General features: G+C 34.0%; 2 protein-coding genes across 2 annotated transcripts; both read right to left on the reverse strand.

Annotated features, from left to right (window-relative positions):
• Positions 1–20,992: 20,992 nt before the first annotated feature.
• LOC137922310 (SOX domain-containing protein dichaete-like) lies at positions 20,993–22,409 on the reverse strand. Its single transcript, XM_068765288.1, has one exon. The coding sequence runs from the start codon at positions 22,342–22,344 to the stop codon at positions 21,622–21,624; it is 723 nt and encodes a 240-aa protein (XP_068621389.1). The 5' UTR covers positions 22,345–22,409; the 3' UTR covers positions 20,993–21,621.
• A 47,520-nt stretch (positions 22,410–69,929) lies between these two features.
• LOC137922477 (transcription factor SOX-15-like) lies at positions 69,930–70,595 on the reverse strand. The gene has a single exon (XM_068765483.1). It carries the CDS (start codon positions 70,593–70,595, stop codon positions 69,930–69,932), a length of 666 nt encoding a protein of 221 aa, XP_068621584.1.
• Positions 70,596–72,089: the final 1,494 nt, after the last annotated feature.

A 72,089-nucleotide genomic window follows, 5' to 3' on the forward strand; every position in this document is an offset into this window, starting at 1 on the left:
TTACAAAAAATATACACTAGAACTTATTCTACTTCACGTTAAAAATACGTTACAAAGCAATTTGTATCTGAATCCAAGTACTCACAACATATATTTCAATAAAAATAGATATTAAATAAATGTTCTTTAAGATTTTAACACTTATGGAATATGTCTATATTAGGGGGACCGGTAAGTAATGTCGCTTTCTTAAGTTAAATTCACACTACTTCAACTTTAACAAGTTTTAGTCGCGTGAATTTTGGCAATCAACAAACTTTTGGCATCTAGTACGTTTTCAAATTGCGTAATGAGCTACAACGACATTACTTTCCCCTAATATAATCAAACATAACTTCTAACACAAAACAAAACCAAATAAGATAATAATACGTAGCTGTACACCATTATAAAATACTTGTCTGGATACTTTTCATGGTGAGGTGTTAAAAAAAAGTTACGGAATACATCATTGTCTGAAGCCAGAATGTAATGAAGATTCGAACAGAGAATGTTGCTATATAATAGCATATAGCATTTAGGTGCTTTAAAAAAAGAATTGTATTTTCAGTCGACGTTAATTTCAAGTGTTTCGCCCCTCCAGCAAGCCTAATTGCACTGAAATAAACAACTATATAATCAATACAATCGTAATATACACAGAGCACAGTACAGTCGTATAGAGAAGCACTTAGCGACGAGTGGTTGGCGACAAGCCGATCGGAACAATTTGCGGTGGCCCCCTCCATCGTTATCCTCGATGACGATCACTAATAGATTTAGTTTAAATTAAACGGGGAAAAAAAACGGTATTACCGGTTTGTAGGTACAGTCGCGCACACCGGTTAAATGGACATGTGTTAATTTTTTGACATATGTACAGAATTACGATATTTGTTATTTATGAGTGAATTCTACAGTACAGTTATCAAATAAACGCTTAAAAAAACATTAACAACTGGCATATACTTACACAAAAGTTGGTTCACGGATCAACATTGAATCCTATTGGTGTATAGATATGAAAATTAACAATTAATTTTCATACAGAACTAACTGTGCCCTTGTTTTAGTAATTGCTTACATGAATTTCACAATTCATATAAATTCTTAGATCACTCACGAATCGAAACGTCATCATTCATTCGCTGTTTCAGTTTCAATTGAAAGCAGCATGAACTGTCACGGAAAATATGAAATTCATATCAATGACAGCGGCGCTGTCTATCAAAAATTCATCATACCTACTTAGAGACCTTCATGGGCTCATATACAACAACTTTTCTGAAAATTAAAATATGATGAAATATATAGTTTACGATTCTATAAAGGACATACAGACAAACATTCATTTTTATATATACAGATTAAAAAAATAACTATTTTTTTAAAATTTGAAAAGAGTGGTATTTCTGACTTCATCATCTTCATCAATTCAACCTTAACTCACTGTAAAACAGATCTTCTCCAAAGATTTCTAACAATCTTGGTAAGGAAGAATGTGTTAAAAACGAAAAAAAACTTTATAAAGCTGTCTTGTTTGGGAGAGAAATATTTTCTTCTTCCTTCCCTTTTCCCCTTATTTGGGGTCGGTTCTCCTTATCAATTTGTGCCAGGCCACTCTATCCTGGGTTTTCTCTGCATCAAGTTGAAGGGTTTCCAGTTCCTTTCCGATATTAGATCACCACGTAGCTTTTGGACGCCCTCTCCCTCTTGGGAAATCTGGGAGGCTTAAGGCAGTTTTTACCACGTGGTCATCTGGTTTTCGTTAAATGTGGCCATACCATGGAGAGAAATATAACAAAGAATTTTAATATACTTCTAGAAAGAGAAAGGGCGTTGGAAATGTTATCTTTTGTCTCACATTTTTCATCACAACATCACTTCAGCCCCATGAAATCCATTGCTGAATATAAGTCTCCCCAGATATATCCAATAGGACCAGTAGAAGGCAGCCTGTATCTTCTTGTCGGTGGCCGTTCGAAGCTACTTGCCGGTCCAATGAATTCCTTTTAACAAAATAATTGAGAAGATAAATAAACTTAATTATTATTATTATAAAAAGGACGACTGTTAACAAATGATAAATTCAAACACAGGCATCAGATTTTTATAATAGAAACTATACCAGACCCCACCATTGTTATGGACCTCAAATAAAAACCCCCCTCGTAATAACGTGAGCGGGGACCAAAGCACGAAACAATCCTAATCCTCTCCAAACGCAATTTAGCAAATAAACATTATCATTACATATGGCCGACAACGGAGCGAGAACAGATAATAAAACATATGCAAATTAATTTATTGCCAAATAGAGGGTGTTGCACAATGGGAACGCGCGAAAATTGAACTAAAATCAAATTATACGGGGTGAGAGGAGGGCTCGGTTATTTATGACAAGCATCCAGTACAGAAGAGATTTCCATGTACTCGAAAATGATCCATTTTAGACTTTAAGTGATAAGTTAGGAATCTTAAATCATACCAAATGTAAGTTAAAAAAAATCGGAAACGTCCATAGTGTTTTAACTGATTTCAAGGAGAATATTCAGTATTTACAGTGGCCTCACAAAATATTTTATATATGATAATATTTTGTACATTTACAATAATTATTATAAATTAAAAAAAATAGAAAACGTCCATAGTGTATTTAAAAGGCACCGTGAAAAACTAACTGTAGCAAAGTTTCTACTGCAAAAGTATATATAAAATATATAGATATTTTAATAAAACTCCGTAAAACATCATTGGACTACCATGTTAATTCAAAACGCATATTAAATTGTAAAAAGGCGTATTAATTAATAAACAAGTATATTTAAATGACCAGAATCCTTGGTAGTGATGTCGCCTGATTATTTTGATTTCATTTAGACTATGTTTGATAAAGTGTATATGTATAAATCTGTATTGTTAAACTTTATTAAATAATTTGTTGTTGTTTTGAAATTTCTTTCTGCTTCTTCTATACAACTATAATATCTTGCGAAGCAGAGTAGAGTCAAAAATAAAATAGATTAAAAAATAATATGTTGACAATCAATGATTTTTCAGTTAAAAGTTACAATGACGAATAAACGAATTTTATCTCTTTATCTTTATGGCATGACTGGATGGATTTAAGATATTTATTACACGTAAACAAAATAAGGCGTCCAATAAAAATAGTAAATTATATTTAAAATTAGAATAAAAATAGTTTTTCTTCTGTCGCTTTTTCCATCGCTAACATTTTCCGAAGAGGTTGTGAGGTAAGCTAGACAATAGCAATCGATCAAGTCAAGGTATCCTCTCAGAGACCCTTGCGCTTGGTCACTCGAAGTAGCGTCGCACGGCCTTCTAATCCGAAAAGAATAGAATAGAATAATATGTAGAAGTACACAGAAGTTTGCGACTCTTGATGAATTTCTACAGCTTTTCTCTCAAAAACATGGTTTACGGTAACGGCTATCTACACCAAGCCCTTCTTACACTTGCAGAAAATTCACCATCATCAGAGCCACAAAACTAGATTGCATCTGTACGTCAAAACTATTCATTTGTACCTCTAAACAATTTTAATTTATTTCTCGTTATATATTGTTTAGTGTTCTTTATTTAAATGTGGATGTTTTAAAATCGATAATTTTAAAGAATAAAATTCTAGTGCATAAAAGATCGATTTCTACAAATAATCGTTTACAAATGAAATACATGCATGGCTTTGCTTAGACGGTAGAGCAAGAGACTAACTTATAATCTTTAGTTCCGGACCAACGTTGGGCGCCAATTTGTAGTCTATAACAATTAAATAAAGAAAATAATAAGACAAAATAAAGAAGCCAGTTGATATTGGTCGGAAGGATAAAGTGAATATTGAAAGTAGAGAAACAAACTATATCGTATGACAGACAAAATTGGGTTAAGTTCGTAGTGCTGTGAACTAAATCAACAATCGTCAGTCTAAAAAGAACATTTTTTCTATAAACTCGATATAATACTTTGTAAATCAGTTTTATTTATATGTTTTATTGTTTTTCGTCATAGTTTCAGCCGCAGGACGTCGTGTCATAGATTTACAAGAGGAAATTGGAAGCGCCTTGCCATCCATCTTCCAACGAACTCAACAAGACTGTCCACATGAGGAACTAACGTCCCACGCTGCAAATTTTCATGGTCATAACTTATTGTACATAACATAAGTTCTTTCAAATAATTTTAATTAATTCCCATACTCATCTTTCATCCTTCTTCTTCAATCTTTGTCAATGTATTTTATTCCTTTCCATACATCTGCTAACTTCCTTCGCCTTCCTTCCATAGTTTTACAATTTTTAGGTTTTTTTATTTTAATAATTTGTTTAACTATATATTTATTCTTTATTCCTGTTTATTTTATTATCGCACTTAATTTACATTTCTTGTATTACAGCAATTTTATCACATTTATATATAGCTTTTAATTGTTTTTCCAATTACCTTTTCTCAGAACTAGGTCTAACGACACTCTTCTTTACTCACCAGTGAGGTGATGTCCTCCTCCTCTATTCTCTCTGCTTCTCTCTAACTTAACCTAACCTAACCGAGTCTGGTATTCTGCATTAAATAGGTTTACAGGTTGACCCATTCTGATTATAAGTGAAGCAAAGGTTTTTATTTCATTCCCCCTGTTTAGGGTGGGACAAGGACTACAATTTCGGGTAAATAGTTCGTCAGATATATATGTTTTATTAACATTTGTCCTCTTTCCTCCTTTACATTATCTTTCATGCTTTTTCTTTCTTTCGTTCATCACAATTTTTTCACTCCATAAGCATTATTGTCATTCAACCATCGCCTTCCATCTTTATTCTCTGCTCCCAAAATCTCACAGATTATTTATATTATTGTTTCCTAGTTTCGTGTTTTGACTTTTGTATCTTACATTCTACAACCAATTTATTATTATTCATCTTTAGTAATTATTTATCTAACAAAGACTAATGTTTATTATGTTATTATCTTTCGTCGCCGTCAAAAGTCTCCCCTAATGATATCTACGCGGTAGGTTGAAGATCGTTGTGTGGTATTATAGTTACCCAGAAGACGCTGCTGCAGTGGAACAGTAGCTATCCTATATAATTATGCGCAAAGTGTGTAAATAAGATTGTGTCCCGGGAATGGAACTCGCGACCTCCTTTCAATTGGACTTAATTATAAACATGAAACATCACACTAAATGATTAATAATCTTTATTAGAAATATTCTTAATTCATTATTTAAATTTAGATACAAAATTTACCAGTGCATTTTAATGTTATAAAAAAGACTATACATTCAAATCAAACGATTCTCACTACAATACAAATCGCATTTATACCAACAAACGACCATACAAGCCATTGTAACCGATATCAAGCTTTCGCAATAAATCAAAAACCTACAAAAAAAGTCATTGATGTATATATTTCGTCGTGCGATAATGGAACAATAACTCCACTCCACATTTACTTTTAAAGCGATGAAAAGAAAAACAAAATTAATGATTGAGTCTAATTCGCAATAAAAATGCCGCATGCGAGCAAATACGAGATGGAGGGTACAATTATAACAAATTAATAACGTACACTACCCTCAAAACTCGAGTGGAGATTTGCATTGAATGGCATTCTCTTTTTGTTGGTTATACCAATCTGTATTCAATCCAAATTATACTCTACACCAATCACATATAACACAAAATCATTTATAATCTCACACGGTGTTTACAGCGTTTAACAATTGTAAAACATCTGAAGGGTCATCTGAAACAATCGCAACAAATTGAACTTTATATGTACTTGTATAGAATTCAATTCGTTGTGTTTAGTTAAACGAAAGCACTTGAATATTAAAAGTCTTGGTAATTATTCAGGAATCCATCCATCATTAATCACACCCGAGGGTGGGATGCAGGGAAATGTTGTAAAAATGATTGTTAAAAAGATAAATCGCGTAAGACATGGCGGTTGACGTATGTTCGCGGTACCCCGACACGTGTGTATGTGTTTGTTTTTTTAACACAACGACACATTTGTAATTTTTATTAGATTCATATGTGTTTCAGATATTTAATACCAAAAGCTGACAAGGCGAAACGAATTTTCTTTATCATCGTTTATATGTATATCATTTCATATTTGGAATGTCCACTGTAAGATATAAACCTTTCTCATAGATTTATATATGTCCACTTAGTAGATGGATGGATATATACAGAATACCAGTCTCGGCTAGCAGAGAGAATAGATGAGGAGAATATTGCCTTATTGGTAAGTAAAGACGAGTGTCACCAAATCTTTTCGAAATTTTCCAAAAAGATAATAGCAAAAACAATAAAGATCAATAAACAAAAGAACAATAATAATTAAAATAATAAACAAGAGTGATAAAATAGCTGTGATAATAGAAATATCAACTAAGTGCAATATAGATAGTAAAAAAATAAACCGAAAAAAAATTGTTAAACAAATGATAAAAATAATAAACGTAAATATATGAATATAAGAGATGTTTGAAAAGGAATAAAAGACGTTGAGAAGGACGAAAGAGGAAAATGGAAAATAACTGGACATCTTACGGTACGTATTCTCCCTTGAAGAACTAGAGACTGGATAAATCTCAAGTATTCTTCGTGATCATGGTCATACCCCGATCATCGCAGATGCCTTCGCTGCATTCTGTATAGCTCGGTGTTTGGCTGAGTGAGAGCATTTAATTACTGAGTGTTTTGTTGCAGTTTTGATGATGCGTGTCTACTTTTTTGTTGAGCATCCATAAGATCGTTTTCCTTTCACCACCAATTGTTCTATTGAATCTTCATTACGTCAGTTTCAAACAGTTGATGATAAGCTCTCTATTATGTTGAGTTCTTTGAGGATCGAAATTTTGATTCAAACCATGAGTATAGCTCTTTCCAAGCAGTCATGCCACAATACCAGACAAAAAAAGAAAAATTAACGTTTAAATTTAAGATATTACCGTTTCTCCAATCATTATATGAAATCGTAGATGTTAAACAACTATTTCACGATTCTTAAACATTACAATAGATCTGCCAAATAAACCATTAAGCATCCGACAGAGATGTATGAGAGACGACGATAAAGAAACCAACGCAATAAAAGTTCAATTAAAAACAACCTCACTCACGTTTCACGATCCACAATAAGCTTTGATTTAACAATGAATAATGCCTCCTATTACACCGTCGCGAATGTGTTACCGGCGCTGATGTTCGGTGTAATAAAATCGCGATCGTATCATTGTGATTCGGGTAATTATAATGATAAAAACACGGTCCGGCTACTGCTCGACGATGTTACATTGCAAAATGACTTCTGCTGCCATGTTTTTAAAGATCTACATCGAATTCACGCCAAAATTTTGCGAATCCTAAAACTTCAACTGCAATTTTAAATCTAAATTTTATTGAAATAGAATCGTTTTTCTTCTGACACGTCTAATGTGTGACCTATGAATATATTAATTTGTAGTGCGTAGTTATTGTGATACAGTTTCTATTATTGTAGCCGGGATTTAATTGTTAAAGTTTGCCAACAGTTACATGTCGGGTTAATGGTTCTCTGTGGACCGACAATGGTTATTTACTCCATTGTCGTGTTGTTTTAGGACGTCAGGTCGGAAACGTACTCGAGTACGAAGTACATTAACTCTAGGGAACGTCTGAATGACCAACCGAATGAAGTTATGAATGAATGAACTGATTGTTATTAGTTCAGTGAACGATTTATAGTGAAAAAACTAAAATGAGTGTTACTTTTCAGTTATTATTTGATTTTCAATTTAAACTATCATTTACTTGAAAGTATCATTAATTATAATTATGCCCTTGTCACTTGAATGTGAGTGAAGCTGAAAGTGTGCTTAGTGGATAAATATGAGTTTAATCAAATTACTAAAGGCGATTAAATTGAATTCTCTGCAAAAGTATCTTAGTACTAAATTTAGGCATATAACATTCTCCGTTGGTATTCTCAAATGTTTTGGGTGTCTGACAATTTAAATATATTTTCACACATCAAAATTTTGACGTTTGAATCTTGTTTATATTTAGTTAAGCATGGAGGAAGAACTAATATCACCGATGTAGCTCGATGAACTTCTCATTTAAGTGGCAGTGTGCTGGGCACATTGCTCTTCAACCGATGGCCATATGATTCTAAATATTTTCGAAAGTTGACCACAAGCAGGTAGACTAGACGTTGGTAGACATCCCCACTCGGTGGTTAGGGTCAAGGGAAGTTACTGGATGTACTTCAACAAGTATATACTTGTAAAGTAAAGGCGCAGGGTAGAATGTCTACCCAAAATGTATTCAGAAGACATTAGATACAGGCGTCTTCCAACTGATTCTATGTTATTATAATCATTAACTATAAGATTTTCAATAAGCCTGCCAATTTTAACCGGTCATATTGGTAAAGTGGCTAAACCGAATAATAACTTAATATTTTATCTAATATATAAAATTCTCGTGTCACGGTGTTCGAACTTGAACTCCTCTGAAACGGCTTGACCGATTTTTACCAAATTTTATATGCGTATTCAGTAGGTCTGAGAATCGGCTACTATCTATTTTTCATATCCCTAAGTGATAAGGGTGGTCCACACCTAAATTTTTTATCCTATTTTTTATACAAATTTTTTTGTTTTTATTTTTTATGATGCAGCATATAAAAATACACACAACCCGAAATTTTCACCCCTCTACGATCAAACCCTTATTTTTTATTTGTTAATTAAAAACTTTATTATTTCTTGCAAAACAACGTTTGCGGGATCAGCTATTTAATAATATGAGACTTTACTTTTGGTATCTTTTTAATGGGAGGATAATGAAAAGAAATATATAAATATTGAAGATCAAATAAAGCTTTTTACACACCTGGCGATAGATCTTGTCGCGATCGGCCCCCGTTATAAGCTGAGAAGAAAAAATCGATAGAATTAAATTCAATCCGCGATTCCTGTGTAAGGGTGCATTGAAAGATTCGCGACACACGCCCTATTTGTGTATGCTATTGAAGACGTATATTATTTGTTCCTTTGCGAGGTATTCGCGGGAGTAATCCTCCCGCACTGTGTCGAGATCACAGAGTGTCTAATCTGCGACGACCCTCAGCATTTTATAAAGAGTTTTGACGAATTATTTAAATTATTCGTGATTATCAAGGCATAGTTTATATGTTATGAATGTTTAGTATATTTTTAATCATTTTTTTTTACCTATAATTGGGGACCTCTCATTCACCCATATCTTGGCAGAGACAGGATTTTTATAATTCAATTTTTTTTCGTCATTTCTGTTTTTAAATTTTTACTTTCCTTTTTTCCGTCACAATCTCACTAATATATTCTTCTATCTTTCTTCACAATATTTCACACTAGTCTTCTACAATACATCTTCTTCCTTGTTTCTCTTTCGCTCCCAAAACATCACAGTAGTCAGTCTTTGTTTATATATTATATCTCCCATCTGTCTATGTAATTACATTCTTATACAATTTTTGTAATTATCCATAGGTTTTTATAGATTTTTGACCATACCCAACCCTTATAGCTTTGTTTTATTTCTCTCCATTACAACCTGTAAGATCTCTTTGCTGAATTTCAGGAATGAAGGACGACAAGTACGCAATAGATTGTCTATTATAACATAATAGAAGGAAAATTAGAATTTTCTTCTTTTCAGCTTATAGACTCCCACTGCAAGGTGAAGGTGGCCATGATGACAGTTCTTGCACTGCCCGCATCTAGCGTCTTCGTCCACCTAAGCTACTCGTGCCATTTCTACCAAATCGTGGTCGCCACTCGGCCATCGATTCCACAAGCAATGTGTCTCACCCACCGCCACTCCGGAAGAGCAATTCTTCTTACTACGTCACTAATCTTGATTCTTCTGCGGAACTCCGAGTTCTCTTTATTGCTCTCTGTTCGTCATTGAGCCTTTTTATAAAGCCCTTGTAAGAAACCATATCGTAGAAGTAGCAAAACTCTATTTTCCGGCTGTTATAAATGAGTATGCTCGTATGATAATATATTAACTTATATTTAAAAAAAAACAAAGGCAATGCAAGTGTATAAACTAGTGTAATAGAATTAAAAATACTTGTAATAAAACATAAGTAAATTCAAAAATTCATGTCTATTTTGCTTGGTAACACATGAATTTATGCATGTTTTTCATCCTTTTTTATAGTTTCCTAACACCTTTTATAAGGTTTTTATTACAAAAAAACTATTTCCAGAGAGGCTTTTGCGATTTCGTAATATAGCAAGAATAATCAAAAAAAGACCTAGTGTCTTCGATTTTGTATTTCAAAAACTGTCACTTTAAACACTGCTTATTTTAAACAACTTTTTTAATTAACAATTTTTTGAATTGATTTTCCGTGGCTAAAACGAAAACGTCTGTCAGATAGTGATGTAATAAAATCTGTTTATTGAGATGATAGTGGAACTCTTAATATCTACTCTCCTTTTCATATATGCTCAACGTGGAATTTTTTACTTTTTCACTCATATAGCCAAGAAATATAGTGACAACTAAAAATTTTTTTGATAGTTGAAATAGTGGATGGACAGAGACCACGACGCAGCCTATGCACTCCGATCAATCAAGGAATTCTTTCCTGAAAGTCGCTTAAATATTGGCTTTAGCATTCGAACTTTCGTTTTAAGTGCATGAACATTCTTTGACATCAGATGGGATATTGTTACAAGAATTAAATATGGAATCATATTGAACATTTCCCAAGTTCATTCTTTTAAATTTAGATAAACGAACGCATCCTTAATATCTCAAGTACCTCACGTATGCGCAGTCTTCGACCTCTTTGGATGTTTGTTAAAAAAAAAAAAAGATTAAAAAGAAAACGTATATGTCAGTGGTCACACAAAGCGATGCACGGCTTGCCTAACTACCTATTTAACTGACACATGGAGTTTTAATTAATCTTGACAACGGCATTGTGGGCAATCGATACATCATTTATTAACTTCACATCTCGCGGCGTTCGAGCGGGAAATTCAAACACGAGCCGGACGGAAATACTTGAGTTTTTTTTTTTAAAAATACGAAAGGCGAAGATCATTCGAATTTACATCCAAGCTGTATTAGCTTTACCGATAAGGTTAACATAATTGTTGTTATAACAAACGAAGAATCTGCACAATCTTTTTAAATAACTGAACTATATTAAACACTGTTTGGGAATGTAGAGAATAGGATGAGGTGAGGAATGGATGGAGGAAAAGAATTAAAAAAGTAGGAAAGAAATTGTATTACATTACAACAAAGAATTATTAGTTATTTATCGTAAATTCGTCAAGCAATTAAAAATAAATATATTCATCTCATATTCAAGCTACCAGCGATTTATTAAAACATTTTTTAAAGTAGCATTAATAAAACGTACATTAAAAAAAAACAGATGACATTCAGTTATTTAAACATGGAATTTATTTTTAAATATTCGAAAACGGAATAGCGTTTCCAAGAACAGCAAGGAGTTTTCCTGCGCACAGAATTCGCCCCATTTTCCCGGCAACGTCCTCTATTGTCGCGAAAATATATTTTGTACGGAGGCCCCGACACAATGGAAGGTCCACGTTATTTATTTAGATGTATTTCATTGTGGGAGCGGGTTCGATTCCGACGCGAGACGCGGGGCCAACCGAGACCACCGTCGTATCGGGTCGAGAAATAATTGAAAAACCTTCCCGCGCTTTTTACCTCAACTTCCTCGCTAATACCGTATTAATAATCAGAATATTTTCTTTTTTACGAATTTGAAAAAAGAACGTGAACTCGCAACATCCATAAAAAAGATATTTTATGATATTATTTCCTTTGTCGAAAATTCAATTAATTTCTAATACTCGTACTTTTTTCTCTAGATAAACAAAGGCTAGATATCGCTAGGTGGAATGTAGCACCGTCCACATTTCGACCGAATCAAGGACTTTTATATAGTTCACAAAAAACTTGACCACAAGTATATTCCTTCTTGTTCTGTATAACAAGCCGAAGCCATGTGAATGTCGTGTGATACTTTAGCCTTTTTTGATACTGGTATGTACAGAAGGCTAGAGCCTTTTGAAAGCCTTCTTTTTCTTTTTCTAAAGCCTGTGTTGGACACGCGAATAGGAAATGATGTGTTTCTTTTCTCGTAAAAGATCACCACCTCACCTAGACGCAACATGCCTCTGGCATTTTGGTCAGATGCTTTGTACTATCTGATATCCAAGATGGCCTCAGTGCCAAGACATCTTTGTTCTTGGGTCTTTAGCCTTGCTGTGAACAAATATTATTCATAAACAGATGTTTAATTCAAAAATATTAAATTATCAACTAAGACTTGCAATCACAGGTTGCGGAATACAATCTTGTAAATCTCACACATTGTGCATTAATTATACAAGATTACCACTACTCGACTAAAAGTTTAAAAGTTTTTATAAGATCGCCTCTTGTATTTTTATATGAATTATTCTTTTTTCGTATTTATTTTATTTAGTTATATCTATATAATGGGGAAATGCATCCTCTGCGTACCATAATACCACATTGCGATCGCAAACCCGCCTACCAATCGTGGCGATTATGGTATATCCCTCATAAATATCTTTGGAAAAGGCGTGATAATCGCATTTGTCGTCTATGGGCAGAAACGACGACACATGGTAATAGTATAAGTGTAAAACCTATAAATGAGTAAAAATATAGCTTATTAGTCAGTAAAAATCTTCCAAGCTTTTGTATAATTAATCATTTGGAAATATGTTACATTAATTTATTTTTCCTAATGCTACAGATCATTTAATTCAGTTAGTACGAATTCTGCAGGCACAGATAATAAACAATAATTAATTTTAATATGTAGTAATTCTAAATTTGGTGGTGAATTTGGTCGTGGTAAAAACTGCCATAAGCCTCCCAGAATTCCCAAGAGGGAGAAGGTGTCCAAAAGCTACGTGGTGGTCTAATATCGGAAAGGAACTGGAAACCCTTCAACTTGATGCAGGGACAACCCAGGATAGAGTGGCCTGGCGCAAATTGATAAGGAGACCCGACCCCAAATAAAGGGAAAAGGGAAGGAAGAAGAAGAAAGAGTAATTCTAAATTTGAAAAAGCTTTTTCTAACTTTACTGTCGATATTTTATCTTATATTACTAAAAAATTGGCTACACAACTAATCATACTGTGATATCCATACATGCATTTAAAGCATCTAAAAGCTCAACATTTTATGAATAAAAAAAAAGATTATTCACCTGTATTATTTATTCATCATAATTCAGAAGTGGCGCGCCGAGGAGTTTTCTATTAATTGGCAAATTAATTTAGTTCGCAAAAGATAAATCCACTTTGCCGTTCCAACAAAGAAGTCACCAAAATCTCCCTGAACACTTAACTCGCAACAATGACCTGGCCGACTAATAATTAATTCAGGAGCTGTTGGAATTTCCTTCGCAGTGGGGCCACGAAACGTGCGAGTTCGCATGAGCGAAAATGAAAAACAATGTATAGATATACTTGTAACTATACAAGTTTATATATGTTCATTAAATCACTATAGGACAAATAAAAGACTCCCAAATCATCCTGTATATTATCTGTCTATTTTTTTTATCTATCACAATCACTGCCTAAACCTATTTCTGATACTTTTGTAGTGGAGTATAAGGATTAGTCTTTTTCTTATCACCATAATTAGCTAACTTTCCGATTTTGTGATTTTCTGAAAACCTTTAACTATACTAAACTGATTTTTTTTAACTATTAAATTCAGCGTATTCATATTGACATTTACATGGTATATAGTATCTCTAAATAAATTATATTATATTTATTAAAACTTTTTGTACAACATACACAAATAAATAGAGGAAAACAAGAATAAAACAAATGGTACAAGAGGCGGTCTTATCGCTCTAGGCGATCTCTACCAGACAATCTTTGGGTGGAGATGAGAGATATGAAGGAGAGAGCAGTTTAAGCTGTACATACATACAAATACATACATATATACATAAAAACATACCAACATATATATGTGCAAATAAAGATACATACAAATTCCCAAAGTCGATCAAGATAAATTATCTAATCTATGCGAGCAGCGTCCAGTGAAGTAAAACTTTGTGAGGAAACAGCCTTTTTTCAAGCAGCCGATTCCACTCCAATCTCCACTAAACGTACCTCGGTAATATAACCTTTAATAGAAGTGAATATTCCAAGAACAATAACTAATCACTTTAATATTTAAACTGTTATTAAGTTTTAAAAATAATCAAAATTATTTCGTGCTTGCGCTACGAACTGAAATATGTTCAAATTGTACGTAATGATTTATCGATTTCGTTTGACCTTTCAAAACAATTTTATAATCGCCTTTTGTAATACTTAAATCTTAATTAAGACACATTGTTCTAAAGAAATATACAGCCTTTGGTTAACCCTGCAAATATCGAATGCAATAATTATATTAAACCAAATGATGAATGATGCGACGAAGGTTGATTTGAATTGATCGTTGACTTAAAAGGTGTCAAAAGAACAATCATTTTTTTGTTTGGATATAATGATTGGCATATGAAAACTAATTTTGTATTCATAAACACGGTCATATAACACGCTTGATGAGAGAGAGTCAAAGAGGAAAATGTTATTATAGGTAAATAATGTCTGGTCAAAGTGGCAGCATGCTGGGCACATCGTACGTGCAGCCGAAGACCGTTAGGATTGAAAGATTCTCGAGTGGCGACCATAAGCCGGTAGACGCGACGTGGGTAAGTAGACTAAGGTCAGGAAAAGTCGATGGATAGACTGATCATCATGAAGATCGTCAAGAAGAAAAGAAGAAGTATACGAGGTCGAAATATTTCCCTGTCCAGAATTGATTACGTTTTTATCTTTTTGTGTCACTATTCATTCACTGTAACTGGGAACTTCTAAATGTTTTATGAACTTAAAAAATCTAATGCCTCGATAATATGCAGGTGATTTTATAAAATAAGATAAAGATATGTGATATAATCCGGATCTATGATATTTGAGGAACGAAGCGTAGGAAGTGAGGCGAAGAATGAACGGAAAAGTATGATAAAGAATGATAAAAAAATGTTGAATGAAAGAGGAAAGATAGATCATGCAAAGAATGACAGAAGAATACAGAAATAAAAGGCAAAAAATTTTAAATAATCACTAAAGACTATCAAATCCTGTCTCACAATAAAATAGGGAGTACGAGAAGTCCCCAATAACGAGGCCATAAAAATATACAGGTGTATGATTAAAAAATCATTCTGTATATTTTTAAATGTGTAAAAGCTATACATTCATTTAATATGTCTCAACAGACTTTGTGTTGAAAAAAGTAAACGGTTAAAGTAAATATTAGGTAGTTAAAGTTACGTAATTGAGAGTGATCACTTTATAAAGTCTGATTCGATATAAGTATAAAAGCTTAATGTCTTTTGGCTGATTAACGTAAAATATATTCATTTCTCTTAAGGTTTTTCATCTATAAGCAATCACCATGTATAAAAACTCTAAATTTGATAACATTGGTTATAAGATTTGAAATATTGATATCTACCAAAAAAAGATCTTCGCTGTTTTAATGGCCCCAAAGGCAGAACGCGACGAAGGCTTGATATAAAACAATCCAATTGAAAAACGCCCCCAACAGAATAATACCCCCGTAATTATTAAATTGAAAACCATGTTCCCTCCTCGCTATTGGAAATAGAGGGTTGACAGAGAAAGAAAAAGTTCGACATTAATAACACGAAGCGACCAGTGGGAAAAAAAAATTCCCTCACAATGCGAACATACCTTTCTTCACCGAGATTACGTAAATTAGTCGATTGGTTTACATGAAACTTTACTTCACTAACTATACTGCAAAAGGCTTTCTAGGTATCTAAGTATTTAACAAAATCATCGTTCCCTAGATTTACGAAAAGTGTAGTTTTATTGATGATTTATTGCTAATGATATAAGATATCTTTTTCAGTATATATCAGAAAGAAATAAAATAGAAGTTAAACATTTGTACTGGTTTCGTTTCCGAGAGGTAGTCGCTTACAATGGACCTTAAACAAGGCACAAGCTCACAAGAGCTATGGAGACAGCTACCACGTTTACAATAAATATAATAAATTAGAAAAATTGGGAACGTCCACAGTGTATTTACAAGACTCCGTGAAAAACTGATTGTAACAAAGTTTCGACTGCAAAAAGTATCTATTTCATTTGTAAAAAAAAAACAAAATCCGTAAAACAAATTTGAACTACCATTTAAAAAATCGAAACGCATACTTAAAGTAAATTTACGAAAAAACTTATTATTGAATAAGCTAATATTTACATGACAAGAATCCTTGGTAGTAATAGCTATATCTGAAAAAGTGTAAATGAATAAATCTGTATTGTTGAACTTTGTTAAAGGATGTATAGTTACGGAGTTTCTTCTTACTTCTCCACAACTCTAACAGCTTGCGAAGCAGAGTAGAGTCATAAATGAAACTGATTAAAATATAAATAGATAATAATTTGATCAATAAGTGTTCTATTAAAAGTTGCAATGTTGAATAAATTCATTTTATCTGTTAACCGAAGATTCGCTGCCAGGTAGAATCAGGAATATGGGAGATCCGCAAAAGAACCAAGGACATTGACGCACGGAAAAATTTCACGCCCACGTTGTAACAAGGAGGTTCTATAGTTGCAATCACCAGCCGGTAGACGCAGCATGACTAGGACCTTCACTTGGTGAAGCGACGACGTGATTAAGATCGCAGGGAGTCTCTGGAGTCGAGAAGCGCTTGACCAATCGTCGTGGCGACTTTTGAGATACACCAATTACATAAAGAGATATATCTATACCTACCTACACTTAGAATTCCGCAGGTCAACCCTACCACCACGCATGGGATTAAAATCAAAATATTCGTTATTTAAAAAGTTTGTTACAAGCAATTTCAAATCGTCAATCAACATAAAATGTCGGTAACATTGTCCGTACAGGAGGCTACCACCGGCTCGGAAGGCAGTTCAACTGAGAAAAGCCGACAAGAAACTCAACAGTTGCTTTTTACAAATATAGTTTTAAAAAGAGTACGCGACAATAATTAGTTTCCAGAGTAAACATCGACAACATTTAATTCCACGCATTAACATCAGTATAGTATTCTTGGATAGAATAATATACTTATTTCAATAATATTTTTAAAAGTTTTACATCTCTCTAGTGGCAGATCTGTTATGTTACGTTATGTTACGTTGTTATGTAATGTTGTTTATGGAATTTTATTGCACACACATAAACCTTGTACCATAAATTATTTAATTTTGAAACGTACGACCTAAGACCTGGTAAGCCACAAAACTGTATAATTAGTCGTCATCGATATGACATGGAGTAACATATATTATCACAATCAGTTCATTCATAAAAAAACCCACTACAAACCTAGATATGTATAATACATATTTGATAATGTCTTTTTAAAACCTCAATAGATCACACATATTCGGTTTTAACTTAAGTTACGTCGACAATACTTACACCTCCTCCTTACACGTACTCTTCCAACCATACCACGTTTATTTTAATTACATTTAACATAATAATTTACTTAAAAAAACGTTTAAATACAATTTCGAATAACCTGTATAATACTACTAGCGACATCTAGCATCAAATGTTGAAAACTTTTTCTTGCTACTAAACGGTTTTAATAACACGAGGTTTCTATTTGAAATATAATAAATGAAACTATTAGAGAGTAATAATAATAAAACATGAGATACAAAGACGGCGCGGCCCGTTATATATAAAGATCGCAACGCCTCGCCTAGCGACACTACATTGCAACGCGGATTTTCTTGCTAAATTTTGGTTTGTTTGTGTGTTACAGTTAAGTATGTACGTGTAATAAATAAATAGTTTAAATGTATTGTGTTTGTTTATGACGCAGATAAATGGGAAATATACATATTAGTTTTTGTAAGTGTAAAAGTTTTCAACTGATGTATGGTATCCTATTAAAAATCAATGGTTTCAGAAATAATAAATATGTTGTGATAATAAAACGTAAAAAATAAATTTGTGATTACTAGATAATAAAATGAATTATTGTTGACTATCTGTCCCAGCAGAATTACATATATGATTACTTTATAGAGTATGATTGAAAATAGTTTAATAGATTTAAATATTTTTGCTGACAAATGATCTGTACATCTCTTAAAAGTTTTTATACCTATAATCAAACATACTGTAACGCATTTACATATATATGTCTATAAAATAATCTTTAATCTGTTCAAAAACGTATTCATTTAAAAAAAATCTTATAATTTTCAAAGAAGCGATACTATTTTTATAAATACGTTCATGGCATAATTTGTTTTCGTAGTACCAACATAGAACAAACACTTACAGGAGGGCAATCGAAACATATGGAAAAAATTATGTTTAAAAAAGGGATAGTTCCATTTTTAAAAATCGCGATATGTATACACACACATATATATACATTCATACATGTTTGTGTGTATATATATGTATGTGTGTGTGTGTCACAAGTCTTTATTTTATTCCTACCAGCGTAACAATCTTTTCACTCTATATTTCTCATGACATTACATCGACTTGAAAGTTAAACGTAAAGAAGACAAGAGTGACAAGCAAGGTACGTTTATGAAGTAAATATAAGTGAATGAAAACTTAAAAGTAATTTCATCTTTAATCCACATATATCTTGTAGGCGTAAAACGATAATGGAACATCAAAACTGTATATGATAGACAAATAAATAAATAGTTAAGTCAGCGAAGGTCTCATAGCGTACAGACCAGATGGCCGCTAGAGCCTTAAGGCTTTGGAATTGAGACCGCGGACTGGTAAGCGCAGCGTGGGACGCCCACTCACAAGGTAGGTACCACCTTGTTAGGGTCACTGGAAGCCTCTGAACCCAGGCCGCTTCGAACCGGTAATTAAGAAAATAAGATCTTTGATCAATAGTAACAAATAGCATATTATAAGGAGGATAAAAATGTTAAATAGCATAAACAAATATAAACATCTGATAATTCTGTGAAATTCAAGGAACGAGGCGAAGGGAGTGAGTTGATGAATGAACGGATAATTGTATGGAAAAGAATGAAAGAGGAAAGATAGATCTTAAGAGAAATGACAGAAGATCAATAAAAATAAAAAAGAATGTGAAAAAAATTATTAAAAGAGAAATAAAAATCCTGCCCCAAACAAAACATGTAATAGAGGAAAAAAGAACAAAGTGAAGCAGTCATGGTGGAAATCTGTGTGGGAGAACTACATCCAGCAGTGGAAAGAAAACATCATTAAAACCAAAATGTTCTTCTTTTTTTAACTAGGCTACTCTTAGCAGAGTAATTGAGATCGAAAGAGTCATTGATCCGTAGACCCTTTCTATTTCTCCCTTAACGAGACACTTCGCAGTTTCCGTGGCAATGTCGTAAATGATTTCGCATGATTCGTACATCGTAAACTTGGACCACTTCTGTATCTTATAACATATACTCAAGCTTGGATAGCACTTCTCTTTATAGTACCTTACACATAAAGCTGCTAAAGTATTTTGAAACTTAAAACTTAACTGTTAGGGCTACTTCACCCTTTATAATGGTTCCAACATTTTATTTAGTCATAGAAGTTTATTGCAAGGCATTGGACATTCCCAAAGAATATCACAATGATCTGTCTTGCACAGCTCGCATTCAGGGAGGCCTACCGTTGTCCCATGGCTTAGACGCAAGATATGCCTCCATTTATATATATACACAAGTCACAATTCATCAATAACTGTCAACTTATTCACATATTCAAACTCTATAACAATTAAAAATATGAAATAAGTGAAGTCATTACTACAATGATTAAATATAAATTAAGTTACTTCTATAGCCTTTACGTATATACATAAACCTTCACTTACTAATTTAAAATAATCAATAAAAACCATCCTTAAATATTTCAACTTAATATACGTTCACGTATGGTAAAAACATAAAATAATTTAAGTAACACTGCCTTAAAAGCCAGGGGCGTTATCATTGTATCATTTGTTATAAAAAGAATTAAAGTTTTTACACTATTTCCAGTCATCCTGTAAAACACTCTGGAATAACATACATCAACTTATGGCCCTATAAAATCTGCAGAACAAATTTAAAAACAGAAAGTAATTGTATTTCTTATTTCTAAGGCCATTGATTTATACAAAAAATTGTGCTATTTCTTTACCCCTTTACAGCTTTCACACCTAAAACCTTGTTAAAAGGAATTAATTCAATAATAACCACAGACTATACATTGCGAATGATAAAGAGAAAAATTTTAATTTACTTAGATAAAACCTCTTTTCTGTAAACACAAAGATAATACAGCACGTGATTAAAATCACTTATAATAGGATGAAAGGAAGGCATATTTTGTATAAATATATTGTAAATATAGTGTAAATATATTATAGGTAATTATCTCAAAGAATATTTCTTACTATATGAGTTGAATTATAAAGTTTGATTTACGGAAAATGTGTCCAATGGATGTATAGCGACGGCATTTTTAATTCTTCTATGATTATCTTAAGATCTGTTATCAAAAGCTTGAAATGTAATAACTTGTAAGTATTTAAAGTAGATAGTTGTATTTTTTAACTATCAGAAGTTAAGGAATTTTTGAACATAAACATATAGTTTATTCATTTGTTTATTGATCATGTAACGCGAATTGAAATTTAAAAAAAAAATAAAAATTGATTTTTTATTAAGAAAAGTTAAATAGTCTCAAAGTAATTAAATGTCGCTGCAGCTTTATATAAAATTAATTATATTTGGAATTTTAAAATTGATTATAAAAAGGTTTTCGTACTTACCTGTTAGGAGATGCGTCGAAAGAAAACAATTAAATAAAATGAAAACAATCCAGAGTTTATTTTGTATGGCGTTAACAAAGTTTTTGTTTTATCTCAAATCCTATAATACATCGTTGGTAATGACATCGATTCTGAATTATAAACTAATATATACAATCTTTACGATTTCTTTAACTTAGAATTAAACAAACTAATTTACAGATACGTTTTTACATTCTACACCGGGCAGGAATAAATAAACACATGGTCAAAATCAAGCAAAGGAATATTCACATTCCGAACGTATATAACGGTAAAACTTAACAAAAAATTATAAAAATGACAGGAACAAACAAGCATAGTACGAACCACGTCGACACCCTGCGGCTAGAATACAGACGGCTACGGAAAATAATATCTTTTTGGTATAAATCTCACTTTACATCGCCGAACGAACCGTGCATACACTAAGACGCGAGTCCAAAAGTCAAACAGAAATCACATTTCGCAAACGAACCCGTCGCCCAGCTAACGGGCCTACACCAACATATTTACATGCCACGCGATACCGGCTCGCACTTTACAATACTAAATTTTATACTAGAAATCAATAAATATAGTTCGTTTATTCACGATCTGTTACACTGAGTCTTTGCCCAACCATGGGAACCTCAAAAAGCCCCTCAAGGAAGGGAGGTTGGTCTTCAATATATAACGGAGACGGGCCGTCGGAGCTGGTCGTCGTGAGGGCTGTGCGCGGCGGGGGACGCCGGCGAGGTGGGCGCCGCGCTGTACTGGTGGAACAGCGGCGACGGGAACGGCTTCGGCGGCGCCGCCGGCGATGTGTACAGCGACGAGTAGAAGGAGGACACCACCGCCGCGGCTGATGATGCAACCGGTAACTTCTCAGCCGGCGACATCAGCTTCGAGAACTGCAGATGATCCAGCTGGTGCGGGAAGTACGGTGGTACAGTCGGGTACGGCAGGGCGTCCAGCGGACTCACCCCGCCTGCTGGCCCTGCGAAGTACGGCAGCGGAAAGCTTGGAAAAGCGCTCGCCCCCGGCGCTCCGCCCGTCGCCGGCTTGGGCTTACGGCGCGGCCTGTACTTATAGTCCGGGTGCTCCTTCATGTGCAGCGCTCGCAGCCGCTTGGCCTCGTCAATAAACGGCCGCTTCTGCATCTCCGTCAGCAACTTCCACTCAGCACCGAGTCGCTTCGATATCTCCGAGTTGTGCATCTTGGGATTGTCCTTAGCGATCTGCCGGCGTTGGAGTCGCGACCACACCATGAACGCGTTCATGGGCCGTTTTATGTGGCCCTCGGACTGCGGAGACGATGCGGGCAGCGGCTGCGGAGCGGTCGGATACTCGGGCAGCATCCCGGGGTGCATGGAGAACGCGTACGGGTGGTGGCTGAGGGTGGACATGCTCGAGCGAAGGGTGAATGTTAGAGCATGGAATGTGACGAGAGAGGCTCGCGTCGCGATGATGTCGAGCGGTAGACTGACGGCGGATAGCTGTGCGCTGCGACACCCGGGCGTGGGGGGGGGCGAGACTGGGGCGTGCTCGGCCCGCCAATGCCCGCCGAGCGAAGCCTCCGCCCCTCCTCGCTCTCGCGCCGTCTCAGTCTCGCGGCAGCTGCTCGCATGTCGCATACGGTACAGCTACGCCGCGTATCGTTGTATGGCGGTACAGATTTCTCGCTCATGTAAATATCGCCCATAATACTTAAACCGTCACTTCCTTCTTGCGGAAAGTATAAAGAACTAAACGATTAAAGAGCTCTGTTACCCACTGTTATTTTCTTATTTTAATACTCTCTATTGTTTTTGCGGAAAATATGTACATAATAGAAAAGAAAAAAAAAAGTACAATGGGCGGTCATATCACCCAAGGCAATTTCTTTTAAACGACCATTTTTTTTGTTTAGTTAACACAAAAATTACAAATAACTTCGGGTATAGGTGTAAAAGATTTATATCGGTGTAGATACAGCTTATTTATTAGCAAAGAGCTTAAAAGCACATTTACATGTTTACAACCTAAGCACTCACTCTGATATATGTTACATTAATATTTTTTTTCTTTTCATAAGCGACAGACCGAAAACTTCTGGCACTATTAATTCTGCAGGGTCAGATAAAAAATAATAATTAATTGTATGATATAATCTGAATTTTCAAACCGTTTCTTTTTTTGTTTATATTTAATATTTCTAAAACCATTGATTTTCGGATAGGTTATACTATGCATTAATTAATAGCAAATTAGCTATGCATTCACCTCTTCTAAGATTTTACACGTAAACCTAATCATCCTAAATAAATAGAATTAGAGTACAAAAAGAGTAACAAATTGGACATATATATATTGAGGACACTTGTACTCGATATTACGGACCACGTGGTACGGAAAGCAGATAAAATATACCAATTGAAGCTTTTGAAATCACTTTAAATATAATATGTTTTCATAGTAAAAAACTGTATTTTTTCGATTTAATGCAATAAATTAAAGACATTACTTGAAAGAAAATTATTATAAATAAAAATAATTTGTTTTTTTTTTCTTCTAACTCAATGTACACTGACTGTGTATTGTATGAAATGGAAGCTTTTTGCCACGTGTTTTTAAATTCTACATTTATAATTAATTATTTTATGCAAAAATAATTAATACTTTTAACAATAATTGTGTATAATTCTATTTATTTACTTTTATTTTAAACCACAATACAGTAAAAGATAATAAATAACACACTATAGACGAAAGAATGTACAAAAGGCGGTATTAATGCAAAGGGCGATTTCTTCCAGACATCCGTTGCGTGGATTTTTTCTTTCTTCTCTTCTGTTTTCAGAAGATAATCCCTCATCGCAAGGCATAAGCCTCCCTTAAAATATCTATGGGAGGATATACCTTAATCACCACGTTCGGCAGGCGAGTTGGCGATTGCAGTGTGGTATTATGATACACAAAGAAAGCTTCTGCTCGTCCTCGTGAAACTTGTGAGCAGTGACGATCTTATATAATTAATGCACAAAGAGTGAATTATATAAGATTGTATCCCGGAAATCATACCTGCGACAAGCGATCACCAGTCCCTGTGCTATACTACTCTCAATATGAAATATTAACTATAAATATTGAAGTGAATAACGATCTCCACAATACAGGTTTAAAAAACAGACAACTAGCGCCATCTAGTTACGGATGCTTAAAACAGACAATACACACGAAATTTATTGTCAAATAATAACAGAATATAAACATTATGATTATTGTTAGTTTTTGTTTTTTTTTTTTAATACATGAACAAGGACAATGGAATAAAGGACATGCGCAGCATAAGACGTCCCCAAGCCTCTCTTTTGACTGACACCGACTAAAATAATGATAGAAGTCTTGTTGATATGCATATACATTATAGAGACTTAGGTTTCTTGGATATGTACGACCACGTTGCCATACATTGTAGGTTGGCTAACACAACTTATAATTATTTTTTTTATTGCCACGGTTTTAGGAGGGGGAGGGGGGGTTACGTTACCGTATCTAGTTTTTTTGGAAAGAGCCTTTTTTTCTTCTTACATGACTCACAATATCTACCACACGTGCGACATTTTGCACATTTAATTATGTTTCATTTATCCTTTGCCACACTTATCGCAATTGCACAGTTAAAATTTATCTTTTATTACTTTTTATTATTTTTTTATTCATAAATAAGTTATAAGCTTTGTTATTAATGATTAATAATATTTCAAGTTGATTACATTACCTATCTTAGCCGTCCAACAGTAGCAAGTGTGGTATTTTTTAAACTGCAGTTTAGTAAGGAAGTGAATAGAACAAATGAGTTACTTTCTTTCGTCATCAGCTTTCCTCATTCTGGATTTAATCTCTTTGTTATATGTTTCAATGAATATGGCATACATTATACTTTACATTCGATGATAAATTTAAATTTGTGTTTACGTTAATAATATTTTTCTTCATTACATGTATATAATAGAAAAGGAAATCAAATTAAAATTTAGTAATAATAAAAAAGTCCTTACAAAAAAAATTACATAAACGTCACAATGACAGTGACGTTTAAATATAAAAAAGGTAATAAAAAAAAGAAATCGATTTTTAAACGGCGCCATATACGAAACAAACACGATAATAATTACTAAACAATTATCGGTTAGGAAAAGAGAGATAATACTATTGTTTAACAAAACAGTTTATGGACAGTCCCACAATGTTCTATAGAAACGGGATGGCCGCCATAAAAATATTAGAAACAATCATAAAGTGCCTTATTCTATTATATTTGCATTACACAGATATAAAAAGACATATAAACGATTTACTTAAATAGAATTTTGAACTCTCCTAGCATGTAGATAAGGTAAAAATTATTGTAAAATTGATCTGCCGCAGCGTCCCATTCCTTTGTCCCATTGTCTACGCGAGCATCGCTTCTTAGAAGCGAAACAGCTTTTACCCAGTATAATAAAATAATTATTCCTCTTTCCAATGCGCTATATTTCTCGTTAATGTTTTATTGCGGCGCGTGTTTGTTTGCTGTTACGGACTCTATTGTCTACGGATTTTATTACAGTTTGATAGTTTAAAAATTATTTGCGCGCGCTTTGTTGACAAGTTAGTGTCACTATGGCCGTTTTTTTTTTTAAAACGAACCCGTACAAAACAACGCTCGATAATGACATGTGTTAACTTTTCAAGCAATATTAACGTTTAAAAAAATATTATTGATTTACAATTCGCGATTTAAAATTTGTCTCTTTTTACTTACTTTATTTTTAAATGTATTAATTTTAAATAATAATCTTCTTTGAAATAATTTACGCCATCAGATGAATACCAGAAATACTCATTTTAATTGAAACTAGAGTCTGAAGTGGCAGTTGGGGGGGGGGGGAGCATCACTCGTGAAACAGGCAGCCGTTAGGATTGAACAGTTCTCAAGTAGCGACCACGAGATGGTACGTGCGACGTGGGAAAGACTCCCACTAGTTGGACTGACATTTTTAAGGTTGCAGGATGTCGCTGGAAGCGGCAACGCAGGACCCATCATCAAGGCTGTATTTGGGGGAGATCTATGCCTTGCAGTGTACTTCCATCGACTATGTCAATAAATCGATGGGTCTCTTTCACTTCCATCTCAGACGAGCATTTCTCCAAGTTACGTCGGTTATCTTAGTTCTTCTCCGGGGATAATTCGATTTTGGAGCGAAACTTCGAGGATAGACCTCCGTTGCTCTCTGGATGACTTTGAACCTTCTTATGAGTCTCGGATCCATACGTCATCACCGTTAACACACACCCCACAGAGGCCTTTATCTTCAAACATTGCGGAATTTCGGACTAGAATAGGTTTCGGAGGTTTAAAGTTGATTAAGAATTGTACAAACCACTTTTAATTTACACAGTACAAAAACATGACTTCAATGAAAATTCCAGCATTATATGGGTGCAAAACTTGTTATAAGACTGACGTGTAATCGCGTTATATGAAAACGCGTTATAAAAGTACAATGTTATCAAATTAATATATGGGATAAAATTGCCAAAATCAGTTGTTCCAGAAATATTTAATAACACGTAGCCTTCACGAAACAACGAACGATAATTTAAACGCACGTTTTTTAAAACAAAATGTTATAGCTGTATTGGCCAGTATTATGAATTGTTCTTACTTAAACGTTACAAAGGAAATTCGAAATTCGAACACTTATTATAATTAATTATTGTTCGACTATCTGTCCTAGTCGCATTAATTGATTGTAGTGATTGTAAATAGATGTAAATAGCTTTTTGCTGACCAATTAGTTGATCATTCACTCTTTTAAAGATGTAACACCTATCACCAAACATCCTGTATACATTTTTTATATATTCAGTAAAATTAACTAAATAATTTTGAATTTGTTCTCAATATAAAATGAATTTATATTTCAAACATTTACTTTCTTTTATATGGCAATGTACGTAACAGATATAAAATGGAATACATATATTTTTCATATTTTTTCCACTTCGCTTCGCAGATAATATAGTTGGTTCTTAATAAAAATATGCTAATTATACATTGGATGCGCAAAAAAAAAGAAATAATATTCTAAAGTGAACGTGAAAAAAAAAAGTTGCGAGAAAAGTCTCATAGAAAATACATACGAAAGAACAGCCGACGTTTTTGTTTTCTGCGCGCAGAGACAAAAGTAATTATAATCATGGGGCCTAACTAGTATATAAAATGCGGTATTTTTTTTAAATGTGTTGAAAAGAAAACTCGCACCTAATTACTTACTTCGCGACCCCCACAATGCGACCAGCCTCTCGCCCCTACAATGTGAAAGCCTCACGCATTCCGTCACTCTCTAACAGCGTTGTGAAAGAGCGAGACGGCGCGACGGCGAGCTAGTTAGTTTTTCATCTATGTAGCAATGATTACAATGGCCCCGCAGCCTTATTCGCCCTATCTTCCTATTTTAATTTACTCAAATTTCCCTTGACACCTCACCCGACACACCATTAAGGAATTTTATGTGGCCAGCTGCAAAAATAAAAAAAAAGTTAACATACGTAACACGCACACGTTTCGTTAAAAAAACGTGATCAACAGATATATACGCTTATTTAATCTGTTTCTTATTCTATTTTCAAATTATGCCTCGTTTGAGCTATGATCTTTATTGTCCAATATCCCTCAATTCCTACAGAAGAAGGTATTCAACCACAACGCAAACACGTGGTCTCTCACTGCGATCTTACCTGACAATCGGACAGTCACTCAAGAAATCGTGCACGACATTCCTTTGCGAGATTGAATTAGTAATAAAGAGTTAGATGAACAACATTAACCCAAATTGTCCAGCGGATTGGCAAGGTGAAATGACAGTGTTCAGGCTAAGCGAAGAACTGATAGCAACTAGACCTTTTTAATTCTGAAACAGAGACCACGGATCAGAAGGCGGAGCGTAAATGATCCACCCACAATGACATTATGTCCAGCTGTGGGCGTCTAACAGTTGAAATAATAATTTGCTAAATTTTACTTACACTGATAATGCTATTAAGTTGTCTAAAGTCTTATTCAAATATTATAATAATATACATACATAAAATTATTCAAAAGTGTTTTTTTTTGTAAAAAATAAATCTAATCTATCTAAATGTAATCTGTTAATCGTAAATAAAATTAAAAATATTAATAATTTAACCGGAGATAATATTTTACGTAACTAAAATAAACGGTTGATTAACGGCAGATTAAAGCGCGGTGCCGCCGAGCCTTCCTGCCTTGCATATGGCAGAGGTCGGGTGGTTCCATTATTTTTCAGCAAGAATGCACCGCGTTAATGGTCTCCAATGATAATTCCCATTGTGGGGGGGGGGGGAGCCACCAGCGCAGGGCAATCTCCATAATGCACGCATTGTGGCCGCCGAGATTCAAACTTATGGATTTTTTTTTAATGATATTATCCAATTAATTCAATTACATGATGCGCCGTCGCTCTGTGTTATTTCGTAGTGAAACTTTCATAATTTTCCACTTCACTGTACACCCGAAATAGTGTTCTCTTATTTACGTGCGCATGTAATATTTATTTTTTAAAAATTCATCTTCAAAATTACAATAACATTTCTCTTGTGCTTGTTACATTTCTTTTGTTTTTTTTTTAAAGACCTCCACTATTGGGAGCCTTATAATACTTCCCCTTATTCTGGGTAAACATGGATAACAGTTACAATAATATTTTTCTTAAATTTCTTATTTACATACATTTCTTCATTCCATCTTAAAGTCATCTATTCATTCCTTTCTACTTTTGTTCGTCACAAATTCTTGCATTCTATTTACACTTTCTTTGTATTGTTTCTGAAGATGTTAATGCTGTTGGCCCTAAGGCTTTGACAGCTTCGTCTGAACTGGATTATACTTTCTCTTCCTTTCATACCTCGCCTCACTTTGCTGCCTTCTCTCAAATAATAACTACAGGTAGTAATACAGTACTACAGTTGAACATTTTGTTTATTTTTATTTCTTTACATGTCGAAGTTTTTACTCTTGAGGTGCTTTTTCAGGTTCTTTAGTCACAGGGTTAAAATTTAAATTACTTCCACTTCTAATTCTGCCTGTTCTCGTGTGCTACTTGAATATTAAATGTTACACTGTTTCTTACCCCTCCAGATGGTGTGGGGGAAGCAGTCTCTGTTCTTTAGCTGTTGCTGTTGTTTTATCTGCTTCTGCAGCTCTCGGATTTTTTTACTAAATCCTATTAATACTCCTTTGATAAAACTCCATGATTAAATTATCATAAAATATAAGTACATGCTTTGAATCAATAAGAAGATTTACGTTGTTCACTACTGAACACTCCATCATAGATTTAGAACTAATTAGATGTAAAAATACAGAAAAAAATCACACAAACAAAATGAAACAATACTGCGATCTAGTGAATGAAATACTTTAAGTAAACTATAGAAATTGTATCCCGTTTTATAAATGAGTTGGTGTTCCTAGCATCCTTAAGGCCTGGGTGGAAGGGAGAGAAACCTGAGCGGTAAGAGTGGTCGCAAATGCTCCTTCCACTAGCATCTATCTTCACCTTCTTTAAACCTTCTTCGCGGAACACCAGCACATAGTGCACATGTACAAATCCTCCTCCCTCCCCCCGCGCCCTCTCCCTCCACAATACTATGGACCCGGTACCCACATGATTACAACTCTCACAACTATAGCTTCATCTGACAATGTATCTTAACTTTTTGGACCCTTTTTGCTATATAAGGTAGTTGATTATAGATGTAAAAGTTTTAAAAAGGTGAATGTATAAATCAGCAAAAAGCATAGAAGATTTTTCACGTTTTTTCAATCATCCTGTATACAGTGATCACTCTGAAAATGATTCATTAATTTATTTATATATATTAGAATGCGTGACGTAAATAAGTTACAGGTAGTATAATTTTAATATAATTTTAATAATAGTAATTCGAATTTTGATGACATTATTTAATATTTATAAAAGCACTAATTTTTGAAATGGTTTTAAAATAATCATCACGTGCATGTATTTTAAATTTAAAGTTAATTATTTACTCAATAAACACTTTCAAAAACACAGCTAACAAATGTTTATAAACTCGAAACATTATTTCATTTGCATTTTAAATTACTATTATTCTATCGCGTCATAAGTCATAAACCAGTTTTAATACGTACAATACAAAATGATTTATGTTGTTAATAAACCTTTTTTGTAAATCAGTCAAAGACATTACGATTTAAGAAAAAAAAAAGATGTTCTTTTTGACAGTAGACAAAAATGGCGGCAAATAAAGATGTCACTGCGGTTTCGAGATACATTGGGTTTGTACATCGCATTGTCGAAATGTCCGTACTTTGAGTCCATTCTAAGTAACAAAACAATAAGATGTAACTTCGGTAAAAATCACCGTTGACAAACAAAAACAATAAAACAAACAATGCACGTTCATAACCGCAATAAACTTCTAGTTAATGCACAATGCTAACGGTTTTTAAAGATCCGTTTCCAAATTTAAATCTAGAATCTTGTTCTTTTATTACTGTATTTACATCTACTGCCCATATTGGTGACATATCCGATATATACAATATATTTTCTTTCAAAATAGTTCCAATATGCACAATATTCTAAATTTGAATTTATGTTTTTGTGTATTCTTTTTATAATGTATATTACATAATATTGGCATCTGTAATGCACTGAATAATTATTCAAAAAAAGTCAATATGACTGTGACCTCATAATATATTTATGATAAAATTTTGTACATTTAAAATAATTATAATTAATTAAAAAAATATAGGACGTCCATAGTATATTTACAAAGGCACTAGCTGTACCAAAGTTTCCTAATTCATTTGTAATGAAGAGAATCAGATTTTTCTTCGTTTTTCTCGCTTTACAAATTCGAACATTCTTTACATATGTTTTAGATATCTCCATTCATACAAACCACAGCTTTTTATTTTTGAAAATCACCATACATGATACGACAGTAGTTACTATTTACTAGTGTTTTTCTTTTACTTCTTATTTGTAAACACCTTATCTATTTATCTATTTTAAATTTCTAATCTTATACAACTTTATCATAGCTAGTTTTTTTTCCTTGATTGTGGGCTCTTATCTCTACTTACGTAACAAGGTCTTATTTCTTGGAAAGCCTCAGTAACACAGGGCGACTCTCTTCGCCGCCCACTAGGGTGGTTCCTCCTGTCCTGGACGTTCCTAATCAGTGGTGGTATTAGGTTAGCTCTTGTTCAGCAAATAAAATCCTACGACTATCTGCTGGAGTCTTATGGCTCTGAAGAACAGACCACAGACCGGTAAACGCAGTCGATATGGTTGCAAAAAGAACCACAAGTGTAATTAATGTAACTGTCGTTTTTATTTAATATTGTTGTGAAAATCAAAATATCATTATAAATCATTGTATGTGTCATAATTAAGCTCGTGTCTTTAATAATGTTAGTCATATATATATACATATATATATATATATATACACACACACACATATATATATATATATATATATATATATATATATATATATATATATATGTGTGTGTATATATATATATATATGTATATATATATATACACACACATATATATATATATATATATGTGTGTATATATATATATATATGTATATATATATATATATATATTATCAAGCTTCTTTAACGATTCCTGTCCATCCCTTTATCGCGGAGAAGCGGGTCTTAGACAAGAATAAATTGTATTGCAGAGCAGGAGTACGTAGTAAGTCAGCACTATTGAGGAACATCTAAGTAAACGATTGCTTATCTCTATTCATATCTCCATTTTAGCTCTTATCTAATGTTAAGCGATGACTAGGTCTACGATGGTCTAGTGAAGACATCTATTCACTCTTGTCTCACTTTGGTGTGTGTATATACATGTATAATTAAGCTATTTCTACAAATGTGTTGTTTGATCACGATATACACCAATACCTCGCTTTGCGTCGTTTCGTTTTGCGTTTTTTTCGAAGTTGCGTCGCTGCTTAATTAGTACTAATTTTCACTGTGCGTCGTTAGTCTTAGATTTTCAAGGTTGCGTAGTTTTGGGTTCGATTCTTTAATATCTTTTTTTAATATTCTTATTTCTAAAAGATGGCAACACTTTTGTTTCTAATTGCGTCATGCCATCAAAACTCGGGGATTCCCTTTCTAACTAAAAACAACGCAATTTGAATACCATTTTGTTTAGCTAATTTCAGAGATCAGTTTCAATTACGTAGTGTGTTGTGCTTTTTTAAAAAGAGAATTATAAATTTATATAAATTTTTAAGGTGTTGTTTCTAGTTAAAAAAAGGTAAATATTTTTCCAATTTATTTATTGGCAGAGTTATATTATATTTGTTTTACTTTGTTCAATTTTCTTTTTAAAAAGTAGTATTTTCGTGACCCTGGAACCTATCTTCGATCTTTACATAGTTTGCTATAGAAAATCTTAATTCACTTTGCGTCGTGTTTTTTTGGAACGTAACCACCACGCAAAGTGAGGTATTGATGTATTTGAAACTATAAGGATTACATATTTTAATTTGGTAGGAATATTTGTTTCATCATACGTATCAAAATTCTATCCGGAGTGGTTGCGCAAGAGTTGATTAAAAAATGCACAATCACAATTTTTTTCGAAATCGTGTTCTGATTCACACGCACAAAAGACAGGGTAAGATTATAACTAAATGATTTAAGTTAACGGAGCCTTCTGCTCCGTGAACTCAGTTCAGATGAAGCTTTAAAAGCTTGAGGGCTATCAGCAACAAAATCAACAGACAAAAAGCAACTAAATGTAAACACTTTAAAGATATTTATCAATATTTCTCAATTGCGAAGGAGACAGATTATTTACGTAAAACAATATAGCGCACCAGTGGCTTGTGTAATAAAAACTATAAGCAACTCATTATGCAATCCACACGGCGAGCGCATGAGAGTTGTTTCTCTTCAAATTAACTTCTCGGCGTTATTTGCACGACCAAACTTTCTAATTAACCCGAGAGACAAAGCCAAGTGTGCGTCACAGACAACACCGAGGGCGACAAGAAGAGCTACTATTGCTTCCTATTTAACTCACATTGTCTTACATCCCACAATCAAAAATCAATCTAAACACCTACACATTAAATTTGAAATTCCCACCGCAGGCGCAACGAAAGGGTAAACAGTAACTTCAGCTAATCAGACGAAAGTATATTCTAAAGTGATATAAATAAATGTGGTTTTAGCGAGTAGGCTCGTTTCAAAGTTCCGTAGGGTTGTCACAAACAAGTTCATTATGCACTTAGACAATTAGTGTACGCCCGCGGCCGGCTCTGTCATTGTCAGCCCTGGGCCCTTCCGCTGTCGCGCCTTCCTGGTCCCGGGTACCTATTTGATTATGCTCATTAGGGGTGAGACCTCGGCGACTGAATAAGGTTTTCTCGGGCGCTGAAGAGATTTTCACACTACTACTCATTATTTATTCAGCTAGTTTGAAATACGTGCGTTAATATGCCTATTTCAAAGTGTTGCCAGTCGACGGTTTATATTTCTAATTAAATCGGGAAATCTCGGTCTGGATGGCAACTAGTTGGCGCGTGACATGAGCTTTCACAGATTTTTTTTTCCTTTCCTTAGCTCTATATCAAATGAAATCCTGTACGGTATATTTTATCGTGCCGTTCAGATTTATTTATTTATCATAAATTACCACCGGTATTAATTACAATTATTCACAGAATACTTACAATTATAAATTATTATTTATTTCTAGTATACTATACCTTGTAAAAATCAACTTTTATATTTGCACTTAGTTATATGCCATAGATAATAAGTATAAAAAAATAAATAATTTATATACAGGTACAAGAGGCGGTCTTATCTTAAACTCTATTTCTATCAGATAACCTTTGGATGGAGATGAGAGACAAGAAGAAAAGGGCAGTTTATGGTATACATATATAAATAAATATATGTATATAAATAATACTGTCGAAAAGTTTGGAAGCACTGCCGTTTTTGGTCAAAACGAAACAACACCTGCTATATGCGGTAAAAAATTTGTTATGAATGTTATCTTTGCAGCTTTTTACTATTGTGTACATATAAACAAAGGGATCGTCTGCTCTTATTAGACCTGTTTTACAAATTTCTTAGATTTTCACGAAATAATGTTTTATGACTTAGAACTGCGGTCGCATTCTTTTGTGGTTAGAAGTGTTGCTGTCGGTGTTATTTTTATATTTTAACTTTTTTGGGTCCTGTTTAGTCGCACTTGATTATTGGCACGCGCAAGTTGTATCCATCGCAGGCACCTGAACTGTCTCCAATAGAACTTGTGTGGAATGAAATCGACAGGAGTGTGAAAAATTGTTCTACTACTAGCTCAGAACATATATGACAGTTATATTAGTGAATGTAACTAAAGAATGGCCAAAATTTGTGCTGAATTCATTAAAACAAAAGGTGGTTACTTTAATGAAGCTAAAATTTGATTATGTTTCCCATTATTTTTTAATATTCTCTTTGATCTAAACAACTTTTGTAAAACATTTAATTTTATATCAATATAGGTAATTAATGATCGTCAAATTTTGTTTCAATTGATTTTACCTCGCAGCTTCCAAACTTTTGGACAATAGTATTTATATATGGAGGACTATGTACATAGCAGTAATGTAAACAAAGACATGAAATTAAAAAAAAAAGTTTTCGATGTGAGTTTCAGTTCGATATTTTTTCATTACATTGATACCAAGTCTTATATAAAAAACTATAATATTAAAGCGTGGATACGACTATATTCGTTTTATCGTCGTTCTATTCAAGATGTAACTTTTACCGTTAAATTTCAAAATTCGAACGTTCATAGTAGAATCTAAATTATTAGATCCACGAAACATAAATCCACGAAAACCGTACAACAGAACACGGATCGCTTCCCGAGCGGGACTTCCCCGGAGGTAAAGCGAAATATTCAACGCTATCCAGATACGAAGAGCACGCCCACTGCACATCCGTCGACCACGCCGGATCGCTCACCGCGAAATCCGGATATATCCGGTCCGCAATCCGCCCGAAACCGGCGCGAACCGGACAAATCCGGTTAGTTACGCGGAGCCAATAAGCACGTTATATCAACCATCTTATAAATCATTTAATATTTCGAAACATTTCGCTTTAAAAGGATTCCGATTGTATTTTTTTACTGGTGGCAGACCGATTATGACATCGACAGGTATATATTATAAGAAACACACATCTATCTATGTATATATAAATACATATATACACTTATAAACACACATCTATCCATATATGTGTATGTGTATATATATGTACACTACCGTCATAGAATTACTGTAAATTGCTAATCATTCTGTACAAATAATTATAGATGCCGCGACTGCCGAGATTCCTCCGAACCCGCTACCAACTATCACATCTTAACCGTTAAACTATATATATATATATATATATATATATATATATATATATATATATATTTATATATATATATATATATATATATATATATATATATATATATATATGTGTGTGTCGTTAGTTATTAAATATATTATAAATATTTGCTTATTGGATTAAGATTTAATAGAGTCCTTTTAAAACTTTAACACCGTTCTGAATATTAACGAAAGTTTATTACATTGTGTATATAGTTAAATATTTAAAATTACAAGTAAATGAGGCCGAAAGGTTCTTGAGTGGTGACCACGAGTTGGTAGACACGGCGTATGCCCCCCCCCCCAGGTTGACTGATGACATAGTCCAAATCGCGAGAAGTCACTGGATGCGGGGCAGTGTAAGACCTGTCATTGTCATGATCTCCAGGGAAGGCTGTCTTCTACGGGTGAGATAATTATTGTAGTTGCTTCGTCCCGAAACAAAAGAGTGTGTCTTGGTCTCAAGATGTATCGTTTGGAGTTCCTTGGAGTGAATGTGTTGCAGAGACCGTGTTTGGGGAATACCTTTGCCTTGCAGAAGGCGTCCATCAGCTGAAGAATAAGGTAATCCACATAATTTTTACATATTAGGCAGTTGCATATGATTGGTTGTGCGTATAAAGCTAAAATAAACAAAACACATACTTGTGATACTGATACTTTTAATTAATGATGTTATTTATTATAAATAAGATTGTAATGCACTGCTACAATATATGTGTTAATAATTTTAAAAGGAAAAGTGTGAAAAAAAGGAATGAGTGAGGGAAACAATAAAGATAGAGAAATGAAAGACTTCATGAAGGAAGAACGGCAAGAAAGGAATGAATGATAATATGAATAATGGAAGAAGAAAAATCTTTAAATAAATATTTAAAAAATGATTAATCCCGAAATGTAATGGAGATAGGGGTGAATTAGAGGCCACAAACCAATTTAGACAAACAGAATTCGAATAAATGTTTCACGAGAGCTAAACCTTTCAATTAAATACATTTTTCTTTGAACTAGATTGGATGAGGGTTGAAATATATCAGTACAGTCAGAAACAACAAATCGACAAATAACATGCTGTAATAATTATTACCATTTACACCCGACGCTGAGCGCTTTTAACATCGGTAATTGGGCACTTAATATCAACGATACAAAGGCTCGCTGGCTTCCCAAGCCGCCCACGCCCGCCCCGAGCCCGCTAATCTAGCCGGTAATTGACGTCGGCAAATCAAACGCCGGGCCCCGCGGCTCCGAGGCCGCGAAATTAACCGCTTTCACACGACAACGTGTTAATCATTACGTATTACGGTACGCGAGTGCGCGTTCCCATTGTCGCACATAACGAGATATTCGACACATGTCAATTCCTAAAATTTTTATTATTATTTATTTCTAACATAGTTATGTTGTAATCGATGTTCTAATTTTGTCACTAAGTTAAATAAAATGTACAAGAAAATAACAGGTAAACATCTTCATTTAAAATGAAAAGCAGCGATTCGAAAAGCTTTTCAAATTTCTCACCACTTACAATTTTATGGCCGGCGTAAAACCATTGTAAAATCATAATTTTTCATTTCTTTAGAAACGGTAGAGTACATCTAAATCTATATTCGTATCTTAAATGACATTTAAAAATTGAATTACCCAGATTTTTTTTATCCCACCAAGATCGTTACAATAATATTATATACATAAATCCGAGCATGAAAGTTCTATCAAATCGGCCAAACGATCGCAGTCTAAGGTTTCTGTCTGTATTACTAGTGTTGACAAATAAATACGACATATGGTCGCTTGCGATGAGCCTTATAAGAACGTTCAAGGTCACTCAGACAATGAGCTATGCTCGGAGTTTGGCTGCGAGATAGAAATAGAAATGAAATCCGAAGAATTACGAACATCACCGACGTAGCTCGTGCAACTGATGACTTTTGAGGTGGAACGATTCTCTAGAACGGTCACCTGATAGATGGACCGAAGACATTGATAATTTCTACATGCGGGTAATGTAAGATTGGTCATCGTGGTGTTCTTTATTGGCAGCTTATTCTTTGCAGAGGGCGTCTATTGGCTGAAAAGTAGAAGAATAATATAACAAAAAGATACTTACAATTTTAAATTAAAAAAAAAATTGTCTCTTTACACATCTTCTCTTCTCACGTCAAATAATAAATATCGTGACGTTGTAAGAGTGTGCAATGGACACGCGCACCGTAGGCGGGTGCCGAAGCAAACTAGCAGACGCGAGTGGTGACTGCAACCGTCGAATTAGCCCCCCTTTGTCCCTGTTCGCAAACGCACGAGCTAATATATCGCCCGCTAATTGCCACCGCTTACTAATTAAAAAAAAATATAACATAGTTTTATTTACACATTCCGTACTACCCACATTGTGCTCAAATCAAACGCAAACATGTTAAGGATAACTGTTTATATTTTTAAAAGAAATTAATTAAATAAATAACTAGGTTATTACACTTGAACGTTAAAGTAAATTTAAAATTCGAAATAGAAATTTTTTTATTCAACTAACAATGGATTGCATATCTTATCGATCTAGTTAGAACTTTTAAAAAGACTCTTATTGACAAGTAACTTTTTTTTATTTACACTGCTTCGAAAGGTGTTATAGTTGTGGAGAAAAAGCAGAAAGATATTCTACAATACACCTTTCAAAAAAAATTAACAATACAGATTTATAAAAACAATACTGTGATCATAAAGTAAATTTGCTTATAAAATTTTAATTGTTTATTTATTCTTCCGAATCAATTTCATCCCCTTCATTTTCACAACAGTCGGAATATACTTTTTCCGGTATGGCCTTTAAGGCCTTCGAATCGGTTTTCATCTCCTAAACCGTATCAAAATGGCATCGTCGCAATTAGTGTTTTGAGTTTGCTGAATAGCCGGAAGTCGCACGGAACCAAATCAGGCGAATACGGTGGTTGCAGAACGATATCGTTTTTTTTTTTTTAAATGAGCGATGTTGCCACCAATCGAAACTTGACACGTTTGACAAAAACACGTGTAACTCGGTGATGATTAAACCTTTTGACAATCAGACACTTGGCAAATGTTATAAATAGTTATAACAGTCTAGATAAAAAATTACCTGTTTTTCTAATGCCTGAGAATTTAAATGACAATTTCAACTTACTTTATGATCGCAATATACTTTATAAGATATAGTCTTAATGGAAATAAAACAATATAGCAAAACATCATTGCGAAGGATTCTCGTCATTTAAATATTCGTTTATTGAATAAGATATACCTTTCCTGTCAATTTACTTTCTAAAATTAAAATTTGATTTCGTTTATTCTCTGGTACAGTCAATTTTTCACGGTGCCTTGTAAACACACTATGACCGTCCCTTTTTTTAGTATAGTGATAGTATATATGATATATCATACCGCATCAAAATTAAAATATAGACATAGTAATATTTAGCACTAAAAAGACTGAAACTTTGAATAAAAATATTTAAAATTAATTGTTATTATATTTTATATTATTTACAATATTACAATTTATTATTAATATTAAAAAGAGAGATTAAATAAATGTATTATGTGAGTAATATTATTGTTTTTCTAATTATATATAAAAATAAGTTAAAATTATTTCCTTGTACAATTTAGTGTTAACAAGCTTTGGTTTTGTAAATATTGAACCAAATAGAACAGCATCGAGAACAAAATATCAAAGAAAAATGTTTACAAACATACGTATACTAGAAACAAAAGTTAATTCCTAACAATAATTACATTTAATTATTACAGTTAACAATGTATTTTATAAATTGAAATAACGGTCAGAATTCAAAAGGGTTACATTAAAACAATTGAAAGAAATTGATTCGAATCAAACAAATCTTACTAAGAAATTAATATGAACGTTATCAGCTGACAGGATCTGAAAGTAATACAAAGTTTACAAAACACGCGGGGTCCGCTGTAGAGGTCTTTACCGAGGTCCTTATAAATAAGAATTCAGTACAAAGGAGTAGAAAACAATAAGGGAGTCGAGTATTCGGTTCACATGCCGAGGGTCCAAATGAAATGCCCACTCGATTCGAGTGCCGTTGGATTGGCACTCGTGTAATAGATATTTTTTGTTTCTATCGAGATTTAAACCGATTATCGCTGTTATCGATTTTAACATATATCGATTGTAGCATCTAGATAATAGATTAGATTAGACACAAATAGTCACTTCGTTCCTTGCTTTAAAGTTCTCTTAAATTATACAGAATGATTGATTTTAGGTGAAAAATTATGACCACTCTGAAACATGTTACATTAATTTTTTTTTAATTCTAGTAGTGCAGTTTGCATGGTTCAGAATTTTATGAAGATCTTTTTTATTTATTTCTGAAAACTAAATTTTGGATAGAGTGTATCATATATTTACTAGAGAGCAAGTGAGTTTCTTTCACTCCTTTAAAGCTTCTCTTTAAAGCAATCATCCTGTATAACATCACAAATGGTCGCTCCCTTGAAGTTTATTCAATTTAAATAGAGAGACTCAATTTATACATATTTAATGATGCTATAGGGTGGGCCAAAAATTTTTGCAAATAGCAACACTTGATTTCTCCAAAACCGTGAGAGTAAGGGGCCAACGGCGAGACGGAGCACATCTCGACGATGTAATTTTTAAAAAATAAATTTTAATAAATGATAATTACGGTAAATAAATCATAAACAAAATATCATTTGTATTTGAATTTCTGCACATGTTTCAAAAGTGCAAAAATTTATGGCCCACCCTATATAACAAGAATCTGTAAACTTTGCAACAACATGATTACAGAAGTTTGTGTCAATCGATGTTTTAACTCGAATCCGACGTCTTTAAAAAAACAGCTGTATAATATTTAAAACTATAAGTTGGGTTTATTCTACACCATGCTGTATATACATTCCTAATCCATCACTGATTTATTATAAAAAAAATATTGCACATTAGTTTTATCCTATGGTGTGAGTACTATATATGTATGTAAATACTAAAAAATCGATAAAAAATAACATCGTAAAACCGCCTTTTCTACGACTAGGCCCACCAGGTGGTTTGAGAATATTTTTTCTGTATATTTCCTGCGACACACCGCACAGGACACCGCGTTCTACACAATAATACAAAACATTACTCACCACACCACAAACCCGTAGTGGGAGGTTGCCTATCGCCCCCTTACCGTGAACAGCGTGGGCGAACTGTGGGAGGATCCGGATCCTACCTTGGTTTCCCGAGTGGCCCACGCTGCCGCTCCAAGCGCCAAACGTATCAATTACACAGCTCATCTCTACTCAGATGAAGCTATCCACTACGTGCGAACATCGTGCATCTGGAATAAGACTGCGCTGGTGTAAATTTTTATTGATAAGTCCACGGATCTATTAGTACCGATGAAGCTGTAAAAGGCCTCGATATTCCAACCAAGCGAATAAGCTGTATATTTCGGAATATTTAATGGAATCAGGCGTTACCTCGCGGAAGTCCATCCTAAGTAAGAAAAGGACCAATATTTAGCCACTTCCGCACATGCAGTGGTAGTCATGCAATAAAATGCACCGCCCGCCAGCCCGCTGATAAATGCGTATGCGGCAAACAATGCGAATCACAACCGCCACCGCCAAACTACTCAACACGTGTTTCACCCCTCCACGGGGTATCTTCAGGAGTTATGTTACACCGATTAGTGCCAAACACAGAGTCTAACACAGTATATTTCTGAGACTAGTAAACTAAATTTAAGAATTCTGTCTTCCCCCTCATTACATACACCCCTCCCCCCGATTAAATTGGGAAATATATCTCTTTTCGTCATATTTGGCTTTACCTGCCTAATTATCATAGTTTCAGCCAAACGAGATTGGCTGGTTAAAATAGGACTACACCGAAAAGAAGTCCAATTAGATCAGTTGGAAGTGGTCTTTCAAGTACATTAACCAGGTCATCCATTCCTGTTGTGCATAGACATTATTCGTTGCCGGTCATGGTTTCTACTCCAGAATCTTGAGCCTCCTACCAACCATCTAATTTGAGCAAAGAGGTCTATTGCCACTTGCCAAATTCAGTTGGCCAATCCAGTTAGGCAATGTCTGTAACTTTCGCCCACGGATCTTCTCATTCCTGAAATCTCAAGCTTTACCCTCTTCGTAATTCTTAAAGTAACAATGAGATTATCTATGAAAGCCGAATAGAGACCACGTTTCACTATCGTGTGGCTTCTTACTTTCTTCTTTATTTATATCTCCAAAGATAGCCAAGATGACCTGCTCTGCGTTGCCTGCATCTAGCGACTTCCCGCGACGTTCACTATTTCGTTCTTCCTCCCAGTGGGGGGCGTAGCCCAATGTGTGAGTGTAATGAACATCCTAAGGCTGATATAACGGTGATGGTGATGTAGACACCAACTTTTGAGCAGTGGTCGCCCAGTGGTACAGGAATGATACTTGCAATCGTACAACGGGTTCGATTCCCAGGATACAATGTTAAATAATTCACACTTTGTGCAATAATACATAGGTTTGCTTCTGCTCACAATCAAGATTCCAGAAGTCCTGCGTGAACATGAACCCGCCAATAGAGCGTGGTGATCATGGTATATCCCTATAGATATCTTCAGGGAGAACTATGCCTAGCAGTATGATGAAGACGAAACATCAATTTTGGTGTAAACTTAAAATCAACCGTGTTTATGATATCAATTTGCGTTCCTTTTTTAATTTATGTCTACAATCAACGTGTTATTTTATTATTCATGTACACTTGTTACTTCAGAATTTCCTAAAATCCCTAGCTAGCTGCATTTAATGTTAAGACAAAATAACGTATATTACAAATTGAGAACGTGATTGTCACACTATTATTTTCCCGTCTTCTTATACTATCTACAATTTTATATACAGTAATACCCCGCTTTACGCGACCCCGTTAGAGCGGTTTCACTATAACGCGAATTGCAAATTTCGCGCTCAAATGCCTCGAATTACGCGAAAGAGTGCGTATAAATATAATGTAGCCATCAACTTTTCTATGGTGTCTTGACCATCTGTCAAACAATTAAAAACAGTGTTGGGTGTTATGAACGTATTTTACAAGAACGTAAACAAAACGTTACCCAAAAGACAATAGATGTATTTTTCCGTAAAAAATAAGAGTATGTGTTGCATAAAGTGTTCCTAGAATTAAAGTGATTGATTAAAATGATTTGTATTTTTTTGTAATAATTTTTGACTGTGTTTAATCATAAACCTCGTTATACGCGAATTTAAGTTAACGCGATTTTTTTGGAACGTATCCCTCGCGTAAAGCGGGGTATTAGTGTACTCTGTGGAAACTTCACAATTATTTCAGCTTCACCGTTGCACAGCTACTGTGTACACATTAAAGTATTTACCGGGACATTAAAATCTCGGTGTTCCGGCGAACGGCAAAAAAGCGCACGCGGTCAACCGACCAATGATGGGAGCAAATCGAATCAAACGCCTAATTGAGCGCTAATTCGCGGTGCAACACCCGTGGGAGCAGATCGCCGCGGGCTACTAGCGTAAACTAGGGTGACAATGTTTCAAGACTTTTATTTGTCATTCCATTTTTTTGTTTTTTTTTTTTTTCTTAATTTTAATTACGAAACACTGGCCACATACATATTAAACCTTTTATGACCCATGTTTTTGAGGTTTTTAAGAGCTCTGTCTTGTGTGCAATGAGTTTTTCAGGTATTATTTCATTTTTAATTCCTTTTACGCTTCATGTGATCTGTTATTCTTCGCTAGCATATCTTCTTTCAGTATAGCAGCAGTATGTAGCCAATTTTTTTTTCATTGTTTATTCTCGCCTTATATCTACATTGATAATCTTCGATATTTCTATCTTGGTTGTAAGAATTTGCTTTGCAATACGAAAATATTTATTTTAATAGATTTCTGTGGTTTTTTTTAAACAAATACATACATATGGAAATATTATTCGTCTTAACCAGGTACTATTATGTTTTGAAAATAGAATTCGTGTATAAATTTTACCTCATTGAAGTGTGTATGGTTGTATATGTGTGTACAAAAGGGAGGGATGTGTGATTATTTATTTAATATATTTAAAGTGTGTTTAAAATATTTGGTAAGAATAATTTTTAGTATATAATTTGTGTAGGTTTCATTTAACCCTTTACCTCTCTGATAACAGGCTCTCGTCCCTACAGTGGTATATAGGATGATTGATTATAGGTTTAAAGGGTTTAAAGCGATGAATGTATAGCATATTCATCAACGAAAGAGATATAAAAAATAAGAAATTTCAATCATCCTGTATGTTATGATCACTGTGAAATAGTTAACATTAATTATTATTTATTATTGGAACAGTACAAAATTTACAAGAACAGATTAAAATAATTAATTTTAATATATAGTAACGAGTTTTGAAAATATATTTTTTTATACTATCATTACGTTATCCATGACTTTTTTTAATAATTGATTTTGATAGGTTTACCATACATTAACTGACAGCAAATTAGAAATACTCTAAACTCTTTGAAGTTTTTACAGCCATAGCCAATCAGCGTGTTAAAAAATTTTGATGGATTGGGTCTTTCGCCTGATTGTAATAATTAAAACGGTATTTATAAAAATATATACATGGGGATTTAAATAAAGGTTGTCCCGCACTTTATAGTATTTCTGGTCACCGCTGCCCAGTGGCTCCCTCTGGAGTCGCTGCCAAAACATCACCCCATGAGAAACCGCGCAACTCCACACTCGAAGATATAATCGCGGCGTTTTTGTTATTCGCTCTTTGAATTCCGAACGCCGATTGTTTTCTCTATGGCCAGTAATGTTTTTCAAAAAGTTTTATATTTTTTCTCTCAATGCATCTGAAGTGTTTCACAAGTGGCCTGGATATTGAGAACCTCTTGGTATTTAATATTAGTTCTGTAGCGCATTAATAAAAGATCGCGAGAGCGGGAAAATTTTGACTTTTACAGGTTTTTTTTTTAATTTATTTATTTCTTTGTTAGCTATGAAGTAGGTATATAACACGCGTTGAAGTCTTGAGGTGTAAAGAAATCGATTGTAATGCTATTAAATGAAATATATACTCCAACAACGTTGTATTTAAAGAATTATTATTTAACATTGGCTCTATTCAGGAATTTTAGTTTTGGTAGTATTGTAATGAAACTTGACTAAAGATCCGAAAGGTATTTGTCATTCGTTATAGTTTGACCGTGACCGCTGTTCCTTTCGTTATGAAAGCACCTATACCCAAAGCATGGTACTGCGATTCCGGTGATACTATGTATAGATTGGTAGGCTTTGATTATTGTATTTATTAAAAAAAATTGCTTAACTTTTTTTCGCGGATTCTGGAAGGCATGCTGCAGATGACGCCTAGCTTAAGACCTCTTTTAACAAAGATCCGAGGGCTCCCAAGAGACCTTCGGGTAACTTCGGCGGACGCTCGATGGATTCACTAGATTCTAGGACCCCCCCAAGGGGACCACGGCTAGGGCTGCTACTGATCTATAAAACCTTATCATCCTATTATAAAGTCACACGATAAGGTTGAACCTCGACTTGGTCAATGATCAGCTCTTACCTGGTAAACGCTCTTTAATCATTTATTTATCAATATATGTGAACTAGCATAATTATTGCCAGGACTGTGTACATAAAATGCCTAGAATATTAAAAATCTGTACTATAATTAAATAAATAAAAAACAATTCGTATTACGTAAGTTTAACTACCAAACAAAAACATTTATGATCGAAAAAAGACACGCCTTCAATAAGTTCCTGATGATAAAAAATTTCATTTCAAAAGACTTAAATCGGAAACGTGTATTCGAAGTTGAAATAAAATGACTGGGGGCGGCTTCGATTTTGACACAGAGCGACACCGCGTCTAGATAAGCGACTTTATATCTAAGGTACGTCACACACTACGGCGAAACATTAATTTAATGCTTTCGAAATTTATTAATACCGTATGTCCATGTGTAGGCATTTAAAGATTTCTTCTCTAAATGCATAGCATCAAAAGCTTTGATATTTTCTACGTTTAAAACACACAACTATTTAGGCGAATCTTCTTATATCACACTAACAACGTAACAATGTATTTATAAATCAAAATTAATAAATGTTTCTATTTTATAATATATATGCTTTTGCTATACATCCCAGCAAATTTAAAACAAATTGTCAAGAAAGTTTATGTGCCAAGGGTATATATGAATTCATAGAAGAGCATAGTTCACTTCGAAAATAACGTCATCATCACCAGGATATATCAATAGGAATTAGAATAAAGTAACCCTAATTCCATATATAATTTTATGTATTTACTATTAAAAAAATTATTTAAAAAAAAAATTATTTACCGTAGTCAGATTACACCCTTATCTTTAAAGTCCCTATTAAAACCACACGAAGTCAATCAAAAATACACTTAATTATATTTCAATCAACCTTTGAATATTTTCTTTCGTTTTAATGCTTTTATATTTCAAAAACCAAAAAATATAATTGATTACATGTTTTAACTATTAACAGGTATTACAAGCGCCTTTAAAAATTAAATAGCAATTTTACCATATTGATTTTTAGCTATTTGTATGTTAACTTTTCTTGTTTACTTTTCTTTGATTCTAAGGTGGAGACTACAAACCTGCTAACGTGGAAGATTGAGATTGGAAGGATGACCTTCAGTGGGAGTTATTGGAAAAAATTGAGAGGCCTTTGTGCAGCAGTGAAATGATGTTTTATCTATGAGGACAAAGGCCTGCTTTTACAGATATAGACATTGTAGTCACTGAGAATCCTATAACTGTCTTACGGATAATTGGAATAGGGTTTTAAGTCTTTTCTATGTTTGTATTATTCGAGAAGAATTTTCTGTTCCATCAATAACAAAACAGAACTAGTTTAACGTAATTCAAAACAGTTTAAAAGCTGTTGGTTGAGAATCTGACGGAATCATCTCAATAATTATGTTTTATTATTAATTATATTTATATGAACAGTATAAGTTGACATTTTAATATAAATTATGGTATATTTATGTATAATTGTAGTAAGTAGTAACCATTTATATATTTATATTAGGTGTTTTTTTATTTAAGTGATTATTTTCCTTCCCAATTTGATTTTATATTTCATTTTATTTTTGTCTTTTATGATATTATCTTGTTGACTGGTAGAGAGTGGCTTCAGCAATAAGTTCACCGTTATACATAAAATGTATAAAAGTTGTTAAATAAATAAATATTACAAGCTCACATAGTTCTAATTAAGATGACGAAAATATTCACATTGCATGGTCTTGTGTTTTTAATACAAGCACCTAATACGCTGAGATTGAAACCGAGCCAAAGGATTTCTTAAGACAACAAAGGACAAACGAATCCGCAGGATATTGTTAGTTTCACAAAGGAGGCGCTCTCACAAGACGCTGACAGCGCAATGGAGGAGCTGCAACGCCCGCAATGGAAGAGGGGAATGCATTATCTAATCTCTTTTGAAGTCTCCCTTGCATTTCATTTGTTTTTGTCTCGGATTTCCTTGAGACAGTGCTCAGTGCAGCGAATTCTGACAGGCAGCCATGACAGTTATTTCTTGCACTTGTCAAACGTATTCGAAATTCAAACTATATTTTTTTATTTAACATTCCTTAATATAGTTCTCTTTTCATATTATACTTTGATCAAATAGTAAGATGAATTTGTTTATTTAATGTTAATTCTCTATTTATTTATCTAAATTAATTTCATCACCTTCAAAGTAATTCCAGTTGGAATTGCTTTTTTCCGGTATAGCCTTCAAGACCTTTGCTTTTATCTCCTCAAAATGGCGTCCCCGCATAAGCCTTTTAAGTTTGCTGAATAACCAGAAACCACACAGACTTATTCTCGGTTGAAGTTGATACTGTTAGTCCGAGGGCTATTACAGCTTCATCGGAACTAATTTCACAGAACGAAAGGATCCGTGAACTTGAAAAAGTTCTTTCTGGTGGGGTATGGAGCCCTAGTAACCACACGAAGCTAAATCAGACGAATACGATGGTTGCAAATGATATGAGTAGAATTTTTGACTCCAGTAGATGAGGTGTGGGTATAACTCCACTAGCTGAACTGAGGAAATAAATATAGTCGCGGAATGCTGGTAGATGTGGATAGCGCAGATCCCATCTTTGAGGGAGGCCTATTCTTCGCAGAAGGATTTATTGTTTCCCAGAGAATTCGAACAAGAAAGAAACACTAGAAAAAGGTACCTACACTCATTTCACATTAAATAAGAATTTTATTATTCGGCCAAAGAGAATACAGGCATCATCAAATTGTAGCAGTCAAAAATCTGCATTAAAATAATATTTCACGTGAACGCAAAATATCGTTTAAAAGACAAAACGCCAAAAGGCCGCCCAGCTCGCACAACGTAAGATTATATTTTTAAACCAAACCTTTTGTACACCAGTGCATTTCAAATTTGAACTCTAAAATGAAAGCAATAAGAAAAATCAAAAGTTTACTTAATATGGTGACTCTGACAATGATCCTTTCAGCGACCGGATGCAAGTCCTTTTGACAAATGGCCAGCCACGATTTGTCTCGCGGAGGGCGGCATCGCCATAGATTAAATACAGTGAATTTTCTTTTTAATCTGTAATTAAATTTTCATTGTACATTTTATATCTACATAACCATTTGGAAATTTATCTGGAACCCTCCAATATCATCACCGTCGTCTTTTTATTCACTTAACATCCACAACACAACCTAAAATACAACCTAAAACCTGTTGAAAGCGTCTTGTAAGAAAAGTTAATAATAATTGCGTATTTTATAATTACAATTCTACATTATTATGAGTTATTTAATATTCGTAAGAAAATATTATGAATTGATACAGCATACAAAAATACATACAAACCTAAATTTTCACCCCTCTACTATCAACCCTTATCCTTACATTTGTTAATTAAAAACTTTAATTTTTTTTGCAAAACAACGTTTGCGGGATCAGCTAGTAATTTTATATAATTGTCAAAAGTAATTAATGGTGATAAAATAAATAATCTAATATATACTATTACACATGTATAGTCTATGGTAAGCCCCGCCGGCGATGGTCACAAAAGGATGTTATGATATTACGTCATTTTTCCCGCTCACAATAGCGAACGGGCTCCGCTGCCATTTCCTTTGCCCAATGCCCACCGATGGGACATAATGCGTTAACACCGTGCCTCTGTAATGGACGTCGGCTTTTTCATTTGTAGCTTTTCCTGCTCTACGAATGGGGTGAAAGATATTCGTTGCGTTAAAATTTGTATTTGAAAGGCCGACGAAAAAGAATTGACTGCGAATTGAAAGTTGTATAGAGAGGTGTTTCATTTTTCTTTTAAATACTTACGAAATTGAAAATCAACTAAATATTTATACGAAATTCAAAATGGCCTAATTTTATCTATAAAATACGAAGTGCAATTAACACATCTACGAAATTAAAAATGCAACAAATATATCTACGAATCTCAAAATGCACTTAATGTATATCTAATATATAAAATTCTCGTGTCACGGTGTTCGAACTTGAACTCCTCCTAAACGGCTTGACCGATTTTTTCCAAATTTTATAGGCGTATTCAGTAAATCTGAGAATCGGCTACTATCTATTTTTCATACCCCTAAGTGATAAGGGTGGTCCACCCCTAAATTATTTTTTTTATTTTTAGACAATTTTTTTGGTTTTTATTTTGTTATGATACGGCATACAAAAATATATACAACCTTAAATTTTCACCCCTTTACGATCAACCCTTATTTTTTTTTGTTAATTAAAACCCTATTTTTTTTTGCAAAACAACGTTTGCGGAAACAGCTAGTTATCCATAAAAAATTGTAACAATAGGTGTCAATAAAAAAAAATGTGTAGTAATGCAAAGTTTTTCCTGAAACACTTAAATAACGTGAGTATAAATCATGTATGCAATAAAAGGTATTTATTTCCCATTGTAACGGTTACCCGTATGTTGCAAGTGAAACCTGTCAGGTACGCATTACATCACAGGGTTAGTTTCACACACATAATACATTTCTTGTGCCCATAGTACGCAAAGGGAACTCATTTGTACGAAGTTGTAACAAGCAAGGCTAACAGGGTCGACTTCAATAGAAAAGGAGAAGGTATGTATGCCAATACTTAGTCTGGCCATAAATACTGTTACTATTCAAAAAAAGAAAATATTACGTTTGAATTTGGAATCTGTCATTTTTATATGATTGCTTTATGTGTTTTCTTATTTTCGCGCCATTATATTGTTAAATATTTTGTTATATTAAAATGGAGTGGGGTGATAAAGAGAACCGAATCGCTGTGATTGCCTTACATAAAGTAGGTATGGAGAAAAGTGCAATTTTTAAAACCCTCCACCCGCTTGGTATTAGTCAAATGTTTGTTTACCGGGCTATTGATAGGTACAATGATACCTCCTCTGTTTGTGACAGAAAAAGATCTGGCCGTCCACGTACCGTTCGTGTGAAAAAGGTGATTAAAGCAGTTAGGGAAAGAATTCGAAGAAATCCTGTCCGTAAGCAAAAGATTTTATCTCGGGAGATGAAGATAGCTCCTAGAACCATGTCGCGTATATTAAAAGATGACTTAGGACTTGCAGCCTATAAGAGACGTACTGGTCACTTCTTAACTGATAATTTAAAGAAGAATAGGGTGGTAAAATCCAAACAACTACTTAAGCGGTACGCAAAGGGAGGTCACAAAAAAATTTTGTTTACGGATGAGAAAATTTTTACAATTGAGCAGTATTTTAATAAGCAAAATGACCGTATTTATGCTGGAAGCTCTAAAGAAGCTTCGCAATTAGTAAACAGAGTACAACGTGGGCATTATCCCACTTCAGTGATGGTTTGGTGGGGTGTTAGCTATGAAGGGGTGACTGAGCCATATTTTTGTGAAAAAGGTATTAAAACGTCGGCACAAGTTTATCAAAATACCATTCTTGAGACGGTAGTTAAGCCTTTAACTAACACCATGTTCAATAACAAAGAATGGTGCTTTCAACAAGACTCGGCACCGGGTCATAGAGCTCGATCCACCCAATCTTGGTTGAAAACTAACGTTCCGGACTTTATCAGCACTGAAAACTGGCCGTCGTCAAGTCCTGACCTAAATCCATTGGATTATGATTTATGGTCAGTTTTAGAGAGTAAGACTTGCTCTAAACGCCATGATAATTTGGAGTCCCTAAAACGATCCATTCGGTTGGCAGTGAAGAATTTTCCTCTAGAAAGAGTTCGTGCCGCTATTGATAACTGGCCTCAACGTTTAAAAGACTGTATTGCAGCCAATGGAGACCACTTCGAATAAACATTGTATATTTTTAATAGTTATATATTGATGTATTAAACTAACTCACTATGAAAGGAATAAATGTTACGTATAAAAAAAAATCGTGCTTTTCTTTATAACAATATTTATGGCAAGACTAAGTATTTCACATCAGATTCGTCGTAGACGCACACTGCTAAGCTACATATATACATATATATATATATATATATATATATATATATATATGTATGTATATATATATATATATAATCAGACATAGCCTATAAGAAATCAAAATAATCAGGCAACATCACTGCCAAGGATTCTTATCATTTAAATATTCGCTTATTGAATAATAAGCCTGTTCCGTCAATTTACTTTTACTATGCCTTTTGGATTTTATTAATGGTAGTCCAAATATGATTTACGTAATTGTTTAATAAATCTAATTTCGTTTATTAGAAATGAATGAGGCTTTTTGCAGTCGAAAATTTGATACGGCTAATTATTCAAGGTGCCTTACGAATACACTATGGACGGCCCCTATTTTTTGGAATTTATTATGATCATTGTAAATGTATAATATATTATAAATATACTAGCTGATCCCGCAAACGTTGTTTTGCAAAAAAAATATTTTTAATTTTCAATTTAAAAATAGGGGTTGATCATAGAAGAGTGAAAATTTAGGATTGTATGTATTTTTGTATGTTGTATCATAAAAAATAAAAACAAAAAATTTCGTCAAAAAAATAAAAATAAAATTTTAAGGGTGAACAATCCCTATCACTTAGGGGTATGAAAAATAGATAGTAGCCGATTCTCAGACCTACTAAATACGCATATAAAATTTGGTAAAAATCGGTCATGCCGTTTCAGAGGAGTTCAAGTTCGAACACCGTGACACGAGAATTTTATATATTAGATTGTGAGATCACTGCAAGAATGTTGACCTTTTTAAACTGATTTCTTAAACAGATACGCGGCCCTAAGCCGTAAATAGCTCAGATGTCTCTCTTACAGACTCATCACGATATATCTGAAACGTTATATATATATGAAAGGATCGTAGTATGTTATAATATAGTATGTAGAAGACGCTACTGCCCATTCTATGAAAACTTTTTTGTTAGCAGTGACAATCCTATATAATTTATACACAAAGTGTGAGTTATATAAAATTGTAACCAAGGTGATGACATACGGATCCGACATGTGACCTTACGAGATGTATCATAAGAAGGAATACTCAGAAAGCAATGGAGATGGCTATGTCTGGAGGTTCACTGCAAGATCGACATCCGGAGAAGAACAAAATTCACCGACGTAGCTTGAAGAATTGTTCTTCTGAAGTTTCAGTAGGTGGGGCAAATCGATCGTGCATCCAATGACCATTGGAGTCGACAGCAATGTTTTAAAAAAAATAATCATAATTATTACTTAGTTGGAAATAGTTTACGACTTAAGTTATAATAGCAAATAGTTTAAGAGACTTAGTATACACTGTGACATACTAAAATAGTAGAAAAAAAATGCTCCATATTACTGGCAACTACAACCACAATACTTCTACTTATGTAACATTTTTAAAATTCGAACGCTCAAGAATTATTACATACGAGTATACATCGGTGATGTGGTCGCTGCCGTTACGTTAGGGACGTATAAATTATAAATACTTTTTATACATATGTAAATACACCTTCTTCGATCACTCTTGATTATCATCTTCCTCGTCAACGTGCGCGGGGGGTAACACACCTCCGCCGTGACCCTGAGGTGGTGAAGACCATAGCATATCTGATCACCGCCTGTCCCGCATTTGGCGCGTCACAGGTTAAATGCCAGTTTCGATTGCAGAAAAAAATAGAAGGGAACATCACCTCATTGATAAGTAAAGAGAAAAAACAGACGAACCTTCTTGGATCACTACCAGAAGGTAATAAATAAAGTAGTAATTAAAAAAGGTAACAAAATGAAATACTATAATATATATAATAGATAAAACAAAAAATACAACAAAATGTGAAATAAAGTTCAAGAAGAACGGTGAAGGATAAGAGGCAAAATATAAAAGGAAAAGAAATATATACGAATGAAAGATGAGACCGATAAAAAAAGAACAGGTGAGAGATGTTAAGAAGGACGTAAGAAGTATGAGAAAATAGAAGAATGTGAATAAATGATTGAGCAAATCAAGACAGGGTTTGTACAAGAGGTCTCCAATATAAAATAAAAAAAAACTTACCTCCGTATCTTATAACGATAGTGTTAATTAATTCAATATATTTTAGATCTATACATATGACAGATATGTACGTAGTGTATCTATATATAGTCGTTTATGTTAGTCGTTTGCATTTTACAATCGCCGTTAAAACTATCGTCTAAACATACAATCAGTTTAAAAGCCAGTGTCATTCACTCAGCCGAATACATTGAATGAATGAACAGAAACTATACATCCTCTATCTCTTTTATTCTTTTTATCAAGAGCCACTAGCTCCGAGTATTCGTTTTATTGATGTAATTCCCAATTTTTTATAGAATAGTTAACACGTATTTATTTATTGAAGTCAGACCACCAGTATAACAAACATTAACATACACTAACAATTATGGTTGTAATATTCTTGTAGCAAGAAATTGTATACATCATAACATCTCCAAATCTCAAAGATCGCCACAATAATATATACTTTACCGATGACATTCATCTATTTTTAATGAAACATTAATAAAACGATTTAAGAATTTGAAACATCGCACGTTCGATAGTTTGCTATGAATTTTGCTCATTAGACAGTTCGCTATGAACTTCGCACGTTTGACAGTACGCTATGAACTTCGCTCGTTTGACAGTTCGCTATGAACTTCGCACGTTTCACAGTACGCTATGAACTTCGCTCGTTTGACAGTTCGCTATGAACTTCGCACGTTTGACAGTACGCTATGAACTTCGCTCGTTTGACAGTTTGCTATGAACTTCGCACGTTTGACAGTTTGCTATGAACTTCGCACGTTTGACAGTACGCTATGAACTTCGCTCGTTTGACAGTTCGCTATGAACTTCGCACGTTTCACAGTACGCTATGAACTTCGCTCGTTTGACAGTTCGCTATGAACTTCGCACGTTTGACAGTACGCTATGAACTTCGCTCGTTTGACAGTTTGCTATGAACTTCGCACGTTTGACAGTTTGCTATGAACTTCGCACGTTTGACAGTACGCTATGAACTTCGAACGTTTGATAGTACGCTATGAACTTCGCTCTTTTGACAGTTCGCCATGAACTTCGCAGGTTTGACATTTTGCTATGAACTTCGCGCAATTGACAGAACTTTATGAACATATTTACGTTGTCGTCGCGTTTTTCATTTTATACGCTCCATATTTATATTGCCTTGTGACCGCTGCATCGGTCTGTATTTATCAACCACAGCATTTATTTATTTATTGCACAATCAATAAATAAAATCACTTTGAAATATATCTCTACGAGCTATGAAGAAGGCCATGCTTGGGATACCTCTAGACGAGTGAAAGTCACCGACATAACCCTTGGGATCTGCAAGTTTAAGTGAAAGTGAGAAGGATACAATGCGTAGAACTCACGGCTGCTTGGACCTTATAGTTCTGGAGTTGAGACCAAAGAGAGGCAGTTGCAGTATGGGGCGTCTGACCAGCACACACTGGACGCATGCCGCTTCCATCAGGTTCTTTTATAAATATAAAATCTTACGTATTTTAAAAGTAATATAAAAAACTAAGCATACATCATTTATATATAAAAGTAGTTAATTATTTTTAACTGAGTTAAATAAATATTAAATGAATTCTATCAACACTGCAAACTGCGTTTCATAAACCATTTAATCGTCCAAGATTTGCATTTAACTGTCGCAGAATTAACATTGTTTCTCTTGTGTTACTTTGTATAACATCTTAAGGTAGTGCAATTTAATTATAATAGAAGAAATTAAAATAATCATTTGTTACATATACAGGATGAAGAAATGTAGTCATAAAAGCTTTAGATCGGTAAATATACAATTAGTTCGTTTGTCTGTAAAATCATTATAGTTTACACCTATTTAAAATCAAACACAATTCCGTATCCCTGTTACAGGGTTAGGTTACATATTTTTTTTAATGAAATGTGACAGACAAATACTTCTAGCAGTACACAATCTGCAGGTATAGATAATAAATAATTAATTTTATTTAATATTATCATTACGCTATTTATTATTTTTATAATTATTTATTTTTAATAGTACACCAATACCTCACTTTGCGTCATGGTTACGTTCCAAAAAAAACACGACGAAAATTGAAACGCCGCAAAGTGAATTAAGATTTTCTATAGCAAACCATGTAAAGATCGAAGATTGGTTCCAGGGTCACGAAAATACTACTTTTTAAAAAGAAAATTGAACAAAGTAAACATTTAAAAAACAAAAATAATATAACTCTGCCTATAAATAAATTGGAATAATATTTACCTTTTTTTGTAACCAGAAATAATACGTAAAAATTTATATAATTTTATTATTCTCTTTTTTAAAAAAAGCACAACACAATAAGTAATTGAAACTGAACTCTAAAATTAGCAAAACAAAGTGAAAATAAAACTGTATTTAAATTCCGTTGATGTTTAGTTAGAAAGGAAATCCACAATTTTTGATGACATAGCGCAATTAGAAACAAATTGTTGCCATCTTTTAGAAAAAAAAGAAAATTAAAAAAAAATAACGACTCGATCCCAAAACAACGCAACCTCGAAAATCTAACGACACACAGTGAAAATTAGTACTAATTAAACAGCGACGCAACTTCGAAAAAAAACGCATGACGCAACGACGCAAAGCGAGGTATTGGTGTATATGCATTAATTGACAACAATAAAGCTAAATATTCACACTTTTAAAGCCTTAATTGCTATAAACAATCACTCTATAAACGTACGAAAAAAGTTAGAATTTATATAGGTATAAAAATAGATGTCACAAATTTTAAAATAAAAAAATGTCACGTTTAGTGACACGTACAAATTGATGACTTGATTAATATTGTAGGGGCAACATTAATTGGAACACAAAAATGAAATTGTTCATTTACGTCGATATAATTATACTTACATACTTCACATTTCGTGTCGTTACTACCTCCTCGAATACCGGCCCTAGGAAGAATCCCCTAATATAAACAAAATAATAAAATACATTTTCGGTAATACTTTTATAAACTCATAAACTTTCATACAAAAAAAGTAACCTTTTTGGTTATATCTTATTATATATATACCTTGCGTGCGTTGCTACGCCAACATTACACAATTATTCAATTTATTTCAAATCATTTTATTGATTGAAATCATCATCATATTTATATATATATATATAAATATAAATATATATATATATATATATATATATATAAAAATTTATATATATATATATATATTTATAAACATATATAGACATATATATGTATATATATATATATAAGTTAAGATTATTTGTCTGATTATTCTATTCTGTAATGTTTAGGTATCAATTTTAAATTATTAAAAATAGCTGTAGTGATTAGACCTATAAATAATGTGGCCAGGTATCAAATAAGTTACATATTTTATGAGAAAATTCTTTTCATTCTTCCCAACACTAAGAATACTTTCGCATAGTCCAATATTCGCTTTCAAATCGCTGTCCCAATAACTTACAAAATAGTCACTTTGTATCACTGATCGTAGATCTTAATCTTATAACTCAAAACACAACACTGGACTGTAGATATGGGGAGTACACTTATTTATACTACGGTGAAGGTTCTAGTAAGTCCGAGATAGTACTCGGTAAGAATTTCCGAGAACCGTACACATAAATCTATAAATATCTTTAAAGTCACGCGTGTTTACGGCACTTCTTGATCCTAGGGTTTTTTCTTTATTGATTATAGGTTTCTATAACTCGTGCTTTGTAACAATAATAAGCATATATGAATATCTAGTTCTCACAATCAGAAGTATTAAGTAATAAATGTTATATATATTAATGATTCTATCAATATATAAAGATATCGGAAATCTATTATTATTCTTAAGTTAATATAATTTCTTCTGAACTTTATCCCTAACACGAGATTTATATATTATACCACTTAACATCCCCTCAAGCGACAATAGACAAACAAAAACCAAAATGGCGTCTATTAGCATAAAACGATCATAAAAGACAATTTGTCTCCGCCGCCCGCCAAAATAAACTTGACGTAAACATCGCCGAAATAAATATATCGTGAACATAATAGCCACCCTAAATGCACTGTGACGCGAACAAGATAACTGTGTACGGAAATATATTAAGTAGGTGAAATGATACGGAACATATGACCGCGGCGAGCCCCACTGTGCGAAGCGCTTAACTCTCCTGGGGTGCACGAGATCGGTGTTGCCAGCCCGGCATCCGGACCTCATTATGTCGTTTTCAGATAGTTAATGCGCGTAATAAAATTGTACTTCCCCTTTCAAAGATTTATTATAAATATCATATATTGTTTGCGAATGGTTTATTTGGTGTAGCAATATTTTCTTTTTTTAAAAATTTAATCATGATAACCGTCCGGTCCGAAGAAGTCTCAATGTCACCAAGAGAGCATTGGAGAGAGCTATGCTCGAAGTTTCGCTCCGAGACCGAGAGAGAGAATTAGAAATAAAGAGATCCGCAGAAGAACCAATATCGTCGACATAGCTTAGAATTTGCTCGTGAGAACCGCTAGCCGTTGGGACCGAAAGGTTTTCAAGTATCGAGTGAGTCGAAAGGTTCGGTCGCGTTGTAGTTTCGAGTGCATCTACAACGCGACCGGAAGACGAGGCGTGGATAGGCCCCCTTTTAGGTAGCAACGGAGAACCGGTCATCTTGGCCATCTTTGCAAGAGGCCTATGCTTGCACTGGGCGTCCATCGGCTGAAAAGAAGAAAAAAAAGAATCGGCGACATAGTCAAGATTATAATCCAATAAGACAAAATGAAAGCCACTGGTGGAAGGCAATATTCCTTGTAGTGGATGTCCACCGGCTGACTGATGATGGTGAAAGACATCCGCTGCTGCGCTTGACAGACTTTCCTAAAGATCGTCAGAAGACGCTGGATGCAGGGGTGATTCATGCCCAGCAGTGGACGTCTTACATCTAAAATGATAATGATTTCAGCCGAATAGTCATTCTCATTCTGACTCTCATTGGTAAGTTTATGTTATCTCTACTAGATTGATACAGAAATGAGGAGATCCGTAGACAAATGGAAATAGCTCAGCGCATTAACAAATAAATGTGACAGTGAGCTACATAGCATGCAGAACAGGAGGTCATAGAGGCATTTTGGTTCTAGATCAGAGATCACAGACGGGCAGGGTCAAGAAACTCCAGATAAAGGTCTTCGCAAGAAAGTGTATACTGGCCGCTTTCATTATGTAATAGGAACTGACCTGAGGGAAATCACGGCTGAAATAATGAAGATAATAGGTGGTCGTAGCGGCCAGTGTATATATCGAGCGTTCTAAATTTAAATCGTTTCAACAAAGTATGGTACAAAACAACTACGGAAATAAACTTGAGAATTCAAATTCGGAACGCGTGCTTAACGATTAAACTGGCGACTCATAATAAAAAGGAATAAACACGGAAGCGGAGTATAGCTTTGTGTCCACCCCCAAACAAACAAGCTGCCGCGATTAAATCAAACGCGACGCCCAAAGCGGCAGATGTTCAAACATTCAGAGTCAACACTAATTCTATCAATCAGGAATCCATTAACGAATGTTTTTCAATTAGCCGTACATTATTTATTTCACGCCCGCTTCATTCGTTCTTATGCATCGTCCATTAATCGCTGGACGTTATTCCAGATCATTGCATACTTGTCATTATGTTTGAATTTATGACGTTTAGGTTTTTTTTTAATTGTACTTTTTTATTCGGTACTCTAATTTATTTTCGGCCAGTATTATATACTTTTTATACTAAATATTTGTAATTTTTTTTTATCGTTTCTTTTCCCAGCCCTTTTAGATAATAACAAATGCACTCTGTTAGCCCGGGTTCAATGGAATACTGCTAAGATGTCCCTTGTCTGTCGAAATAAGTGACTGAAAGGACATGAGATTGGTGAAGGCTTTCATCGTCCACTCAAGAAGAGCAGCAACGAGATGTGGTCTAGTGTTGCAGCGGTACACCGAGATTGCTGAGTAAGGCACAGCTTTCTTAGGGATGTGTCTTGGTACTGAGCGACACCTGCGAATTCCAAAGGAGATCCCCTCCGGAGTCGTGCAATAAAGTGCACCGCCCGCCAGCCCGCTGATAAATGCGTATGCGGCAAACAATGCGAATCACACAACCGCCACTGCCAAATTACTCAACACGCGTTTCACCCCTCCACGGGGCATCTTCAGGAGTTATGTTACACCGATTAGTGCCAAACACAGACTACCGCTGCATGTGCGGAAGTGGCTAAATATTGGTCCTTTTTTTACTAAGGATGGACTTCCGCGAGGTAACGCCTGATTCCATTAAATAAATTTTTATTCCTTCTTCTAGTAACTGAAAATTTAGTTGAATGAGAGAATGTATGATACGGTATGTGCTAAAAAAATGTGTGAATATGACGTTTAAGTGTACATTTGATTTCAAAGAGACTGCGTTTTAAAGCTCAGTGCGCAAAAGTTTGAATTACTGACACTTAGTCTTACGCGAGAGGAAATGAAAAAAAATGGCGCATTCGGTTCACACATCGGGGCATTGTGATAGTTGAAGGCTTTAGAAATGGATCCGAGTGCGTTTCAGCCCTTTCAGGTCGCGGAAGGCGCGGAGGGAAGTTGTTAGGAGCTCGACAAACGAGAACAGCCCTGTAACGGGCAAAGTTGAATTTACTTGTATGTCCAAATGTCACAGTGACGTAACGATGGTCCCGGAACTAGAGACACTAGAAACGGCAAACAAAAATAAATCTCGTTATGATGTTTTCAATACATTTGTTTATCACTTCGCATGTGTTTCGTATGTCGGCGTTATGTTTAGCGTTTCGCATATGTTTCGTAAATGGGCATTAAAACAGAAATAATTATGGGCACATTCATATTCAATATTGTCCCATAAATCAACGTCAAGGCAAAATCGTATGATATCAAATATGTAGTGGCCAGTCCCAAAATTAATTTAAAAATCATAAACAATATTGTATATTGGAGTAGACAGCTATAAACAAATAAAGCAAAAGCTAATTAAAAAATTAATTTCAGTTTTTAAATTTGATTATTGTTGAACGGTATTTCAAAATTAATTGAAAATATCTATTTTTACACTTTGTTAAAAGATGTATTCATATTCAAAACCAGTCTATTAGAGTACGATTTTTTTTCTATCGTTTACAAAAGATTCACGATAAACACACAAGTAAAAAAATAGAAAAGTCTAGATTTGTTATCATAGAAATAGAAAGTAACAAGTAATTCTACGTGACATTACAAGTTAATGTATTTATTTTTAATTATTACTCTTTATTGCACACGCTAGAAAATACATACATAGTTACAAAATATTAATGAAAAAAGTGCAATTGGCGGTCTTATCACACGAGACAATTTCTTCTATACAACCACAATATGGAAACAGTTGAAGTATAAATAATTCTTAGTTAACGTGTACATAAAGACAAAATATACATATATATATATATATATATATATATATATATATATATATATATATATATATATATAGCATATATTTATTTATTTATACTAACACTGCATAAATTAATAAATAAAAACATTAAACTAGCTTAGAATAGTTATATTTAAAAAAAAAAGATATGTGTTTGTTTTCTTATTTTTTTCTGAGGTAAGCCCCTGCATAATGTTGCATGTTGTCGGATTTGAGGGTTCATGCCTAGTGGCAAAACAACGGAACGTTGAAGCTGTTGAAGATAGAAAGTGGCATGAGCTACAAGGTTGACAGCCATCCTTGGAGAGAAGTCATCAGAAAACACTAGATGCAACTGTTTCCTCCTGGTGCTGTAAATCTATGAGCAGTTCTACATTCAACAATGGATAACACCACACAGTTTTTCTAGAGGAATCCAATGCATGCTTGGGTATACAGTCAGATACTTTACATGTGGCCAAAACAATTCCACAGCTGAAATAGAGCCAGTTGGAAACTGTTTCGAGCGCCTACCAAGGAATATAACAAGGATAGATCGACCTTGTGAGAGGATCTTCAACGTTGTCCTTGCCAGTCCGTTCTGTATATGTTTCGAATACACATATCAGGTAGAAATATACAAGGAAATAGCCCAACAGAATATAATTTTAAACTCTTCATACGATTTAAACGATGTTTATACATGTATATATGCATATATATATATATATATAAAATTCATATATATATATATATATATATATCGGTTTTCCAACCTCTTCCATCACTTACTGATCGCTCACTCCATCTTGGTAAACATGCTACATTTAAGAAAGAAGCTTTGGATAGAAAAAGAAGAATAAAGGAAGTAAGAATAGTGAAAGCAAAGTGTAGTAATAGAAAATCTAACGAGGAAGTTCAAATCAAAACGGGTATCTTTTGTGTGACTGCACTGGACTAGTTCTAGAAGATTAAAATATTCATGATCCTAGCATGGGCAAGTTATGACGTCACTTCAGAGAATAAAATAAATATGAGTATTACCAGTACATATCGCTTTACATCATCGACCGTCCCATTTTCCGCATACAACTTTTGGCCCATTTGCGATTCGTTTGAATACACAATGATATAGACATAACAAATATATCCGCGCTGACGTTTCATTCGCGCTACGACTGTTTCCCCATTGACATAAGGTATAATTTTCAACGAATTTCATTTCACCAGGTGTTGGTTCTTTAGTACTAGAATACGGAAAAAGCTGGATACTCGTCGAGATTCATCCATCATTCTCCGCTCGGTGTGAAAGACGGCTTGACGATTATGACGTTCGCTGCCGTGTGAGAACGGCTTCGTTCACCAATGGCTGGTCTTTATTGCATTGTGTTAGAGGCTTTTTTCCTTTGTGCATACTCGTTGCTTGCTTTGCAGGACTTTAGACACTTTTATATCATGTACCCGATTATGAAACGTCGCATGAGTTAAATGTTTCGTAGAATATTCTCCTTTATTTCAACAGGCATAGATTTTAAAATTCAATATACGTGTTGATCTGAAATCACTATTCGATATCGTAAAGAATTTGTTGCTAAACGTTAATAGTACTCGCTGGTTATTTGACAGAATTGCATCTGTGAATTTCTGGTATTAGAATTTCAACTCTATTGCATGTGTATAAAGTTTAATTTTATTCAAACCTAAGCCTTCGATGATTGGAGCGTGTTAGACAGTTTTCTGTTACATTGTTCAAAGCTCTTGCAGCAAGTTTTCATTGAATGCATCGACTAAAATACATTTAGAAGTGTAAAGAAGATGGCGCTCCATGTTTGGTATATATGTCATCTAATATGACACATGTATTTAAGTGAGTACAATTAATCTTATATTACTTAAAGACACATAGTCTTTAAAACTGGCCAGTGTTATTTTTTTATAATACATAAATAGAACATCTCTGCCCTATGGAAGTGAAACATTGGCTATGACACAAAGCCATATCCGTTCAGTCCGAGTCGCCGAAAGGAGGCATCGCCAAAAAGCTACAAGAGAGTCGGCTTAGATGGTACGGACACGTAAAGAGGAGATCTCATGAATACATCGGGAATGTCGCTATGGATCTAAACATTTCTGGGTGCAAAAGAAGAGGAAGACCAAAAACAAGATGGGCAGATACCATAGCGAAGGACATGTCTGCCTGCAAAGTTTCCGTGAACGTCGTGTCCAATCGCGCGAGGTGGAGAAGATAAGGAAAGCAAGCCCTATGACCAGATGGGATTAATAATGCTCAGGAGAGAGAGAAAACATCCCTGCCCTACACAAGAGATGGAGAATGAGGCCACCGAAAACAGGGATCACAAAAAAAATTGCAATGAAAATATAATTACATTACTAGTAATTTCAACTCATAGATGCCTTCTACAAGGCAAATGTCTCCCGCATAGATATCTATTTATCTATTTTTATTTATTAACCTTTAACTTGGCAGATTTTTTTAAATTGAAACTTGACTTTTAAGACCCAAGGATGCCAACAGAAAAAACTGAACAAGCTTCAAAAATTGAGAAATTACCTAAACATTCACATACAAATGATTACTTTGCGTTCAAAATTGATGCCACTATTTTTTTTTAATTCTGATGTATCTCTACAGATACATTATCAAGAAAAGGGTTAACACTTTTTTATACTATAGACAACAAATAGAGGTAAAAAAAAGAAACAATTCATATGGTACAAGAGGCGGTCTTATCGCTTGAGATGATCTCTACCAGACAACCTTTATCTATGGCGTGATATACCATAATCACCACGCTTGGAAAGTCGGCAATCGAAGTATGGTATTATGGCACACACAGAACACTGCTGCTCATCCTCTGGAAGCTTACTTATGAGCAGTGACAATCCTATATAATTAATACACAAAGGAATCGAACCTCCGATCTTCAACCACAGGTCTCAATCCTCTACCGCTAAGCTACCGCTTCTCAATTACATTTTTACTTGTCTTTTATTGTAAGAAATGTAAAATTTATTTTAAAAAATTATCGTTGTTCTTTGTTAGACAATGAAATCAATAAATGAAGCGTTCACTTGTATTTATTTATACATTTTTAATAAGAGTTTGACAGTTTCATGACTTTTGATAGTTTAAAATCTCTTTATGAAATTGTTTATGCTCCTTATCGAGTAGAAACCACAGAATAAATATACAACTGACACATATTTGACGTCTAATGAAAGCAAAGCAATGAATGTTAGGATGTAAGCAAACCAATACGTCATGGCTAGTAGTGTATGAAATAGAAAATTATTTTTTTTAAGCAATTATTGCCTTTATATTGAATTTCGCCTTAAAATTATACTAAACAAACTCCGTAAAAGCAATTAGTCTATGAATAATAAATTTGGGTTGTATATTAGCAATCTAATCGAACAGAAATCATTTTAAGTGAAGATTAGAAGGTTTGAACTGAAATGAACATAAATCGAATGGAATTTTCCACGACATAAGCCGGCTGTATTTCGAGTTATTGATCTCGGGAGCACTAAAGGGTTGTACTGTTACCTCCGTGCCGTGTTATGGTTTCTTTAATTAATAGTTACCGAAGCTCACGATGTATATACTTAAGAGCTGATAAATCCCCCCAGTTACAAAAAAGAAAACGTTAAATTATTTTCTTTAAAATTTATTCCGTTGCGAATTTAATTGTGATTATTTGTTTTTTTTTTAAATGCTTTGCAGTACACATGATCCTGTATAAGACAGATATTGAATGTTTGATTATTTCGAAGTACCTTCAGACTTGAATATATGATCTTGGATTTTACGAATTTCCACCAGAAAGGAAAGTCGCTTGATGTGGGCGGCGCAGGATCGGTCATCTTGGCGATCTTAGCGAAGGCCTATGCCTTGTAGCAGGCTTCCATCAGCTGAAAAAGAAGAAGAAGAATGTAGGTGTTGTAAGGGCGTTTTTAAACTTGAACATATTTTTATTTGGTATTTTAAAAATTACCAAAAATGAATTTTATGAAATGAACCATAAGAGGCAACGCGGACCAGGCGAATTGATTGAAAATGGCATATTCAATACATTCTCTAGTGAATTCCACGACTCAACAACCGTTTCGTTGTAAAGTGAAAGCCTATAAGAAAAATTGTTGAAAGTTCAAACGCAATGCTACCAAAGGGCTGAGGAGACAATGGTATACTAATTGAGTCCGTTTCACTTTCCCTCTGATCTTTCCCGACTATTTTGTTCCGGATACGACAACCTTCGTCTACCACCGAAGGCTTAAGTAGCTATTAAGCCTCACCGGTAACCAGATTATTACCCGTTTTTATTTTTACTTCAAATAACATGCTTGGTGCTTCTATCGACTTTGTAACTCTTTTCCTTCACTCCATAACATTATTAACTTATAGCTAGCATAGGCTTTTAAAATAATCTTCCTTGAGATATTTATGATGTAAAATTAATTAAAATTAAGAAAAGAACCAATATTTAGCCACTTCCGCACATGTAGTCGTAGACGTGCAACAAAGTGTACTGCCCGCCAGCCCGCTGATAAATGCGCATGCGGCAAACAATGCGAATTACACAACTACCACCGTTAAATCACTCAACACGTTCACCCCTCCACGGGGCATCTTCAGGAGTTATGTTACACCGATTAGTGCCAAACACAGAGTTTAAAATTAATTAAAACTCCGTCAAAACATATATAAACTATATATAAGCTATAAACAGTTGGGATCGAAAGATTCTGGAGTGATGACGTCGAGTCCCTAGACGTGACGTAGCTATTCCCCGACTATATGGACTGACGATGTAATCAAGGTCACAGAAAGTCGTTGGATCCTAGACCTTCGAGGAAGATATATGCCTTGCATGGGCGTCCATCGGCTAAAAAGAAGAGAAAGACAAAAGGTCAACCAGAGAGTAAGGAAATTAACAGAACTCTTATTGATCGTCAACTAATTATCTATTTATTTCTTTATCAATTTTATTTTTGACTCTACTCTGCTTCGCAAGGTATCATAGTTGTGGAAAATAAACAGGAAGAAACTTCGCAACAATACGTCTTTTTATAGTCTAACACAGCCGTAATGAAATCAAAATAATCAGGCGACAAATTATAAGAATCCTTGACAGCGGTCAAGGATTCTTATAATTTAAATATTCGTTTGTTGATAATTTCATTCGGTCGATTCATTTATAATGTTTTTTTGCAGTCGAAACTTTGGTACAGTTTGTTTTTCACGGTGCCTTTTAAATACACTATGAACGTTGCCTATTTTTTTTTTATTTTATAATAATAATTATTATAACTAAAGGTAAACATCAATTCATTGTAGGGAAGCCTCCGTGTCCAAACAGCTCTAATCATGCCAAAAGGGACACCTGTCACTTGTGATATTTAAAAATAGAATTAAAAGAACGCATTGGACGTTTCAAACGTGATTCATCTCAATTCTACCCCACGTTTGGAAAGTGATGACGTATTGTTGACGAGAATCTCAGCGGTAGATACTGCAGACAATCAATTAGGGGCTCCATCAATCTGGCGGCGACGAGAGTGTCGCGTCACCGCCTATCACTCCTGTGCTGACGCCCTCCCCCCCCCCCACGAGGCATGAGCTGAAAAATATTCAGTTGCTCGTTTTATATCATCAGACTATTGTTTATTAGTCTTACGTAACAAAGAATACGAAAATATTTCATTTAATAAAATTACCACACATTACTAATAGTATTGTTAACCCTTAATAGCCTAGAGTTTCAATTTTCATACCAATCTTTTAAACCGAATGTTCACATTACTATTAGTGTTTTTTATAGGTTGGCTGTACGAATTTTACTGTTGTATAATACTCTTTCCAACGAAATTAAAAAAAAATCTATTTTTCCCTTCATCTAGACCCTCAAGCAAACACAGTAATATTAAAAAAAAATCACTTTCGTAAATCAGGCTATTAAGGGTTAAATCGCGTACTTAAAATGTTTTCAAATCCGTTATCTAATTACGGTTAAGCCATAATTGATCCAACCGTCTACAAGCATAAGTAAAAGACAAAAAAACTATCACATCGAAACCGCAAATTTGGTTTGGTAAGGCGTAAAGGGCGTCTTTCCTAAGACGTCTTTTAAAGTAGAGAAGAACTGAAATAGCAGAAGAAACTGGGAGAAGGATTGCAAAAGCAACTCTTCTATCTAGTATAAATTTAATCGAATAGTAAATATTTATATGGACATTATATACACTTTTACAATAAAACCCCGAATAATGTTCAAAAAGTTTTTTCGTTAGATTTCAAATTGTACTGTAAATAAAGCCACAGGAGATAATACACAAGAAAAAAGACGTATTCGCCTCGGAGCCATTACTACCTTTATTATATTATCTTATATTGTTCTGAAATATACAGGATGATTTTTTATAGATGTAAGCCATACAAAGGCGTGTATGAATAGCACATTCTGCCAATTAATATATCGTACACCTTTTCTAAAAATCAATGGTCTTAGAGATTATAAATAATGTAATGATTACGTAATATGATAAACTGTTTTTATGATTCGGTTTACTACATATTAAAATTAATAATTGTTTTCTATCTGTTCCCGTAGACTTTATAGTGACAAATGTTGCCTGCCGCATTTAGATAGAAAAAATATTCAATGTAAAATATATATGTTATATATATACACTCTGATAGGCAATAACTTGATTATATTGTAAAGAGTTATTGTATATAGCATAAAGAAGTAAAAACCTATTTTGTCTTCGTAAATGTATATTTTTTTATTATTGTACAGATTATACAAAAAAAAAACAGGAATCAAGAATCACTTTCACCCGTCATCTTTATGACTTCGAATTTCTGGAATTCCAATTTTAAATTTGAGCAGCACATTACAGCAGTGCACTGTGACTTGCGATTGTAAGTCGAATTCTGGGATACAATCCTATATAATTCACACTTTGTGCATTAATTATATAGGATTTTCACTGCTCACAAGTTACCAGAGGATGGGCAGCAGTGTCCTCTGCGTACCATAATACCACACTGCGATCATCAACCCGCCTGGCGGTTATGTTAATTCCCTCCATAGACCTCCTTAGATGAGTTCTATACCTCGCAGTGGGCGTATGGGACGAACGACGACGACTTTGAAATTCCAGTATTGCAGAGACTTATTTATGTTAATATGATTTTTATCATCTTTTTCCTTAAAAAGTTTTACAATAGGTCCATTGTTCTCTTCGTTGTATATATCCTTTTTCTTATTACTTTTAGATCTTTTATCACCGAATAATTATATTGTAAAGAAAATTCAATTTGTACTGATTCTGAAACATGTCATTATCATGATATATTTAAAAATTATCTCGAGGAAAAAATCAAAGAAAGGACTAAATGTTTTTATACATTGCCTACATTTGCCTAATAATAATTCCACAACCTATCATTTAAATAAAGCAGTATAAAGGGGAATTTTTTTTTAAAATCCTTAGCATTCCATAGATTTTTTTAATATAAGAATCTATATTCCACAGATATTAGCGTACGTGTCATTATTATCACATTTACGTTTGATATTTCCATTTTTTTTTGGCTCAAATTTTTGAGTTAGTGTTTAATAAGTTTCTTTGTCTAATTTAATGACTTGACAATATCCACTTCCTCATCACTACTCCATATTGGCATCCTCAGGTTGTGCGCCAGTGTCTGTGCGGTGGTTGCCGTATTCGCCACATCGATAAACCTTACGATCGCATCTTGAGTCTCGTCCGTGCAATACACACACGAGTTCGTGTGACGTGATATTGGTACCACCGCATGATGTACACTGTTAAACAGCCCGAGAGTGTCTGTCGACGAACAACGATGATCACCTCGCAGTTTAGCGTTCAAAGGATTCACTGTGGGAGTCGCGTTATAGGAAGAAGGGCCTGGTATTGTTCTGGGAGTTGATGACCAGCGTGTCAAGTTAAGGAAGGACTCTCTGCAATGCAAACCACACTCCTTTACTTCCATTTCCTGCCTAATCAAATCTTAACTGAAGCAGGTTCTAGAAATGGTATAGGCCTAATAATACGCTATCCTTCACCGCGCTTCCTCGCCTACGAAATACAAATTGACTATGAACTTATATTGATCTAAGTTTTATGTTCTTTAAGTTTTCTTAAAAAAAGGAGTAAGTCTGGTCTAGAATATGTCATCGCTGTATTCTCAGGGCTTCTATAATGTTTTAAATGTGTACAAACAGCTTCTGTTTTTATAGTTCAGAATTACGAATGAATTTTTATTTAAAATTTAAAATAGTCCTACGTATCAAAATTTCAAAGCATTTTATTAGGTAAAATTGAGAATTTACAATCGTTTTAATGATATATTGAATATATTTTTTTTAAATTTAAACATATCCACAGATACCTATGGTGCTGAAATTTATGGTACTAAAAACAGTAGGTATGGAGAAAATTCGGTAATAAGACTAAAAAATGAATAGAATGGGTTTGAATAAAAATTCTAAGTTTCGTACTAATTTTATTTCTCTACAGACTATCTAGAATTTAATACTGGAGACAGTGAACAATTTGTGAAGAATAGGTTTACATTTTTATTTTAAATTATAACAAATAAACGGAACCAAATGGTAAATATTTAATATATAAAGCATAGTATATATTGCGAAAGTCAACTAGTGATATTAATCTAGATATATCTGTCATGAAGAGATTTTTTTTCTAGACAAAAGTTCTTTCCATAATTATCCAACACTTTCTTATAAATATCATATCTCTAGATATGAGTAAACGTTTTTATAAAGTTATTAATAGAGACTAGGATTAAGTGTTTACTAAATAAAATAAGTTAGTAGGGAATGCATGCATCCATATCTTCTCAGAGAAGAAACATATTGTTTCAATAGTGACAACATTTTTGGATTTGTTTCTAATGGAAGAAAAAAATTTTATTTAATTATATTTTCAAAGGCATTATGCTATAAAATAATAAAAAAATACTTAGATTTTTTCTTTAAAACACAGTGGTAAAGAGTTAGAAGGAGGTTAAAATCGTCAAGTAAAAGGCTGTCCCGCTTAAAATGTGACAAATATACCTGCATTTATATAACACACTAGATAAAATACACTAGAAATTATATATTACATTTGCTGTCTTATATATTTGTATCCGTTAATTATAGATTAGTGAACTAATTTATTGAAGATATACATAAATTACATTTGAATAAAATGTTAAAATCATCAATCTCTAATAATTTATAAGAGGTAACTTACACATTCATAATTTAGGTTTTCCAAAATATACAATTGCTTATGTTACAAATTTGATTAATAATATTCCTTTTGCAACTATTGCACGCCAAACGGATAGTGATAGGAGATCCTCGTGACATCACCAGGTCCGTAGTGAAGATCCTGGTAAGCTTTGACCATCATCTGCTGGTTGACTACCGCAAACGGTCTCGAAGATATACTTTCTATTGACGGTAATGGTCTTAGATCCAAGCTGGGTAGAACCTCCTCTTTCTGTCTTATTGTCGATGGTACAAAAGTCTGGGAGATCGTTGGAACTGGATAACTGATCATGTTGTTGTACATGAACTGATGTTCAGTGTAGTTGACTGGTATTTGGTAGCCGGGGTCAGTTCGCGGATCAATTTCAACGAACGCCTCACGTGTGTAAACCGTTGAGTTTGTAAATGAGGCATCCAATCTGTTCTTTCGACGCGGTCTGTATTTGTAGTCTGGATAGTCGTGCATGTGTTTCAATCTCAGCCTCTTCGCTTCGTCTATGAACGGTCTCTTCTCCGCGTCATCTAAACTCTTCCACTCTAGGCCTAGTCTCTTTGATATCTCGGAGTTATGGAGCTTTGGGTTCATCATTGATATCTTCTTCCTCTGAAGTCTCGACCAGACCATGAATGCGTTCATTGGTCGCTTTATATGGTAAGGGTTGGAGTTTCTTGACATCCTTTGCGTCTGTTTCATCGACTGCTGCTCTATTGGATATGCCATTAACGTCTTCAAATTCTTGTTTATCCTCTTTAGTTCTGCATATTTCTGTATTGTTTTCTTCTTTTTGTTATTTAATTAGTTTTCCATCACCGCTACTGAGATACTGTTTATCGTTAAAGGTGAATTGATGAATTTTAATTCCATTTAGAGTTTAAATGGAATTCTTTATGACCGGAACGCGTCCAGTTTCGCACTGGCCACCAGTTAGAACGCAACTAAGTCAGATCGCCGTCATTAGGCTAACAAAAGTCCGGCCACAATAGCAATGACAATTTTCCGTGTATTATCTGACGCTGAATAAAGAGCGGCGACAATGCACTGATTGCTCACAAATTGTCAAATGATACTCACGAATGTTTTGTGCGAGGCGCGCCCGCTGCGGTCTATTAAAAAGATCCGTTGCGATCCGCCGACGGGAGCTCGAAGAACACGTCTGACGTTATCTTTTAGATCCTTAATAAATTTAACCATAAATACAGACAAAGTATTAAATTAAAAAGAAAACAGTAGTAGCCGAAGCATTTGCCGTCAATTGATATATCGTACGAGGTGTATATCTAAAAATCAATGGTTTTAGAAATAATAAATAACATAATGATAATATAAGAAGAAATAACGTTTTCAAAATAAGTATCACTACACATTAAAATTAATTATTATTTACTGTTATCTGTCCCTGAAGATTTTGTACTAGTAAAGTTTATTAGCTTGTCGCATTCCAATACAGTTTCATAGTGTCACTTTATACGGTGTGATTGAAAATAGATGTAAAAGATTTAAAGCTTATTGCTGACAAATGATCTTCATATCTGACTTTAAAACTTTTACATCTTTAACAACTCAAAATTAGAGATTTCCACATGTGTTCTAACTCATCACGATATATTTAAAACCATAAGGCTAAATGAAGTAGAATTTGGTACAAATTCCTTTCGCCGAGTACATATCAGCTAAGAGTTATATGAGAAAGATGAGATTCGCCTAAAACAGGCTGGGAACAGCTAGTATACCTTTAGTAATCAAAGATTCTGATTTTAAGGAACCAATGCTGGGCTTAAGATTGGTTGCCCGGATTCAAACCCAATCAATTTGAATGTATAACGGATATTGTGCAGCTGTTTAGAATGCGTAAAAGGTGCGGCTAATCCAGCCATTGATGTCTATAGCTGGAGGCGACAGACTGCGGCTGGGCTAGGTTCACAATGGGCAATAGCATGTTGCGTAAATCCATTATGAGCATTCTAGTTTGAATTGCAAAACTAGATGAGAATTAATCGGGGAGTTTGTGTCGAAATTCCCCTTTTTTTGTTTTTTTTTTATAGAAATTGAAAAAAAACTTTTCTATGCCAGAAAGAAATCTATTTTAAAACCATCTGAGTTTGTTAAAAGTATTTATCAGATGGCGATCGGCAACGCGTTTGGATCACACATAGCTGTTAGCTAAAGAGTGCCAATGTAGATGAGTTTTTTTAGCAGACGCCGCTCTACAGACCC

The sequence above is a fragment of the Battus philenor genome, unplaced genomic scaffold (genome assembly GCF_028537555.1).
Source record: "Battus philenor isolate CCGP_79_NKW_IND1 unplaced genomic scaffold, ilBatPhil1.0.hap1 SCAF_2, whole genome shotgun sequence".
NCBI classification, from domain to species: Eukaryota; Metazoa; Arthropoda; class Insecta; order Lepidoptera; family Papilionidae; genus Battus; species Battus philenor.

Coding starts and splice junctions, on each gene's coding strand:
- LOC137922310 (XM_068765288.1), bottom strand. CDS start 22,344: ATGTCCACCCTCAGCCACCACCCGTACGCGTTCTCCATGCACCCCGGG.
- LOC137922477 (XM_068765483.1), bottom strand. CDS start 70,595: ATGGCATATCCAATAGAGCAGCAGTCGATGAAACAGACGCAAAGGATG.